The 72,089-nt window shown below is 37.0% G+C and overlaps 2 protein-coding genes and 1 pseudogene across 2 annotated transcripts; all 3 read left to right on the forward strand.

Annotated features, from left to right (window-relative positions):
* Positions 1–27,344: 27,344 nt before the first annotated feature.
* On the forward strand, positions 27,345–36,305 carry LOC145803759 (glucan endo-1,3-beta-glucosidase-like). Its single transcript, XM_082897096.1, has 4 exons — positions 27,345–27,422; positions 34,409–34,462; positions 34,766–35,185; positions 35,657–36,305. Exons 1-4 carry the CDS (start codon positions 27,345–27,347, stop codon positions 36,236–36,238), a joined length of 1,134 nt encoding a protein of 377 aa, XP_082753222.1. The 3' UTR covers positions 36,239–36,305.
* A 5,660-nt stretch (positions 36,306–41,965) lies between these two features.
* On the forward strand, positions 41,966–44,304 carry LOC114318730 (glucan endo-1,3-beta-glucosidase, acidic pseudogene; annotated as a pseudogene).
* An 11,207-nt stretch (positions 44,305–55,511) lies between these two features.
* LOC114318745 (glucan endo-1,3-beta-glucosidase) lies at positions 55,512–58,285 on the forward strand. The gene is made up of 3 exons (XM_082899342.1): positions 55,512–55,651; positions 56,577–56,965; positions 57,425–58,285. Exons 2-3 carry the CDS (start codon positions 56,675–56,677, stop codon positions 57,989–57,991), a joined length of 858 nt encoding a protein of 285 aa, XP_082755468.1. The 5' UTR covers positions 55,512–55,651; positions 56,577–56,674; the 3' UTR covers positions 57,992–58,285.
* Positions 58,286–72,089: the final 13,804 nt, after the last annotated feature.

Consider the following 72,089-nt stretch of genomic DNA (forward strand, 5'->3'; position numbering starts at 1 on the left):
CATCACTGAGATGAAATTTGCTCGTAGTGTGCCAAAGTGTAATGCTCTTCGCCATGCCGAGCTTATTTTTGCTCGGATAATTTTTCAAATGTGTGTAAATGTAAAATTCCTTTCCAAAATTGGGAAAGAATAACGTCCCCTCAAGCAAAAAAGATCTGTTGGGAGTTATGTCAACTATCTCCCCGGTGAACAAATTCAGCTCAATGTGATTGTAAAATTGACTTGGTTATGCAAGTTAAGTGACACATAACACCTACTGCCACGCGAGCAAAATCAACTTGGGAAATGAGCAAAGTTAACTCAGATTCAAATCACAAGTTGGACAAAACATCAACCTACTGCTAGGCGAGCAAATCTAACTCGAGAAGACGAGCAACATCAGCTCAAACATAACGAGCAAAATCAGCTCAGTCTCAAATCAGAAGTTGGGCAGAACACTAACTTCTCCCCGGCTAGCAAAATCATCTTAGCAAAGGGTGAGCAAAATCAGCTCAAAACAAGAAACCACAATTGGGGATAACAACTGATTGCAATGCAGGCAAAGCTAGCTCAGTCTTTTTCCCCAAGCCGATTATAACTTTCTTCACGGTGCACTATTGTAACTAAGGCTGAATTGCCTTTAGTACTTAGTAACTTGATATTTCAATACAAAAAGAAGGAGGGCAGGCACATAATACAATAGAGATAAGTGGCGTTTTTCCATTGCTCGTCAAACATTACATATAATGTCAAAAGGCCAAGTTTGAATAAAAAGGAAGAAAGATTACATTTCAGAAGAAAAACAACTTGAGGTTGACTGCATTCCATGGTCTTGGGATAGCTTTGCGTCCAAGTCCTCTAAATGGTATCCCCCCTTTGCCAGCCAGGTTAATTATCTTGTACGGCCCTTTCCAATTTGCACCCAACTTGCCCTCCCAGGGGATCAGTGTGTTGCCCATTACCTTCCTCAAGACCCAGTCCCCAATTTGGAACGGACGTGGATGCACGGTCTTGTTGTATTTCCTGGAGAGCTCTTGTTGATAGGTTGCAATGTGAATTAGTGCTATTTCCCATCGTTCTTCAGCTTGGTCCAACTCTAGGGTGATAGCTTCACTGTTCAAGTCGGACTCGAAGTTTTCAAATCGGATAGTTGGCATGCCGATTTCCAAGGGTATGACTGCCTCTATGCCATAAGACAGGGCGAATGGAGTTTTCCTGGTTGAACATCTTGGGATAGTTCGGTATGCCCAAAGCACACTGGGGAGTTCCTCAACCAATCTCCCTTTGGCTTTCTTTAGCCATTTCTTTAGCCGTCCAAGATGGTTTTGTTTGAAACTTCAGCTTAACCATTTGATTGGGGATAGGCCGGTGTATAATTGTAGAACTCAATCTTCAACTCTTCGCAAAACCCGTGGAAGAGTTTCCTATCAAACTACGTACCATTATCCGAGATGAGGACCTTTGGGACGCTGAATCGAGTAATGACATTCTGCCAGATGAACTTCTTCACATCTTTCTCTTTGATGGTGGCTAGTAGATCAGCTTCCAACCACTTGGTGAAGTAGTCTGTGGCAACATTGAAGAATTTGTGGCTGCCTGGAGCGATTGGAAGCAGTCCCACAATATCCAGCCCCCAAAGTGCAAACAGCCAAGGGCTCGTTAAGGGGAGCAACTCTCTGGCCGATGTAACAAGCCCGCGGGGGACCTCACGCTACAGTTCGGACTCTATTTGTGTCACGGTTCTTAATCTGAACCAAAGAGTCCAAATCCGGCAAATCGTTTTGAGAAACAGATTTTTGAAAAGAAGTGCCAAACATGGACTGCTTTGCCAGATACAGAGTCGCCACCTAAATATTTTTTATGGGGGAATTTAGGAAACCCTGACTCGGTGCCGAAGGCCACATGTCCGTCATCACCGGAGTTGTCTCGGCTCGGGAGCTAGGGTACGATTGGGGAAGGTCAGCTATGAGCACCCCCTCTCGCCCGATCCGAAGATCGGCCTCTACTAACCGTGATATCCGTTTTTGAAAAAGTTATGTGTTCTTAAACCGGTTGTTAGCCTAGAATTACTATGTCATGCGCGCAGCAAACAAGTATAGACTAGATTGCCTAATTTGGGAATAAACACATGCATATCCGTTTGTTTCGGAAAAATGTTTTGGAATTTGCTACTCGCAAGTAGGCTAAAAATACGGATTTCAATGGGTTTTCCCAACTCAAGCAATCCAACCTCCACCCACAGGCATTCAAACAGTTCATCATATAAGCATTTAGCCACATGGCAAGCATACTGTCATGGCAACACTCACACGTATGCGGGATGCTAAAACATAAATACTTACATCGTACTCCGTGCCAAAACAGTAAACTAGTTAGCAAACATGCATGTCCTAGTTTATGTTAAGAATGCCTAATGCATCGCATGCAAAAATGCAATCTAGATAGGCTCGGCTACCCTAAACATGGCGTGTGAAATGCGATCAATTATCACGTATTCAATTCGTGAATTAAAGTACAAATGCAGTTAGCATGATGTACCGAGCCTAATGCATGCAGTACAAATGCATGAATGCACACATGCATAGCATAAGGTATGCTAATTTAAACGTGCCCTAATCTACCACCATAAGCAGGTAAATAAAAGGGAAGAAAGACGTGAGGTTGGAAGACATACACACACTCACGCACACTTATTACAAAATTGCCCTCACGCGGAGGAACCAAATAAATATTACAGTCCGAATGATAAGCAAATAAAATTATTACAGAATTTCTAATTAGTTAATGGAAAGAATGCAAAGGAAAGAAGAGGATGGCCACAGCCTCTGCCTCGGGACGCGCAAATGATGCATGCTCGGAACTCGGCTTGCCCGAAAAACCCGTACCGTACCCCTGCCACCTCTGTTTGTACTGCCCTGTCTCTCTGAAAATTGCCAAAACTCCAGAACAGGTTCCTGGCATGTTGCAGAGCACCACCGGCTCGACAGAATTCCCACCGGCAGTCCAGGATTTCCACCGGCTGTCCGTAGGTTCATCGGCCGTTCAGAGATTGCCGGTCGGCACTAAATTCTGCCGGTCGGTAGAAACTTCCTGCAGAAGACAGTTTTGACAGCAAACAGAGAACAGGCAGTGCATGACATGGGGTTTCAGGCATATGTGAGCATGATCATGCTTCCTATCATGCTTTGAACTCAAGGAAGCATGGCCTTCGATCCTTGAGCCATCAATGGTGTATGATAGTCCAAGGGATCAAATTTGCCACTTGATGTAAAGATGCATGCAACAAACAAAATGAGAACCAAAGCCTTATCAAATTGGAGTCAAAGGCCTCGGTGACCGAGAATCAAGGCACATTACATCACTTGAAGTATGAATGTCCCTTGATCCCCACATTTGGCTTGACACCCCAAACCAAATAATGCAATGCATGTTATGCAAACATGGCTTAAAATGCCACATGATACTAAGATGCAAAGCATGCCAAGTGTGGTGCAACTAGCATGGCAAGCATGTAATGTTAGGTGTACGAGATGCAAATGTAGTGCAAACATGGGCCATTTAGGCAATGGGATCGACATGTTACAACACTTAATGGAGCAATTATGCAACAAACATGAGATAAGCATGCAAGGGTGACCACAAGCCAGAAAGGGGCAGACATCAAACCATCTTAAAACAGTGGCCAAAAGTGCCCAAAATGATGGACAAACTCTCATGCCAACATGCAAGCCAAAGGCCTCGAAACTAAGGCACAAGAAAGGAGGTACCTCACTCCCATAGCATGACCAATCATAGCATGATTTAGACAAGTAAGAAACAGAATTTTAACATGCAAAAAGGGGCTCCAAAACCTCCTAATATGACAACTAAAATGGCTCCAAAAGGCACATGCACTAAGGCTCATGTGTAGGCATAAAAGGGCACACCTTCAAGGCACAAAAGAGGTCACAAATGCACACATATGAGCATGATTTATGGACTGAAATATGGTCCTAAATGATGCCAAAACATGAGGATGGTCCAAACTATGCATGCTAGAGGTCAACATATTCAAAGCTTATAAGCCAAAAACACAAAAAGATAACATCAAACAAGGCGAACATGGCTGAAATAGATGACCAATAGACCTCAATCATGATAAAATAATACCAAAACCTTCATGGAACCATGCCATTATATGCAAGAATCATGGCCTAAGCACAAGGGGCATTTCTAGGCCAAATGGAGCAATACAAAGCAAGTACTTTAAGCATGCAAAGAGACATAAATCCAGCCAAAAACAGAGGTCACACATGACCTAAAACACCCAAAAAACTTCTGAAATGAGGCCAAAAATGATCAAGCATACATGCTACCCTTTTAAGCCAAAAAGCAAGGAAACAAAACAATGAAGGGAGAGGGGTGTCCCTCCCCTATGCAAGACTTCAAACCACCTTCCTTACCACTAAAAATACACCGGTTTTCAGTGGTAAAGAGATCAAAACAATGAAGTAAACAAAGCCCTACCAAAGAGGTAACAAAAGGGGCCAAATAAGGCCTAACAAGGTGAGTTTACACTCAAACTACAAGACAATCTTAATGAAAGTTCTAAAGCATGAAAATATAAGCCTTTTTCATGTTATACACAAAAGCTAAATCAGCAAGCAAGATAGGTAAAAAAACTATTGCAAGTTTGGGGAATATAAAGCAAGATGCTCACCCTTGAAGAACCTTTGAAGAACAAATGGTCTAGCCCTCTTCTTTTGATCAAAATCAGTCCAAAAACTCAAAAATCAACCCCCCAAGTCCCTCAAACTCGGAGCAAGGTGTAATAGTGTGTGTAATGGTACAAAAGTAAGGTAAAATCACACTTTTGGGTCAAATAGCACACACAAAGGAGGAGAGGGAGGGAGGTATAGAGATAGGATGTATCTATATCTCTAAGCTCTGGTTTTTGCCTTAAAATTTTCTAACCTAGATCAAAGAGGAGAGCCCTCCTCTTATAGAGGCCCCTCTTGCAAAGCTTATACAACAAGCTTGCTTAGAGGGGCATCCCTCCATACACGTGTATGGAGGGAGGCAGAGTTGGTGCCAGCTATCACAGCTGGCACAAAATATCTCCATAAAGTGGATGAACAGTGGTCGGCTGCCCAAAAAAGTTATTTTGACAAAATTTAGTGCCGACCGGCAACAAAAAGTGCCGACCGGCAACAAACAGTGCCGACCGGCAATAAAAAGTGCCGATGGCAACAAAAAACCAGCCGGTGACCTTTGTCCACAGCCGGTGGTGTGGGGGGATGTCTTACAAGGCATTCCCTGCCCCTCCAAGGCAAAACACAAGTGTTTGGTGCAAAACCAGACACTAAACGGTCGAATTCGGAGATCCTAAGGCAAGGCGCGTAGCCGAGACCTCCGAGAACTCCAAACGAACACAAACATGGATGATCACCGAGTGTTTAAACGGTGACGTCTAAGTCTTGAGGACGGTCAAAAATGGGGTGTCTACAGCCGGCTGGTAGATTTAGTGAGCAAATTTTTCACATTTTTAGCATTTGCGAACATATTTCTACGCGTTGGCCTATGTGCACGGCCACCAATAGCGTTGGGAAATAGCTTGGTATGCCAGCGATCTGCCCCCAATGTGGTTGCCACACATGCCTTCATGAATTTCAAAAAGGAAAGCTTAAACCTTACTGGGATGGATGCATTTCAGATACGACCCTGTAAAGGACTTTTTGTACAAGGCCCGAGATGGAGAGAGCCAAAACCGCTCTAACTTGGCCCTGATCTTGTGGGCTTCTTTCTTATCGGTGGGCAAGATTTGATCTTTGAGAAAGGTGACGATTGGGTCCATCCAGGACGGCCCAAATTCAGTGCAAAGTACTTCGGGCGCCTATGGCTCCTCGATGCTACGTCGGGGAAAGAACTCGATCATCAAAGGATTAGGGAAGGTGTTTTGCATGGATGCCAAGCCGGCTAGTTCATCTTCTTGACTATTTTTCTCGTGGCCAATTTGTTCCATTCGGATTGCGTCAAATTTTTTGATTTTGGCACGTATAAACACTTGATACTTGGTCATCCTCTCATCCTTAGCCTCATACTCACCAGAGACTTGGTTAACGACGAGTTTGGAGTCACTGAACACCATGAGCTTGGTGGCTTTCATCTGTAGAGCGCTTTCCAGGCCAGCTAGGAGAGCTTTATACTCTGCCTTATTGTTAGACGCTGGGAATCCTAACATGATGGCATGTTCAATGGTCAGTCCGTTTGGCGAGGTTAACACAACTCCTAGCTTGACACTGTGTCTATTTAAGGCCCCGTCAACAAAGAGTTTCCACATTTCTCTGATGAACAACTTCTAGCAATCAGAGGGATTTTGAGATTTCTGCAAGTCCAAGGCATTGGTCGGTACCGTGCGCAGCTTTCCTGCTTGCGCATTTGTCTCATTGTTCGGTAAATCAGCTGGCCCTTACTTGGCTTGCTCAGGATTGTCTTGCTCGTCTACTGTATGCACCCCATCTCCCTGCGGCAGGATCGACACCATGGGCTATGCAAAATCCACATTAGCCATTTTCTTCTGCTTGGTGTCACGCGCCAAGTCTATTGGACAGATGGGGTGGGTGCCTGGTGCAAATTTCGCTACAAAATCAACCAGGGCTTGTGCTTTGATGGATGTTCGGGGCTAAAACTTGATGTCGTACTGCCCCAGCTTTACTGCCCACTTCAAAATTCTACCTGTAAAATCCGCCTTCTCAAATAGCACCTTGAGCGGAAATTCAGTTAACACTATTATTGTGTGAGCGTGGAAATAGTGTGCTAACTTTCTAGAGGCCATCATAAGGGCTAGAGCCAATTTTTCAAGCAGCAAATATCTCGATTCGGCTGGGATCAACATCTTGCTGACATAGAAAATAGGAAGGTGCTGAATCCCCTCAGCTCAAACTAATACCACGCTCAGCGCATGTTGAGAAACGGCCAAGTATAAATAGAGCTCTTTGCCTTATTGAGGAGTGACCAGGATTAGGGCGAAAGAGAGATATGCCTTTAGGTCTGTCAAAGCGCAGTCGCACTCTGCGTCCCAGAAAAACTTGGCTTTCAAAGTCATAAAAAAGGGCCTGCAGTGATCTGATGACCGGCTGATAAATCTATTTAGCGCGGTTGCCATTCCAGCAAGATGTTGCACGTCCTTAGCGGAATTTGGTTGTTCGAGTTCTTGGATTGCCTTGATCTATGAAGGGTCGGCTTCAATTCCTTGGTTGGTGACCAAAAAACCCAAAAAAATTTCAGTTCCCGCTCCGAAAGCACATTTAGAAGCATTCAACCACAACTTGTGGCGCTTGAGGATGGCGAACATATCAGCCAGGTCGCCAAGGTGCTGAGATTCTTCCTTACTTTCGACCACTATATCGTCGAAGTAGGCTTCCATGGTGCGGCGAAGCAAAGGAGCAAACATTCTTGTCACCATCCTTTGAAAGGTCGCCCCGGCATTCTTCAAGCCAAAAGGCATGACCTTGTAGCAGTACAAACCTCTTGGTGTGGTGAAGGATGTGATTTCTCTGTCTGGCTCGTACATGGCTATTTGGTGGTAGCTGAGGTATGCATCAAGTAAGCTGAATCTTTGGTGACCAGCAACAAGATCCACCAGCTGGTCAATCCTTGGGAGTGGAAAGCTATCCTTAGGGCAAGCACGATTGACCGTCTTGTAGTCGACGCACACTTCCCATTTTTCCATTTTTCTTTGGCACCACCACCGTGTTTGAGATCCATCTGAGGTAGTGCACTTCTTCTATCGCCCCAGCTTCCAGCAAGTTTTTGATCTCTTCGGCTACTACTTCGGGATGGTGTAGAGCTAAGTGCTGAGTTCTCTGAATGACCAGCCGTGCATTGGGAAAGACATTCAACTGGTGATAGATGAAGCTAGGGTTGACGCCAGGCATATCGTAAGGCATCCACGCAAAGACTTCAATGTTGGAAACCAAAAAATTTACATAATCCAGCCGCTCGGTGCTAGATAAAGATGAGCCCAGGAGAAAGAACTTGTTCAGATCATTCCCGTCAATGCGAACTTCCACCAAATCCTCTATCGATTTCTTATTGGCTTTTATTCCCATATCCTCCAGGACCTCCTTGTCTTCTGGTCCTTTTATGATCTGAACAAAGCCCTTCACCACCCTGGTGCCATTGACTGCGATAAAACATTGTTTCGACATGACTTGGTCTCTCCAGACTTCTTCTATTTGCCCAGCTGGGCCAGGGAAGCCATGACCTGGTGATAGGTTGACACCATTGCTTGCATGGCGTGTAACCAACTCCTCCCCAAGATCAGATTGTAGGTCGACGGGACCTTCAACACCTAAAACTCCACTTGCTTCGTGACCGACCTAGCCTTGACCGGCATATGATCTTCTTGATCGGCCATTCCAGCTAAGAGTTGAAGCCAACCAAAAGAGATATTGTTGGGGCCAAGTCCTTGTCCTTCAACTTCATCTGCTTGAATGTATCATAGTATATGCTCTCGACCGAACTCCCATGGTCGATCAGTATTCTCTTGATGTCAAAGTCTTTGACGCGAAGTGTCACAACCCATGCTTCGTTGTGAGGGGTTTGAATTCTGTCCAAGTCCTTGCTTGAAAAGGCCATCATGTCTTTGATCTCGGTCTTTTCCTTTTTCATAGTGGGTTGAACGGAGAGCACTTCCCTTATGTGCTCGGTTTTCTTAATCATCCCCCTAAGCTCGCACACTTGCGTTGGCTCGATGATACCGTGAATAACATTGATGACTCCTTGGGGTACGGCATCCAAAACGGCAAGCTCATTTGGCTCGACTTGTCCTTGTAGGGCAGCCCTCATGCCGCCGTCAATATATTGGTCTAAATGCCCCGCTGCGACCAGCTCTTCCAAGTGTTATTTCAATGGCACGCAATTCTCCGTTCAGTGCCCCTCTTCTTCATAGAAAGTTCAGCGATATCTTGAATTGAAGCCCCTCTGCTCCTCTCCCAATTTTGGCCATCGAACATATGGCTTGCCTCTAATATCGTTGAGGATGTGATAAATTAGGATTTTGAAGATCGTTGTGATACCGGTCCGCGTCTTCAACTTTCTCTTGGCATCTTCCTCCTCGTTACGTAGAGCATTAGCTTAGTCATTCTTGTCGCCTCTATTTTTATCATTGCGGCCAATTCCGCGGTGCTGCTCTCTCGTTCGGTTATTAGGGCGGTTATCCTCCTGTCCCACCGAGTGCACCTTCCCAGCCACACGTTTGTTCGCCACAATCGGATTTGCCTTCTCTGTTGCAGTGGCGGTGGTGGTGGCGGCATCATCCTCAACTCGAATGTGCTCGTTGATCCGCTGCATCAATGATTCCATGGTTGTAGGCTGGTGCATCGTGAGTGAGTCTTGCAGTCTATGTCTGACTAATAGACCTCATTTGTATTGGGTGATTGCCAAATTGGTGGGGCAATCGAGGATCTCATTATAGGTCTCCCAATATTTGGCATTGTATGTCTTCAATGAATTGCCTGACTCCATCTTGATACCTAGGAGGTGATCGACCTCTTTCGGTGTTCGAGTATTGGTTTTGAATTTGGTGACAAAGGCTTCCGCCAGCTGCTGTCACCCCTTGATACTCCCCTCCGGAAGCCTTTCGAACCATTTCAGGCCCAATTCTCCCAAACTTGCTAGGAATATGAGCCACATCAAGGCATCGTTGCGCCGATGGCCAGCCATTACTTGCAGGTAATGACTAACGTGAATGTACGGATCTATCTTGCCATCGTATAGCGTGAACTTAGGTTAATGGAATCCGGTGAGAAGGGGTGTGCTTTCAATCTCTAGAGACAATGGGATGGCGGTGAGTCTTGCCAAGTCTCTGTCCTCTAGTGTTGGAATCACCATTCTAGGTGGCAACACGGCCACCTTTTCACTGCAACAGATTTTGGGACTCAGCCTTTGCAGTGCTAGCACTCTTTGGGCCTCTCTGCGACGTGCACATTCTTTCAAGACATCCCTCAGGTCCTCCGAACGGGTGGAGTAAGAGTATCTCGACGTCATCGATGGACGCGACGAACAGTAGTTGTTGTCGCGCGTGCGTGATCTCTCCATCGGTGGGTTGGAATCTCCAACGCTGTAGCTCCTGGTAATAGAGAGGGAGGGTATCTCCCGTTGGTGCTGGTTACCTGAGCGACGTGGTTGGGTGCACTTACTGTGGTTTCCCACTCCAGCAACACCCTTCCCTTTGATTTGTCGTTTCAACGTCTCCATCTTAGCCACCATCTTTCGAATAAGGGCGTCCTAATCCCTGAGTTTCTTCTCTAGGCATCGAGCACGCAATTCTCCTCGCCCTTGCGAATGATCAATTCTCCTCACGCGTTTGTCTCGCGCTTCTCTAGGTAGCCCTCTAGAGAAGGTCTCTAGGCCCGCCATTGTCAGAATGACGGAAGGGCCATCTCTTCTCTGGACTGACTCCGAAGTGATTTCATCAACAACAGATAGTGGTGTTTTATCGATGTTCACCATGGAAAACAGTTGAAAAAGCTTGTGGAACAAGGTTTGTCTGTCAAATTCGATTTCCATAGACGACGCCAATTGTACGGGAGAAAAATATTTGCCCCGCTCTGTACCTCCTTGCTTACAAGCTAGTCGTACTCCGTTGGAACTTCATCGCATTGTAACAAAATCAAGGTGAGCTACCTCGCGGATTGGTTTGCCAGAAAACCCCTTCGACGGTCAAATTAACTTGCTAGGAGAAGAGAGAAGGTAGAGAGCACTGTAGAGAGAGAGAGAGAGAGAGAGAGAGAGAAAGAGAGAGAGAGTTGCACAAAATTGCTTACCTTTAATATCTTCATGCTCCTCTTTTTCAAGGCTGGCCATGCAGCTCCAGAGATTGTGGGCGCACTACCTTTGATGTCCTTCTCTAGACATGCAGTTGTGCTCTCCTCTACACTTCTTAGACGTGTAGAGGCCAAAACCTCCAAACAGTGTTTGTTGCACCGCCAAACGGTATTGACGCATACCAAGAGTGGATTTCTCTCTACTCTTTATTGGTCCACGTGGAATACCCGACTAGGCTATTACTTGTGAACCGCCAGCATTACGTTGATCTCTTTTATGCCGGGTTAAATCTGACCGGTCTATCAAAATTAGTATGCTCAGCCAAAGCCCTAATCGCCTGGCACCGACTGAAGGTAGGTGCGTTGCGCGACATCTGTGATGCCCCAAAAATTGCGAACTTCAGAGAATATATTATCAATTAAATACAGGGTTTATCTAAGGTTAAGAGTCTAGGAAACGGCACTAATGAGTCCTATGGCCAATAACCGCGTAAGATCCCAAATCGCCGGAGGAGTCAAGTTAGCCTCCCTTCTAAGTCCAGCTTTCTTAGGTAGCGCACCACCTTTTTGATAGATCTTAAAAGGCATTGACGCAATGTCTCATAAGCAACACAGAGATAGGCATAGGATTACAAAATAAATAATAATTACAGTGTCTCAAATTTTAAATTTATAAAACGAGTTGCATTACTATTACAATCCAAAAAGAATAAATAAAAGCACAATTAGACTAATGAGCGAAATGGTTCTAAACTTTCTCTAAGGAAAACTTAAGTCTTCAAATGTCTTTGACTCTTCGTTGGCTTCGTACGTTTCTTCGATACCTGACATGAAACGCCTTGAGCTTTGAATACCCAGTAAACGCACACACACCCCATCCCTTTTTCCCAATCCAATACACCATCACAATTATAACAAGCAAGTAATGAAGCATGATAATCATTCAATAATAAAGGATTACAAGATTAGATATTAGAAATCTAGAAATTCCCCAAAGAGACTTCGTCCTCCCAACCACAAGAATCGGACGCAAATTATTCGGTATGCCCCCTTTTTTGCTGCATTGTTGCAGAACTAACCTCAGATGCCTACCAACGGTTATATATCGCATAGCGCCAACCGCAGGGTCTCAAAAGAGATGGTAATAATGGGCCTTGCCCAAATCCTTCCTTACACCAAATACCTAGGGTCCGAATACAACCGCTCCGTTTAAGGGTTCTGAAAACCACTTGCGCAAGATTTTAACTTCCAAATAGGGAAACACATCCTGTCAACGAATCAATATCTTAGTAATCTTGTGTCATGACCCAAACCCGCCCCTCTGCGTTAAGGACATTACCGGCCAGTAATCAAGGGATTACCTACGGCCTCAAACCAAATCAGACATAACTCATTAGAGTAAAGGGGCCAAACGGAAACAAACTTAAAACTTTGTCCTTAGAGCTGTGCTTATATGGCATATCATAACAGTCCATATACATACATGTTAATAACTCACGTCAAAATAAGGAATAACATAAAGTTTTGTACATACAGGATCATTCAAGTCTAAGTCAGCCAATCCAAACTATATACAACCGTAAGCCAAAGTTCTCGCCAACATGACAAAATATAGTAAGCTAGCAAAAGGGCGAAAATAAGTCTCATGCGTGAGACGTATGGGCTGACTCTTCAAAACCTTGACTGCTTCTCACAAACTTCACTGAGGCTGGGTTTGGACCTCCCTTGGCTCACCTACAGACACATGAATGAGCGTGAGCGAAAGCCCAGTGAATAATATCAAATAAAGGAAATACACAAATGGTATTTAGAACAACGTGCTTCAAACGACCTTGGGTCCAATTCGTATTTCTATCTAGCATATATATAAATATCGGTCAAGTGACTGCGGCTCCCGTATTTCCTGCTCGAGCGGCGCCTTCCCCGCTCGAGCGGACATCCCAAATTCTGGAAAATCCATAATTGTTCTTGAGCTTCAAACTTGCATTCAAATCAACATATCTTGCATATTATGGCTCAAACTTCACATATACATGTACTAACATGATCCAACACTAAATTCATTACATTATGAAGCTCAATTTCATGAATTAATCACATGCATATCCCAATTTATACCAAACTTATTTCCAACATAACAATTTCATGCATTCAAAACCCATACTCTTATGAATTGTACATGCATGTGAGATATAGCTCTCATTCTTAATTTAAATGATGAAGAGATGATCAAAAGCATGAACTTCAATCAAAGATTCATCATGGATCATGTATTTCAAACTCAAACACACAAATTCATGGCAATTTCCTGCATGCATGTGTACATTGACTTCCAATTCATCAAAACCAACTCAATTCATGTTCTTTATCATCATTCAACTTTGAATTCACAAAGTTACAAACTAAAATCCATGAATTTACTCACCTAGAGGCTCAAATCTTCCAAACTATGGTTAATTCTTGAGTTCAACCTCCAATTCTCAAGCCTTGAGCCAAACTTGCACAATTCTTCCTCTTTCCCTCTCTAGTCGACCCTCCCTCTCTCTCCTTAGAGTAATTTCAACCAAAATGAATAAAAAGAGAGGAGTTGAGTGTATAGTGCTCCTTTTATATAAGTTCCCTTAATTACTTTTATCAATATTAAATAATTGGGCACTATATCATTAATTTAATCTAATTAATCTAATCCGAATAAATTTTTAATTAAATTTCACCGTAGGCTCTAAAAATTACGCCAAGCACAATGGCGTAGTCAATTTCGATTTCTGTGGCCGATAGGGCCTTCAATTTAAATTCCAAAGCAGATAATCAAACAGATATTCCTACGGTGAACAGATAGAAATTCAAAACCACATATATTCATATAAATGGCACTCAAAGTCATATCAAGCACATAATCACAATCACAATTAAGATTAAGATTAATTAGCATAATACGGACCAGGGTTATCACAGTCTTCCCCCCTTTAGGAAGTTTGGTCCTCCAAACTTATTTTACCTTCGTCGGGGAACGAATGTGGATAGCGTAGTCGCATTTCATCCTCTTTTTCCCATGTGGCATCCGACCCATAGTGTTCTTTCCACTCTACTTTCACCATTGGGATGGACTTGCTTCTCAATTGTTTCACTTGCCGGTCGATGATTTGTTCCGGCCATTCGGCGTACTCCATATTTTCATCAAGAGCTACCTGGTGATAATCAATCACATGGAACGGGTCTCGGAGATAACCCCTCAACATCGACACATGAAACACATTATGGATTTGCTCGAATCCCGGTGGCAAAGCGACTCGATAAGCAACTGGACCAAGCCTTTCCAGAATTTGAAACGGCCCTATGTAACAGGGCGACAACTTACCCTTCTTTCCAAATCTGACTTGGCCTTTCATTGGAGTCATGCGAATAAACACATGGTCACCAACCTCATACTCAAGAGGTCTTCTTCGAACATCTGCATAATTCTTTTGTCGGTCCTGAGCTGTTTTGAGCCTCTGTTGAATGATTTTGATCTTCTTAGAAGTGTCTTGCACAATCTCAGGCCTAAGTAAAGCTCTATCCCCGACTTCTGTCCAACAAATTGGTGATCTACACCTTCTACCATACAAAGCCTCGTATGGTGCCATACCCATGCTGGAGTGGAAGCTGTTATTGTATGCAAACTCTGCTAGTGGCAAATAGTCTTCCCAACTCCCCTAAAAATCCAAGGCACACATCCTTAGCATATCTTCCAAAGTCTGTATTGTCCGTTCTGATTGCCCATCTGTCTGGGGGTGGCATGTGGTACTAAACCTCAATTATGTCCCCATAGCTCTTTGCAAACTTTTCTACAATCTAGACATAAATTTCGGATCTCTATCCGACACAATAGACACCGGAACTCCATGTAAACAGACAATTTCATCAACATATATAGTAGCCAATCTATAAGCATCAAACGTAGTTCTAACAGGTAGAAAATGTGCAGATTTAGTCAGTCTATCAACTACAACCCAAATAGAATCCATACCTCGAGGAGTCCGAGGCAGGCCAACAACAAAATCCATAGTCATATGCTTACACTTCCATTCAGGAATAGGGAGAGGTTGAAGTAGACCGCCCGGTTTCTGATGTTCAGCTTTAACTTGCTGACATTGAAGGCACTTGGACACATATTCTGCAATTTCTTTCTTCATTTTAGGCCACCAATAGCTTTGTTTCAAATCCCGATACATTTTATTGTTACCCGGATGCATAGCAAACACTAATTTATGGGCTTCATCTAAAACCCTTTTCTTTAGTTCCGAAATATCTAGGATACACATTCAGTTTCGAAATCTCAACACTTCGCCTTCAATGCTGAACTCTGCTTTTGGACTTGTCTCAAATTCATCAATTACTTTCTTGAGGAATTCATCCTCTTTCTGTTTCTGTTTAATTTCATCAATGATTGTCGGTTCGGCTGTAATAGCGGCTATCAATCCGCCCTATTCATACAATACCACTTTAATTTCAGACTTCTCAAAATCATGCAAGATCTCTTTCTGTTCAGTAAGCAACCAAGCCATACTCCCCATTGATTTTCTGCTCAAGGCATCAACAACTGTATTAGCTTTCTCGAGGTAATACTGAATCTCAAGATCATAGTCTTTTATCAGTTCGAGCCATCTCCTCTGTCGTATGTTCAACTCCTTCTGCGTAAAGAAGTATTTCAGACTTTTGTGATTCGTGTAGACTTCACATTTCACCCCATACAAATTGTGTCGCAAGATTTTCAAAGCAAAAACAACTGTGGCCAATTCTAAATCATGTGTGGGGTAGTTTTTCTCATGTTGCCTCAACTGTCGAGAGGCGTAGGCAATTACCCTTCCGTTCTGCATTAGCACACAACCCAAACCTATATAAGATGCATCACTGAAAATTACAAAGTTTTCCGTACCTGTGGGCAATGTCAATACTGGTGCAGTGGTTAGCCTCGTTTTTAGTTCATAAAAGGTTGATTCTCTTTCGTCATTCCATTCAAATGATTGCCCTTTGCGTGTCAGTTGGGTAAGAGGTACAGCTATCCTTGAAAAGTCTTTCACAAATCTCCTGTAATAACCGGCTAAGCCCATGAAACTGCGGACTTCTGTCACATTTGTCGGTGTGGGCCAATTCACAATTGCCTCTATTTTCTGTGGGTCCACTGAAATCCCTTCCTTGTTGATCACATGCCCTAAAAAGATAACTTCATCTAACCAAAATTCACATTTCTTTAGTTTGGAAAATAATTTCTTTTCTCTAAGTGTTTGCAGGACAGTTCTCAAATGATGTTCATGTTCAAGTCTATTCTTGGAGTATATCAAAATGTCATCAATAAAAACCACAACAAATTCGTCAAGGTAGGTTTTAAAAATTCGGTTCATTAAGTCCATAAACGCTGCTGGAGCATTAGTCACTCCAAATGGCATAACAAGAAATTCAAAATGACCATACCTCGTTCTAAACATTATTTTCTCAACATCCTCTGCCTTTAGTTTCAACTGGTGGTACCCGGACCTTAAATCAATTTTGGAAAACACCTGTGATCCCTGCAACTGGTCAAACAAGTCATTAATACGAGGTAAAGGGTATTTATTCTTTATTGTCACCTTGTTCAGTTCTCAATAGTCAATACACAGGCGCAAGGTTCCATCTTGCTTTTTCACAAATAACACCGGTGCACCCCAAGGTGAAGTACTAGGTCGGATAAACCCTGTGTCAAGTAGGTCTTGCAACTGTTCTTTTAGTTCTTTCATTTCAGCAGTAGCCATTCTGTAGGGAGTTTTGGAAATAGGCTGAGTGCCTGGCATAATCTCAATTGTAAACTCTATCTCCCTGTCCACCAATTCCCCTGGTAGTTCAATTGGAAACACATCTGGAAATTCTTTAACAATAGGGATACTATTCAATTCAACATTTACAGATTGTTCAGACAACACATAACACAAATAACCCTGGCACCCTTTCCTGATCAGTTTATATGCCTTCATTGCAGATATTAAATAAGGTGGAGCTACTACCCCATTACTCACAAACACAATTTCTTCCTGTTCTGGTGGTCTAAACACAACCTGTTTTGTCACACAATCAATGGTGGCACAATATTTAGTTAACCAATCCATGCTCAAAATTACATCCAAGTGCCTAAAGTTCAAGGGCAACAAATCCACATATAGAATGGCATTCCCAACATGCATGTCACAAAAATGATATACAGACTCACACAATACAGATTCCCAGGATGGAGCAGATACACATAGCAGATATGGCAATAATTCTAGAGGTCTACTCAGCCTAGATATAAATGCACATGTTACGAAAGAGTGTGTTGATCCGGAGTCAATTAACACAAAAGCATCTCGATTACATATAGAAATAGTACCTGAGATAACTGCGTTAGCATTCCGTGTATCGCCCGGAACAAGCGCAAAAACTCTCCCTTGTCTCACGGTATCTCCGATGGTAGTAGATCTCATAGTATTTCCCGACTTCGGGATTGATGCAGTTGAGCTAGCAGCTAGTTTCCCACTGTTTTGGTTACAATCTGTGGCCATATGCCCTTGTTTACCACATTTAAAACAAGCTCCTGACACACGGTAACAAACTCCACGATGCCTTTTACTACAAATATTGCACATGGGAGATGTATCTCGGGAAGAATTTGAAGTACTTGAGGAGCCCGTGTTTTGCTTTTTCGAAAATTTCTTCTTTGAAAAGAAGCCTTGCATTTTGTTGCCTTTCCAGTCAGTTGTTGACTTAGCCTATCTAGCTATGTTAGCTTCTGATATTATGGCCCTGTCTAGCACCCCAATATAGGTTTCCAGTTTCAAGACGTTCACCCTTTCTAAAATGTCGCTTCAAAGCCCACCTTCAAAATGCCTCGCTTTCTTATAATCAGTATCAATCACATGTGGTGCAAACCTGGCCAACTCAGTGAATTTGGCCTCATACTCCGCTACTGTCATGCTGTCTTGTTTAAGTTCCATGAACTCCGATACTTTCCTGTCCCGGACACACTGAGGGAAGTACTTATCATAAAAGACTTCCAGGAATTTGGTCCAGTCAACATATTTATGATTCTCACTCATTAACATCCACCATCTTCTTGCCTCGTCTTCTAGCATAAATGTGGCTAGAAGTACTTTTTGTGTCTCCGAACAAGGGAACACCTCAAATAGCTTTTCGATGTCGAGGACCCATGCTTCAACTTTCAACGGATCTAGTCCCCCATGGAACTGTGGTGGTTTCATTTTCTTAAACTCTTTGGTGAGAGCTATTATCCGATCATCATTCTAATTATCTGGCACAGGTGGTGTCGGAGGTGGAGGCTGTGGTTGCTGCAACTGTTATTGTCACTGTTGTTGTTGCCTGAACGTCTCTGCCATTTCCTGAATCAATCTTTTCATTCTATCCATTCTGGCAGTGGAGGACTCCTCTATCTCATCACCTCTTGTTCTCACCATCTTATTAGACTTGCATTATACTTCATACAAAAGATTCACAGGTATGCATATAATAAAGGGCATACATACTCAAATAATTTGCAACGCAAGCAAATTACAAACTTATAGCACACAATCATTCACATTAAAGCATTTAAGCGTATTCTCGATGCTTTCAAATTCATACTTATCACATGAACGCATCCTAGATCTCATCTAGACGCTTATTGCTCATTTGGACAAGTGTGTGAGTTATTAACTCGTGCTTTGATACCACTCTGTCATGACCCGAACACGCCTCTATGGGTTAAGGACATAACCGGCCAGTAATCAAGGGATTACCTACGGCCTTAAACCAAATCAGACATAACTCATCAGAGTAAAGGGGCCAAACGGAAGCAAACTTAAAACTTTGTCCTTAGAGCTATGCTTATATGGCATATCATAACAGTCCATATACATACATGTTAATAACTCACGTCAAAATAAGGAATAACATAAAGTTCTGTACATACAGGATCATTCAAGTCTAAGTCAGCCAATCAAAACTATATACAACCGTAAGCCAAAGTTCTTGCCCACATGACAAAATATAGTAAGCTAGCAAAAGGGCAAAAACAAGTCTCGTGTGTGAGACGTATGGGCTGACTCTTCAAAACCTTGACTGCTTCTCACAAACTTCACTGAGGCTGGGTTTGGACCTCCCTTGGCTCACCTACAGACACATGAATGAGCGTGAGCGAAAGCCCAGTGAATAATATCAAATAAAGAAAATACATAAACGGTATTTAGAACAACGTGCTTCAAACGGCCTTGGGCCCAATTCGTATTTCTATCTAGCATATATATAAATATAGGTCAAGTGACTGCGGTTCCAAACACATCATACAGCCTCGGGGCCAATTCATTCGTGTCATTCATGTCGGACGGCCTTTGGCCCATTCATTCGTATCATTCATGTCGGACGGCCTTTGGCCCATTCATTCGTATCATTCATGTCAAACGGCCTTTGGCCCATTCATTCTTTCATTCATGTTAGACTGGCCTTTGGCCCAACCGTTCTTCCATTCATGTCAGACTGGCCTTCGGCCCAACCATTCTTTCATTCATGTCAAACTAGCCTTTGGCCCAACCGTTCTTCCATTCATGTCAGACTGGCCTTCGGCCCAACCATTCTTTCATTCATGTCAAACTGGCCTTTGGCCCATTCATTTGGCATAGCAAACATTTGTCCACGATTCAAATTAACAAACTTATAACACTTACATAGAAGTAAGCAATTGGACAAACAACATACTTCAAATATCTTTATTAAGATATTACTCACAATGATCGGCTGGATGATTTGCCCTGGAGCTCGACCCTACACATTCCATGAACACAATGGGTCACAAACAATTCAATCCGTTCTTAATTCACATATTCCTCTTTAGGCTTCTTTCTTATTCTTTTAATTCATTCATGATGCTCAATGCATGCCTAAGAGTACTTAAAAGTGAAAGAGAACGGAAAACGAGACACAAAACACATTTACAAAATTTCAGAAACAGGGGTCCCCGCTCGAGCGTGGACTTGCCTGCTTGAGCGGACCCATTAAGTCTGCAAAAGTACTGGTTGCCTCGTTTTTACGCTCGAGCATGAATTCGGGCACTCAAGCAGAAGGTCATACTACATAGCTCCCCGCTCGAGCAAACATCCATGTCTGCAAAAAGTTCTGGGAGCTCGTATTTCCCGCTCGAGCGGCGCCTTCCTTACTCAAGCGGACATCCCAAATTCTGAAAAATCCATAATTGTTCTTGAGCTTCAAACTTGCATTCAAATCAACATATCTTGCATATTATGGCTCAAACTGCACATATACATGTACTAACATGATCCAACACTAAATTCATTACATTGTGAAGCTCAATTTCATGAATTAATCACATGCATGTCCCAATTTACACCAAACTTATTTCCAACATAACAATTTCATGCATTCAAAACCCATACTCTTATGAATTGTACATGCATGTGAGATATAGCTCTCATTCTCAATTTAAATGATGAAAAGATGATCAAAAGCATGAACTTCAATCAAAGATTCATCATGGATCATGTATTTCAAACTCAAACACACAAATTCATGGCAATTTCCTGCATGCATGTGTACATTGACTTCCAATTCATCAAAACCAACTCAATTCATGTTCTTTATCATCATTCAACTTTGAATTCACAAAGTTACAAACTAAAATCCATGAATTTGCTCACCTAGAGGCTCAAATCTTCCAAACTATGGTTAATTCTTGAGTTCAACCTCCAATTCTCAAGCCTTGAGCCAAACTTGCACAATTCTTCCTCTTCCCCTCTCTAGTCGACCCTCTCTCTCTCTCTTCTTAGAGTAATTTCAGCCAAAATAAATAAAAAGAGAGGAGTTGAGTGTATAGTGCTCCTTTTATATAAGTTCCCTTAATTACTTTTATCAATATTAAATAATTGGGCATTATATCATTAATTTAATCTAATTAATCTGATCTGAATAAATTTTCAATTAAATTTCACCGTAGGCTCTAAAAATTACGCCAAACACAATGGCATAGTCAATTTCGATTTCTGTGGCTGATAGGGCCTTCAATTTAAATTCCAAAGCAGATAATCAAACAGATATTCCTACGGTGAACAGATAGAAATTCAAAACCACATATATTCATATAAATGGCACTCAAAATCATATCAAACACATAATCACAATCACAATTAAGATTAATCAGCATAATACGGACCAGGGTTATCACATCTTGTTCAAAAATTCGCAACCCATTACCACCCATTAAGTGTCCCATTTAAGTTAGATAATTTAAGTCAGAGTTAGGACATTCTCTTAAAACAACATCTATGGCACAAGTTTGAACAACTAAATTGTACAAATAGAAGGAAATAAGGTTACAACACATAAGATTCACATATGAAGATAGGCACAAGTAGCTCTAGGCATATTCAAGTAGTTCAGGGAATAAATTTGCACATGAATATAATTTCTAGATTTGCATAAGTGTGAGCACCATCGAAGGATTAAAATAAAATACATAAACCTATGACATATGAAATATCATATCGAGACATGATCATAAATTAATAAGTATATTCATGAACACATGAGTATAAAACACTAATGAAAACAAAATTTCCAAATTTAGTACTACCTAAAGATTATACTCAAAAGGGCTATTTCAGATTTTTCCAGAGCTCGGCCTTCCTATGGTTCGTATGGAATTTTATCTAGTTTTCAGAACATTTTTTGGAAATGGAATAGCTTTTCCAAATTTGTAGTTATTTTAGAAATACTCCAGCTCTGTCCAGATTCGTCGACCATTACGAAAATCAGATTTTCTTACAAACCGCTCACTCGTTTTCAATGAAACAAATTTTCCTTGAAAGATAACTCCTTAAGAAAGATTTTTACATAAAATGGAGGTCCAAAATATTTTTATACATTTTTCTATAATTTTTGTAAGGTGGCTGTAAAATAAATTTTTCTAGCACAGTTCTTGAAAATAGAAAGTTAGTGAGAAAAGAGGTCAGCGAGGGGAAATTTTCCACTTATCTTGTGATTAAAACATGCTAAATAATATGTATTAAACTTATAAATTTAAGGTGAAGGTGTGCCTTTGAAAATTTTGAGAGATTGATAGGGAAAAATGTAATCTTATTCAGATTAAGAGAAATAGAAGAATGGTAGAATTAAGGCTCAACTCCTTTCATTTTTAACACAAGAATACCATTATAACACATCTGAAAATACCATTTTAAACTCCTAATAACATGTATTTGAAAAAGGAAAATGGAAGAGAGAGTTGTGTTGTGGCTTACTTAAGGATTGTTGGAATTGCTAGCAAACTTTTTCTTCCTCTCCTCTCTTCTACCAAGCTCACCCTCCTTCCTTTCTTCTCTCTCAGCTAAATATAGTGTGCATAAGTGTTTTTCTTGTATTTTAAATGCTAGGGGAGGGGTTGTTTATATAATGAATTTGGTGCAAAAGGTCCTAAATGCCCTTTGGTTGGAATTGGATTGGATAGTTTGGATTTAGTTTGAATTCAATAGAATAGTGGAGGATTAAAGGTCTTAATTAGGTTCCTAAATATGATCTAGTTAGGGTTTTCCTCCTAATCAAACCAACCTAGTTGCTTTTATATATGTATATAAAAGTTTGTACCAAGTCAAAGATTTTTCTTCCTTAAATCATGGAAAATTGTCTCATAGTACATTCATTACACCTACAATGGTGATGGCTAGCCATGTGATGGTGAATTGATAGACTTGTTCTATATATTTTTTTTTTTTTGTGTACAATTGTTGGAATTTGTAAAATAAAATATTCTAAAAAAAGATTTTAGGATACAAGTGTATATATAAATATATAATGGTACTTGTTTGGGGTCAATTTATGATTTAATAAAAATGTGACGGCTTGGGCTCAATTAAAGTATCTATTTCAAGTGTAGAGTTAATAAATTTGTGTTAGAAAAAATAATTCGGTTTGCATTATCTTGCTTTGAATTTAAAGGTAAATACCCGAACAAAAACTGTGAAAACCGAAAGTTAAGGTTTAGAGCGATTAATCTAAAATTTGAGAGTTAAACAATTAATATCAGAGTGTCAGAAATGATTTCGAAGCTTCCAGAGTCGATTGGGGTTTGTATGTGTTCGTCCGTGATGCGTTTTCGGTTCTAGGGTTTACTTTGTGAATAATCAACGAATTAAGGGCTTTACTATAATAACTCAAAAATTAGGTATCTAATAAGGTTTACAAAAGTTAGGGGTCTCACAACATCTCTGCAACACACCGCGATCCCACGGACCGCCTACCTCGGTAACAGTATCCCGAATAGTTTGCAGTTTGGTTGTCACGTGACTTTGCTATCTTGGGCCTCAATGCCCGGGCAATTTTGCCCGCCAACTGAGCCAGCTCAGCCGGGTCTGGCCGATACCATATCTTGTGTGAGTCTAGCTCGGCCCGACACCATATTCCGTACGAGTCCAGCTCGGACAAACACATCTCGGATAACCTCAGTCCTGCACCAGCACTGTATTTAGCGCGGACCCAGTTCGACCCAATGATGCATCCCAGGCTCTCCTCACCTGGCCCAACACCACATTCCATGTTGGCGCAGCTCAGCCCACTATTTGGCACAAATCTCCCTCTCATGAATCATATGTTAAATATTCTAAATATTATTTTTACAAATTCTATTTATATAGCATTATTCAAAATTAAACGAAACTGTGGGCAAATATAATCGTTTGAATTTTCTCATGTCCCAATTGGACTATAGGCTTGGTGTGTCTATTTTTGTGGGTCATTTTGATAAGTTGAATGATTATTATTATTATTATTATTATTATTATTATTATTATTATTATTATTATTATTATTATTATTATTATTTTATGACTTGTTGAAGGGGGGTATTTATGTAAAAAATAAAAAAATAAATAAGAAAAAGAAAAAGATTAGATATCATTAATCACACATTGATAGCACATTTACATCATAAAAAATGAATGGTGTATTATACTTGTTCATTTTCTTAATATTAATATAATTCGGTCACATAATTATTGATTTTCAATCAATTTAATTTTTTAGATAAATAATCATTTTATTAAAGCTTATAAGATGAACAATTCAAATTATCAAAGTAGGCTCTAAAATCAGTTCTCCAAGCCCAACATCTCTTCAGTTGGATCCCCAACTGGATCCATTTAAAAAAAAAAAATAGAAGCTAATTTGCTTTATTTTTTTTAAAAAAAACAATGCTACCAAGCTTGAATTTGAGTTTGCTAGAATGGTTCGAGTTTTGACTTGCCGGTCATCCGACCTATCATCTAGCAACAAGGCGATAGCCGCAGTCCACATAGGTGACAACCGTGGTAGGCAAGTATTGCACCGGTCGTCTAGGCAGTCGACCGGCATGCATAAATTCGGGCGATTCGGCCAAATTCAAATTCGAGTTACCAAATATTTTCCTTTTTATTTTTTATTTTTTATTTTTTATAGTGTTCAAAAAATAAGAAGAAAATTAAAGGAAATTTTTAAATTTTTTTTTGGTTTACTTACCTATAAAAATTCATTGCGTATAAGTTATTCAATATAAAAATTCAGGATGTGCCGCGTGTATGAGAGGGTTCAAGAATGCCGTTGGAAAATTTGAAGATCTTCAAAGATCCTTGAAGAAAAATTCAAATTCTCTAGAAGATGATGAGAGACTTAGATTCTTCAATAGTCTCAACTAAGAACACAAAAGTAAAGAGATGATGGAGATAAGAGATTGCGTGAAGAAGAAGGGAAAGTAGCTAGAGTGACAATAATGGCAAGGTTCTCCCATGGATCTCTCACTTTCACTCTCAAGGTTGATAATGGAGAAGGGAAATTAGTTCTTTCCCAAGAGTTTTCTCTCCAAAATCCATCCCTTGTAAAGCTATGGATGGGTGCTATTTGTAGACACCTCATGATGTAGGATGGAGGCCATGTGCAAGGCACGTGGGGAATATTCTCTCTAACCACCTTGTCTGAGGAGGTGACCTCGCCGAGGATCAGGAAAACCCTCGAAGAGGAGATCAACCTCTCGGCGAACCCTTCTTCTTAGCCACACCTAACCAATGATCCCCAATCATCCCAAGGGGCCGAGGTAGTCCTAGAGGACCCCCCGCCGCCAAATATTGCCAAGTCTCATGGACCCCCCGAGGTCGTGCCACCTCGACCCGGGTATAGGCTAGTTTAACCGAAGAATGAATTTATCTTCACTCACTATCCTCGAGATCGGGTCCTTTGTTCGAACTCCATTACGCCCATGGTTCTGGTGCGTAGATCCCGGAAAGCTCCGAGTCCGCAAGTGTTCTGGGACTCATTAATGAAGCAGCTTCTAGATTGCGTCTGAATCCGTTCAAAGCCAAGTGCTTCGGATCTCTAGGTTCGTGGATCCGAACCCTTTCGAGTCCGAGCTCAAGTAAGTCTCTAAGTTCGTGGATCCGAACCCTTTCGAGGCTTAGAGCGATTCGACCCGTTTGATGGCGATAAATCTGGGCCCACCAACCTTGGACTATTGGGCCTGATTAATTTGGTGGGCTCAAATTAGCTCCTCTTACACCGTGTAAGATGATCATTGAGTGATTGTTGCCCAACCCAATTGACTCGTCAGTAAAAACCATTCTTCCAAGTCTGGTCCATTAAGTTTGATCAGAGAGAGAGAGAGAGAGAGACAGGGGTTTGGGTCCAAGTCTCAATTAAATGGTTTGAAAAATATTGAAAACCTAAGACTTTTTCACATAGAAAAAATCAAAAAAAAAAAATATTGAATGCATACAAAGAAAAATTGGTGTCAAAATAGGCCACAGATTGCAGGAAAAGCAGAGATAGAACTAAACTCCGCGGTTCATCTTAAAATGTTAATTTTTTTGTATTCGTGGCTAATTAAGTCTATGTGTTGTTTGAATTTTAAATTTGTACACGTGAATTTATTTAAGATAAAAGTGGTGGAAGGTAAGAGAAAAAAAAAATACTTTTTTTGAGTTTATTTAGTATAAAAAATGATGAGCTTATTTAGTACAAAAAAATGGTGGAAACTTTAACCGAATAGAAAATAATTTTTTGATCATATGCATAATTTTAAGGGGAGTTTTTCTTTTCTTTTTTTTTATTTTAAAAAAAGATATATTCTAAACTTACTCTATATTTTTATCTTAGTCCTTATCATCACCAAAATTTCTTTTTATAACAAAGAAGGAAAAGTTTTGACAAAAAGAAATGCTTGTAATTTTATTTTAGAAGGAGAAAATATTTTGAGATTACATGTTAGTTTTGAGTAGGCTTCACAAATTTTTTGCACTTAACTTCTCTCAATGGTTTTTCATGAGCCTCTCAAACTTGAACTTCTCTATTTTCGACCTCTGTGAGTTTTGGCATTATAACGGTTGCGTAATATTGCACCGCATTCTCCAACTGTGAATTTTTACTCCCAATAATTCTCTTCGCTTGACGAGTTTCAGTATGTTGTTGTTTTAAATAGATCATCTCTTCTTTTAATTGTTGATTCTCTTGGCTTCTTGCTTGTAGTCGTTGAGCCATATTGGAAACTGCAGTCATCACCTGTGTACTGAGAGCCATAGTGTTATTGATAGCCTCTATATCACTACGATAACCAAATACACTAGGACTCTCAGTTACTGAAATAACGTGTGAATGCACTATGAGTAACCTTTCATTTGCCTGAATCTCAGGCACCTCATTCATGTCAGAACCATTGATGGCTAAAGTAATAAATGACATGATTACACAGATAGTGAACAAATTTTTTTCTCTAAGAATACTTGAAGGTTTTGTATCTTTACACATTATCTATGTCACTTTTTATACACACCACAGCTACAATCATCGATGTATATCTGCTCAAATATCTTGTTTGTCAACATTATAGGTGCCACTACATGATTTGTTTTAGCGAATCTCGATAACGACCACATGAGAGAAATAAAATAAAAAAAAAAAAATTCTTTTCAGATTATGTGCTATATCTTTTATCATTGATCAACTGTGTTTACATGATTTTCGTTTGGGAACCGAAAATTTTCATTCTCTGTAAATAATTTGTCTATTAACCTTTTATTTTGATGATGTCACAGGGGGAAGAAGAAATATAATATGATTTTTATATAAATTGTTTGACAAAGAATTGTTAATAAATGGGGAGAAAATATAATGCAAATAAATGTTTATATTATGATTGTGGAAATTTTTTATGTTGCATTTATTTTGTGAAATTTTGTGTCAAATTCATGTATAGATTGCCATCATCAAAAATGGGAAGATTGTTAATTATATGGTTTAATTTTGATGATGTCTAAAATATTATGGGATAAATTGTGATTTTTTAATATGCATAGTTTACATTATTTGACACAAAATATTTTTTGTTAAAATATATGTTGTATGTTATATTTGTTATAAACATTATTTAAAAAGATTTTACTGTGCATCATATATTTTTTAATAGAAAAGTTACTGTGTACCTTTGAAATTCGTAAGGTTTGGAAGAAAATTAGTAAATTACGGTGCGTTTTACTATTCATCAAAAGCGAAATGGCTATATTTTCAACTCCTCCACCTACTAAATTTGAAAATGAGAAATTGGTGCCCGTGCTCCGTCTTTCTCTGCATGTGTCTCCTCCAACAGATATGAGCGCCTCTTCTCTCCCTTAACCGATATAATTTTACGATATATAAGGAGTATACTGAAGAAAAATAAGTGTTGAAGAAGAGAAGAAAATAAAATAAAAAAATATATGATATTTATTTGTTCTCAAAATATTATTGTGCTTTTCTGTGAGAAAATTTGTTGAGAATTTGAGCAAAATTGTAGAAGGATTTTCTATTCCTTATTCTTATTATTCTTTGAAAAATCTAGAAACCTCATAGATATTGATTTGTGATTATATATCAATTTTAACGAGTAAATAGCAATCACAATCAAACAATCAAAGACAAATCAACACAATGATTTAACGTGGAAAAATCACAATTGGAGCGCCTCCAATTGTGATAAAAAAAAAAAAAAAAACTACGGGCAAAAGCCACAAAACAATCCACTAAGAAGACATAAAGGAATTACATAAGTGTACTCTCAATTACCTAGCGAATCCACACTCGAATCAAATCGACCCCTATGTGCCTCTTCTAACCCCGTCTTCACCACGGAATTGTCTTGCCCAACGTTGAATCCACAACGCCGATGTCGAATCACGATGATGAGCCACACCGGAATCCACCGAACAACAACTCTCTCTTTTGTATTGAATGAATCAAATAATCCTTTGATGTATACTTCTCAAACCATGAGTTAAACTTAAACAAACATGAAAGAAACTAGCAAAGAAACTCCAGGTATAAACCCTAATATCCAAGAAGAAGATCTGGAAGTCGTAACCCTAAAATCTGATTGAATCGCATATTTATAGAAAATAGATCTGCGATCTCTGCTCGAGCGCAAGAATGGCCGCTCGAGTGCAAAAACACAAGTTCTAGTACTTTTGTAGACAGTTCAAACTTCTGGAACCAAAGATTCTCCGCTCGAGCGCACTAATGGCCGCTCGAGCAAACAAGCAACTTCGACTGCATTTTTGCTTTTGGCATCGGGGGCATTGCCCCGGACCCACCAAGGGGCGTTGCCCCTGGACCCCCACGGGCTGACCGGGCAGCTCGATCCCCGAAATAGTCAGTGAAGTGACAAACATGAAAGAATTAACACCACAAACTTCTCTGCAAGGCATAATTCGGGTTGGATTTGCATCTAAAAACTCATAGCCTTACTGAAATAAAAAAATCAAATACAATTACAACTGAAAGGAGTTTTGTCAAATAAAATTGCCAAGAACATTCTTGTACAAAAAGAGAGAGACAGAGAGTTTTTGTAAGTGATTTTTTGGGATAAAATCACCTGAGTTAGGTGAAACTAGACACCGGATTCAAAACTAGGTAGGTTATTTTTGCGAGTGGTTTTTGTGATAAAATCACTTGATCAAGTGTGACTAGGCGCCGAATTCTAAACTAGTCTGTAATTGTTCACTAACACCCGTGAAGCTAGTTGTCACGACTCAAACTCGCCTCCATAGGTTTAACATTGTAACCGGTCAGTAATCCTGGGATTACCTAAGGCCTCTGAACGGATTAACAAAATTAAAGGGCTAACAGAAGCTAATATCAAAAGCAATGTCCATATAGTTGTACAGACATACATGGAACAAAAAATTTAAAACTTAAATACGTACACGTGACGTCATATTTACATTAGTTAAACATCCAACACAGATGCAAATAAAACCAAAATGGGACTCATCTCAATACACAGGATATACAAAACTTGTTTAGATTAAAACAAAAAAAACAAAGGTCTTAACATGGTTCACAAAACTTGATCACTTCAAAATGGAAACCTCCTCGGGAGGCACAGTGGTTGGTTGACCGAACAGAACTCTAGGCAATCAACACAAAGCCTGGTCATGCGCCTGATCACCTACATACATAAATAATATAGTGAGCTGGAGCCTAGTGAATAATAACAGAGTAAAGGTTTTATGAATGATGTCCATAACAAATTCAGAAATCAGAATTCAGATTAAAAAACAAAGTCATATTCATATTCACGTTTAGAATTCACTTATGATCATACGTGGTACATTCATTAGCGTTAACAAATCTGATGACCCATAATTATATGGGAAGTGGTTCCGATGACTCAGGTGCACAAAGACGTTCATAAAGATTCACTTGCTGATGACCCATAAAGGGACCTGATGACCCATAAAAAAGATGTAAAATATCACATGATGCTAAGGATGCCATGAATACATTTCAAAAATTCAGACATTCATTTATTTAATCATAAGATAGCATTTCAAAAGATAGATTATATCATATTATTCAGAAAATACATAAAGTTAAACATAGTTTTATAGAGTTATTACTTATAGATAGCTCCAAACGCAAAACAGACGGATCACACAGTTTAGATGGACTATGGCACGTGACCTACACAAACATGTAACAGATACACAATGAAACATAGGCTCCGTTGGTGCTTAACTTATTACCTCTCTATCTTGGTGTGTTTCTACACCTTATCCCCAAGGCTTAGGAATGCCAAAGATGCAATAAGGATACCAAAATTTACTTTGAAAACTTTTGTCAAAATTTCTGAAACATGGCAGTTTGTTAGAGCACAACTTTGGTTGCTTGAGCGGATCTCTTGGTCTGTAAAATTTTTGGGAACTCTCATTTTACACTCGAACGCAACCTTAGTCGCTCGAGCCATAGCTCAAAAATAATAATGGTTACTCGAGCGCAGGTTTTGCCACTTGAGCCAACCCTCAACTCTACAAAAGTACTGGGAGCTCATATTCTTCGCTCGAGCACAGACTCCATAGCTCGAGCGAAGAGTACAAATTCTGAAATTTCCAAATTTACTTCCCAAGTTCAAAACTTGACGTCAAAGCTTCAAAACACATCATTTGGGCCCAAAACTTGAGAAAACATGCCTAAACTTGTATAACATCATAAATTAAAGATCATTTCACAAAATCAAGGCCCAAAAGCATGCCAATTTTTCAAACTCAAACTTGAAACTTGGAAAACATAACATGCATGAGTTTATATGAACTTCAACCTTCCAAAACATGATCAAATGAGATAAAATGATGTAAAACATGATGAATTCTGACAACTAAGTTCAACTTGTTACATGCACGACAGAATTTCTTAGACAACATGCTCCAAATGCAATAAAATGCACATGCACATATGAATTGCTCTTCCTTTCCATTTCTTTAGCTTAATTCTTGCATCTCTTAGCTCAATTCTCTTAAATTCATGCATGAACGAACTCAGTTACAAAACTAAATGCTTGATTTCTTACTTTCAGTGTTCAGTTGGGTTTAAGATGCCTAATTCTTTAAGCTAGGAGGTCAAATTTCCAAAGTTCCTTCCAAATGCTTGCTTTCCTCTCTCGAGTTCAAACTTCTCTTCACTCACTCTCTCCCCCTCACGTTTTTGTCTAAAGGAGGATGAAAAATGATGAGTCTAGAATGTTTGTAAGCCTTATATAGGCTTGATTAAGAAGTTAATTAAGCTAGACTTACAACTAATCAATTGGCATTATTTTATTCTAATTATTTCGTTCTGATTCAGATTTCAATTAGACCTACCATAAATTCCTACAAATTCCAAATTACATATTAACCTAAGCAATTTCATGATTGAATGCCGATAAGGCCATTAATTCGCATACCGAAATAGAAAGAAGAACATATAAACACAAATAACATAATTCACATGCGGTTATCTCATAATTTCCTCTTAATTACTTATTAGGCATTCTTAATCACGATTTAGTGATTAATCACAGTTTGGGGTTGTTACACTAGTGGTGTAATTACTATTTGAAGAATAGTTGTCACGACCCAAACCTGCCCCTATAGGTTTAGCATCGTAACCGGCCAGTAATCCTTGGATTACCGAAGGCCTCTGAACAGATAAGCATATAATAAGGGGCTAGCGGAAGCAAATACATAAATATAGTTGTCCAATGAGCTGTGCTGACTTATATGAAACAGAATATTTAAAACTTTATATACATAGTCAAAAGTCAATCATACATTATACCCACACACATTAAAGTATCTGAAGTATAGCCAACAGAATTACATCAAGTCATATATACACAGGACCAACAGAACTTGAACACAGGACACTTCGGGAACCTCCACATGAGGCACAATGGCTGGCTGACAACAGAACACAGATCCAGACAAAAAGTCTCCAGACTTGAACTCCAGAATGCTCACCTATACATATATATATATATATATATATATATATACAAACAGTGAGCTAAAGCCCAGTGAATAACATTAAGGTAAAGAGGTTAGTGAACGAAATCCGAACATATCATAAGCAGAAAACAGATCATAGCATAATCATTCTCATATCAGAACATAATAATGGTACAACCCATAGAACACATTACAGAACGTCTTCCGACTAGAGTAACCGGTTCCGGATACCGATTAAACACATATCACCACAATGAAGTGGCTAACGAGATCTCATAATTACTTATATGTCATGGACCTGCATTTTCATGCCGTCCCCCATGACTTGGGACTATCTATGGATGCCATAATAGATTTCAAACTTGGAATGTTCGTTCACGTAAAACAGATATCATAACAGAAATCATAGCTTATCACATTTCATTTGGAACATAATTTCATATAAACATATCTTTACGATAACGTTACTCACAGTGGTTCTCGCAAATGGTTAATCAATCTTCAGACGTTGACCTACAATCACAAAAGTACATAACACAACACATCTCATTATTACACGTTCACATGGCCAACACAGCTTAACTTTCTTTACGTTGGTTCTTGTTCATACTTAGCACAATGATTAAAACACACACACACTTGCAGTCTCGGAACTTGGTACATTATTTTCTTAGTGTATTTCTAATCCATAACCTCATTATCAAAGCTTAATTTAGGCTTAGGAATGCCTAAGATGCAATGAGAATGCCAAAACATGAGTTGGAACACTTAGGCAAAATTTCTGAAAATAAGGTCCCCGCTTGAGCGTAGACTCCCTCGCTCGAGCGGACATGCAAAATGAGAGGGGTCGCTCGAGCGAGACTTCCTTCGCTCGAGCGATCTGCAAACTTGGAAAAAAGTACTGGTTGGTCTCAATCTACGCTCGAGCTACAACTTCTATGCTCGAGCGGACATGTAAAATGTGAATGGTCGCTCGAGCGCACAATCCTTCGCTCGAGTGATCTGTAAACGACATGAAACTTCTGGGAGCTTTCAATTCACGCTCGAGCGGAGTGCACGCACTCAGAGTGGTCGCTCGAGCGTGGATGCAAATTCTGGAATCTCCAGATTTGATCACCAAGCTCAAAACTCGAATTCAACCATCCAAAACACATCTCTTGGGCCCCAAAACTTGAGATAACATAGTAAACTTGTAAAACATGAAGAATTTAGGATCATTTCATAAAATCATGGCCTAAGGTTTTGCCAAAAACTCACATTCCATCTTGAAGTTTAAGAAACAAAGCATGCATATAAAATCTTTCAAACTCTTTTCTTCAAACTTCATGAAACTAGTAAATTGAGCTCAAAGGCTCCATGCATGAGGGAAATCCTTTTCAAAACATGGATTTAAGCTTTAAAATATGATAAATTACACATGCATGTGCCAAATAACTCATGATAACAACATAGATACCCAAAATCAAACTTAACATGTCAAAACTCCATGTATTCATGCATGCATGTATGAATTGTAACTCAAATCTTCATCTTAGGCTTAATATTCACAATTAAACTCATAATCTTCATGTTGATGACTTAGATTCATAAATTAGAGGTTGAATTCATACCTATAGTATTGAATTAGCTAGGTACTTGCACAATATTGGTGAATTCCTGCAATTTCTCTTCAACCTCTTCTTCTCTCTCTCTAGAATGCCCTCTCTCTCTCTCTCTCTCTCAAGTAAACTCTCAGATTTTTCCACTCAAGGGAGATGAAGTAATTGAGTCCAAATGGGCTTATTAAGCTCAAATAAAGCTATGGTACCAAAAATACAATAATTAGAATATTAGGCCAACCAAACATGACTTAATTAATCAGACTGAATCAAATTTTAATAAAATTTGCCACAAGGTTCTAAAAATTCCAAATAACATATTGGTGTAATCAATTTCGGTTTCAGATGCCGATAAGGCTTTCAATCTTTATATTAAAGCAGATTTCTAGACAGATATTTCCACCAGTAACAGATAGGAAGCCAAAGATCATGCAAATTACATAACAAACCCATAATTTATTTAATCTGCTTAATTAACATCCTTAATTACTAATTAGTAGCTAACTACGGGTCAGGGTTATTACAATAGTGGAGAAATTTCTAAGGATACTTGGGTAGTAGACGTAGGCCCGGCGTGCTGAACCACTATAAATCGTTGAGTTTGCTTTCTCTTCTCTTTCCTCAATTTGATACTCATCTAATGAAACCATTGGAACAAAAAAAAGGATGATTTTTTGTCAAATTTAAATTTGATAAAAGAATTGATGATACGTTGGAGATGGTCTTAATAGATAAATTATCTTGCAATTATTATGTTTTGTAATTTAATGTGGATATAAAAAAAAATGTGCATATTTTTGTACATTGTTTTCAAACTTTTTATGCCCCTATATGATCCTGAGTTCCTTGCCATGCAATGAGTTTAGATTTGTTAAGATTAAATATCTCAACTTTACATGTGAAGTTGGCGCATTATGGACCAATTTGTACCCATTTCAATTATCTGAACCGTTCGTCTCATAAGATAAACTGAGAAAAATATACATGCAAAAACTTAAGTTGATCAGACATTAGTAATCAACTTAATAGATTTTTTGTTTTTATTTTAAAGAGATAAATCTATAATTCTACCACATTGTTCTATATACAATTTGTGTATAATATTTTTATTTGTATATCATTACTCTCTTATATATTTTTGTTTAATGATCCATCTTTTAGATTTGTTTGTTTAACGGCATGTTTGTATGCCTTCTTGATCTTGAATATTTGATTCATTCAGTCACTCCACATTGGAGCCTTTTCTTCTTCTTCTTTTTCAAATGGGATGCTATCGGTATGGTTATCTTAAATTCAAGCGTCAACGTTTTTGTTGCATATAAAATTTTTCTAAATGGATTTATTCAATATCATAGATATGTATATATTGAAATCGTATGTAAAAAGTGAATGAGAGAAATTATATAATAAGCTTATGCTATTTTAGTAAAGGAAACATAGAGTCTTAGTCGATAACACCAGAGATGACCTATTTATATTCATTCATTAAAACTCAAAATGCCTAACATTATATTTCATAATTCCCAAAAAAATCACTGCCACATCATTTCGTACAATTTTTTTGTGTGTGTATATTTAGTGTTTTTCTCACCAAAATGTCACCATTGCAGATGCACAATCCATAGGAGTGTGTAATGGACAACTGGGCGACAACTTACCATCGGATCAAGAAGTTGTACAACTCTACCAATCCAACGGCATTGGAAGGATGCGAATGTACGGTCCAAATCCATCGACCCTCGAAGCCCTGAGGGGTTCCAACATTGAATTAGTCCTCGACGTCCCCAACTCCGACCTTCCAGCTCTTGGGTCTGATCCTTCGGACGCATCACAATGGGTCCAAAACAATGTTGGAAACTATTTCCCGGGCGTCAAGTTCCGGTACATCTCGGTTGGAAACGAAGTGGATCCCAACAAAGCAGACACTGCTCAGTATGTTCAATTTGTCCTCCCCGCCATGCAAAACGTTTACAATGCAATTGCAGCCTTGGGTTTACAGGCAAGCGTTTATTTCTAAACAAAAATGCTAGAGGCATATGAGTGATTTGGTAGAAATTTTGGTAAATCATTTCAGTTCCTAACATAATAACATTGCTTATTTCTAAATTAGGCAGTCTCACTCATTTAGGGTTTATTTTAAATAAAGAACTTTCCTTGGACTGGCGGGTCAATTTATGTGATGTGAGCCCACTCTGAGCCTAATTCTGTGATTCGAATCATTTATTTTTTAGTGTCTAGCAAGTTGATTATTACTGTGAAAGAATTTTAATTAGATTAGATATCAGTAATCACATAATTAGATTGCATTAGTTTTAGAAAAATAGATGGTATATTTTGAAATCATATGTAGGATTTAGATTTTCAAAATAAATTTGATTCAATTATATAACTATCGATAATTTAATATGAATCATTTATTTAGATTATTAATATAATCTGATTATCACAATTTTTTTGTTGAATACAACAGGACCAAATCAAGGTTTCAACTGCAACATACTCGGCACTAGTAAGCAACTCATACCCACCATCGCAAGGCTCTTTCGACGGTGTGAAGTCGTTCATGGAACCGATCATTCAATTCCTAGCCGCAAACAAGTCTCCACTGCTTGCAAACATATACCCTTATTTTGCATACAATGGTGATCAACAACACATTACTCTTCCATATGCCCTGTTCACTGCCACAGGAGTGGTGGTGCAAGATGATCAGTCTGGTTACCAGAACCTTTTTGATGCCATGTTGGATGCTATGTACTCAGCTGTCGAGAAGGTGGGCGGACCCAGGGTGGAGATCGTGGTGTCGGAGAGTGGCTGGCCATCTGATGGTGGCGGTGCCGGATCTACATTAGACAATGCAGGGACTTATTATAAGAATTTGATTCAGCATGTGAATGGAGGGAGTGGAACTCCCAAGAGGCCTGGGAAGGCTATAGAGACTTACTTGTTTGCTATGTTTGATGAGAACAAAAAGGATGGAGCAGGGACTGAGCAACATTTTGGCCTATTTTCCCCCAACAAGCAGCCTAAGTACCAAATTGCTTTCAATTAGTTGAGATGGTTAAAAATTTTATATACATTCTATATCTAGTTCTTTAATTAATTTTTGTGTTAGTAGACTAAATAAATAAGAAGGCCTTATTTTTGGAGTAAGAATTCCTAACTAGGCTTGCATGATTGTATCTACCTATCTAGAAATTAAGACATCAATAAGTTAGCATTACTGTATAAATTTTGATTCCAATATCAAAAGATTGTTTAATTATCTCCTTAAAGGTCATTTCCTACTAATAAATTTATGTTACTTCTTATGAGCAATGTTATATTATAATATCTTTTTCGTTGATTGTTGGGAAAAAAAAAAGAAGCAAATTTGAAAACATTTATATTTACTAAATTTATTATCAAAATGATATGACAGTGACAAATTTAAAATTTTAAACTACTTCGATAGATCCTTGGTTTTAAAAAAATAAGACCAAAACTTGCTTCTTGATTTTTAATTTTTTTTGTTTTGTTTATATAATATCACACAATAATTATATATTATGAATACCATGAATAACGCGTCCTCAACATTTTATTATTGATATGGAAAGAAGGTATCATCATTGTGTTGATTTTTTATTATTATTTATTTTCTTGTAAAAATTGCATGGATATCTCACATTGGGACTTGGGGTCACTATTGTCCGCAATGCTAAGGTGACTGTTGTTGGTTTGTGAAACTTATTTTATGGTCTATTTTGATCATTTTATGGTCATTCTTCACTCTTGTTTTATGGTCATTCTTCACTCTTGTCCCCGCGGACAAACTCTGCCCCCGCCCCGCCCCGCCCCCGCTACAGGTGGAATTTTTCAACCCCACTCCCGTCCTCACGGATACTTGAGGATACCCGATACCCACGGATATTCAACCACATTTCAAATAGTCAAAAAAATTGAGAATTATTTAAATTCTTAACATACTAAATAATTTTCCTTGTTTCCGTATATATAAACAATAAGCCTTTTAGGATTGTTATTTATTTATATTTAAACAAAACCACAGACTTTTAATATTATTTTCTTATATCTAATTATATTTTATATATATATATATATATATATATACATATATATTATTAACTATATCGGATTGGGTTTGGATCGAGAGAGGCGATACATGCCTCCGCCCTACCCCCACTCCCGTTACGGGTAATCAAAACATAATCCACTCTCCCCTCACATAAGTGTTGGGAGAAGTAAAATTAGCCCAATTCAAATAGGTATGGACGGGTCCTATGGATCGGATTAAAATGACTATCCCTAATCTTGAGGAAATGCAAGTTGGCGGCTGATTCTCCATCCTTTATTTTATTTATTTATTTATTATTTTTAGAGTATAATTTTTTGAAACATAATCCAATCAATCATTATAATCGTTTAAGGTAAATTGCAAAAATAACTTTCAAATTTACTTAAAATACAGATTACTTCTTATACTATTAAAAATTACAAATATTCTTTTTTCAATTTTTTTTATCTGACTGAATTAACAAAAAATATAAAATTCTTAACTACTCTACAATTACAACAATACAATATAATATCATTAAAAATTGTTAATTGACTTGACGATTTATTAATAAAAGAGATCATTTATTATTTGATTAAAAACTTAAAGTGACATGATATGATTTTTAAAATCACATGAGAGAATCCATATTTGAAGTAAATCTCAAAAAGTGTGTTGTAATTTACCTAATTGTTTATTACGATTGTTTTGGGACAAAGAACTTAAAGATTTAACACAAATACCCGTGCAATGCAACAATTATGGGGACCTTACGGGACAAACGGGTTATCTCCTACGATTTAAAAAAATTATTTTCATATAGTATAATTAACTATTATTTATTTATTTATTTAAAAAAATTAAATGATTGTCCGTTTTTATATTTATAAAAGATGTAATCAAAGTATAAAATTAAAAATTTAAACCGAATAGAACCAAAAAAAAAAAAAAAAATTCTCATAACTATGTACCTTAAAAGTAGCGAAGAAGGTAGATAAATGGAATAGCCAGCAAGTTAATTATTCACATTTATTGAGAAATAAATTGTTGTGGGTTTTAATATTGCTTCTATTATAAATATTCTTAATTATCTAAAAAAGTATCGATTATAACTCAAATTATCTCACTTTAATAGATAAATTATATTACAGTTATTATGATTTGTAATTTAATGTGAATATAAGAAAATGTACTTATTTTTATGAATATAATGTTATATATACCAATTGGTATATCAATTAATGCACTAACAGGTGATGTGACATAATTTTAGAAGTTTTGAATATTTATAATTTATATAAGGAGTGGGATCAGTAATAATATCATAGTATATGTTGGTACACTAATTAATATATTAATTGATATATGTAGCACCATAATATTTTTATACCTCATTTTAAAACTTTTTATGCCTCTAAAATCCTGAGTTCCGTGCCGTGCAATTGGGTTTTTCTTGCCCTGTTGACTCGGCTATAGGAACCTTCAAGCCTCCTCAGTTGATTTGGAGAAACAAGGAAAGGTATGGTCTAAAATTAAACATTAAAAATATTTGTACAAAATTTGGAAATATGTTTGGAAATATAATAATATGTAATTGAGATTAAAGTCGATGAATCATACATTTTAAATGAATTTAAATTATATATTGAATATTCTAAGTGGTTTTTTACAAATTCTATTTATATAGCATTGCTAGCCTATTTTTGTGGGTTATTTCGATAATTTAAATGGTTCATTTTTTTTTAAATAATGTATTCATGCAAAAAAAATCAAAGAAAAAAAGAAAAAGAAGAAAAAGATTAGACATAAAAAGATTAGAAGAAAAAGAAGAAAAATGATGAGCTTATTTAGTATAAAAAGTGGTGGAAAATACGTTGTAATAATAAATTAATGGTGTCAAATGATTGTCGTGTAGTGTTTTTCTGTTAGACTTGTTCTAACTGACCTACCATATTGAAGTTTTACTTTTCAAAGGAGTGCTTTGACAGGGACAACAGTTTGGGTCCTCCAGAGTAGTAGTAATTATTGGCTCTCTATATAAAGTAGGGGAGATTGTAGTGTTTTCTACATCTTCTTCCATTTAAAAAAAAAAAACAATTGAAGTGTGGTTTTAGTTGTTCCTCTCCACTTTCAAAAATGGAACTTTTTCTGGTTTCTGTATTGCTAGTTGTATTGTTTTCACCTACCATTTATATGACAGGTCTCTCTCTCTCTCTTGCACATGTCATACAGAGCATAGTAATGCTAACACTTTGCTGTATGAACTATGAAGTGCATAATAAAAATGCCGACTTCATGCACACATATATTATCTTCTATAGGAAAATGTATTATTCTTTCAAAATTTTCATATAAAAACATTCGCTTGCATGATGTGTTAGTAACGGTCATAGTTCTAAATCGCGGTATCGGGTAACGTAACGGTATCGATCGCGGAGTATTGGTATCGGTAATATCGACCGGTACGTATCGGATATTGGGCGTCGCGGCTGTGAAATTTCAAAAATCATCAACAATCCCTCTAAAACTCAATTTTATACATTTTTTTACTCTTTTAGCCTTAATTTACCACATTTTAATCAAAATTTTGATATATAGAGGCACTTTTGACTCATTTTCAACTAAATGATATGTATGTATTTTAGTCTCAAGCTTTTATTTGGCATATATGTTAAACTTTTAATATAAAATTGATGTGGAAGTATTTTTTTACTTATTTTCAACAATGAAATACTTCCACATGCACAACAAATTAATAAGAGAAAGAGGGACATGAAAATAAATCATTCGCTTCAGTCATAATCGCATATAAATATTTGAAGAATTATAAATATATATTAAAATATATCTCATTCTCATCCCATACCATAATATAAATAAAAAAATAACCACAGAAAAAAGAAAAAAGAAAAAAAAAACAAATTATAAAGAAACCGAACACACCTTACAAGCAAAACCATGACTTCTTCAACCAAAAGAAAAAACAGGGCATTATAAATGCTCCTAATAAACAGAGCATGAGATGGGAATGTATCGAAGCTGTATCAGAGCATGGGATTAGAAAAGACAGAGCATTATAAACAGAGCATTTTTCCAGGTGCTTTGCTCGTTCTCAGCCGTATCAGACTGTATCGGAGCTATATCGCTCACGTATCGGATTCAGGCCGATACGTATCGGGAATCGGCCGCTACAGACGCAAAATTCATTCTCACCGGTATACCGATGAGTATCCGACTCAGTACTCCCATTTTTCGGTACGAACCGGCCGGTACAGCACGTACGGGCCGATATTTAGAACCTTGGTAACAGTTCTAAAGGATTTGGCCGAACGGTGAAGACTTGAGAATAAGATTTAAGGTCAAACTCAAATGGGCCATTGAACAGTTATCTGACCGTTAATTTTAGAGTCCGGATATCTAATTATTAATAAGCATCTTAATAGGTTTTTTGTTTTTGTTTTAAAGAGATTAATCTATAATTCTACTACATCAATTTACATCTAATTTGTATATAATATTTTTGTTTGTACATCATTGATGTCTTGTATATTTTTGTTTAATGACCCATCTTTTAGATTTGTTTGTTTAAGGGCATATTTGTACGCCTTCTTGATCTTGAATATTTGATCCATTCACTCACTCCACATACACATTGGAGCATTTTCTTCTTCTTCTTCTTTTTCAAATAGGATGCTATAGGGTAAAATTATCTTAAATTCAGGTGTCAACCTTTTTGTTACATATGAAATTTTTCTAAATGGATTCATTCAATATTATAGATATGTATATATTGAAATAGTATGTAAAAAGTAAACGAGACAAGTTATATAATAAGCTTATGCCATTTTAACGAAGGAAACATATGTTGGAAAAAATGATTTTTTTTTTGGTGACTTTAATTAAAGATTAAAGTGGGTCCCAACCATCTATTGTGTTGGGTCCAAGTGGGTCTAGATACTTTGCAATGAGATCTTTACACCACAAATAGTATAGCCAAAAAACCATTGAGATTTGAATGAGAAATTACCTCATGAAGTTAGCTTCATGGAAAAAAAGGTAACGAAGTTTGTAACTCCTGCATTAATGGGGTTTGTAACTCCTGCATTAATGGGGTTTGTAACTCCTGCCTTTATTGAAGAGGTTAATGGTGCATTATGAACAGCCATAAAGGCTGGAGGCTCTTCCTCTCTCCCCTATACATGTATAAATTGAGACCTTCCTGTCAAGTCTCAAACACAGAAATTTTTACTTCCATTTCACAAGTCAGTTTGCCTGAAAGTTCCTACAGTGAGAGAGTGCTGCCACTGTTGTGTTCGCTAAGCTAGACAGAGAGTGCTTCTGCCATAGCTGGTTTTGACCGTCGTATCCTGGGAGACAGACGCCGGGATTCCTCAAGCACTCGACCAGTGAGGCGGCGAAATCTGTTTTAAGGAAACTGCTTCCGTGCAGGCTTCGGTTTCGTCTCTTTACCCTTTTATTGTTTTGTGTATTTCTGTTGAAATTTAGTTGTAATTATTAGTATGTGTTCTTAGTATATATGTAATTTGATTTCTTCATAAATCTATTTATTTAATTTCAAAATTTGAACAACAACATAGAGTCTGAGCCGATAACCTGAGGTGACCGGTTTTTATTCATTCATTAAAACTCAAAAAGCCTGACATTATATTTCATAATTCCCAAAAAAAATCACTGCCACATCATTTCGTACAAAATTTTTGTATGTTTAGCATTTTTTCTCACAAAAATGTCACCATTGCAGATGCACAATCCATACGAGTCTGTAATGGACAAAAGGCGACAACTTACCATCGGATCAAGAAGTTGTACAACTCTACCAATCCAACGGCTTTGGAAGGATGAGAATGTACGGTCCAAAGTCATCGACCTTCGAAGCCCTGAGGGGCTCCAACATTGAATTAGTCCTCGACGTCCCCAATTCCGACCTTCAAGCTCTTGGGTTTGATCCTTTGGCCACATCATAATGGGTCCAAAACAATGTTGAAAACTATTTCCCGGGTGTCAAGTTCCAGTACATCGCGGTTGGAAACGAAGTGGATCCCAACAAAGCCAACACTGCTCCATATGTTCAATTTGTCCTCCCCGCCATGAAAAACGTCTACAATGCAATTGCAGCCTTGGGTTTACAGGCAAGCATTTATTTCTAAACTAAAATGCTAGAGGCACGTGAGTGATTTGGTGGAAATTTTGGTAAATCATTTGCGGTTCCTAGCATAATATCATTACTCATTTCTAAATTTTGTAGTCTCAATCATGTAGGGTTTTTTTTTTTTTTTTTTTGAAATAAAGAAGTTTCCTTGGACTGGAGGGTCAATTTATGTGATATGGTCCCACTCTAAGCTTAATTCAATGATCTGAATCATTTATCTTTTAGTGTCTAGCAAGTTGATCATTACTGTAAAAGAATTTTAACTTGATCAATAGTCACATAATTGAATTGCATTCACTTTGCTTGGATAGAGTTTTCCAAAAATACTTTTCAGAAAATTTTACTTTTTTGTTTTTCGTGTTTTTTTTGTTTTTACTAAATTTTTTTAATATTTTAAGATTTTTTTTTTTAATTTTTAAACATACCAAACATAAATATACCTAAAAAGTAAAAACTTTGTGAAAAAAACTTTTAAAAATTCACTAAATACCAAAAATACAAAAAAATACAAGAATTCAATATGTTTTTTTTGTATTTTTATGTATTTATTAATTTTTTAAAATATTTTTTCACAATTTTTTTACTTTTTAGATACATCTTAGTAAAGTGCATCTAAAAAAGTAAAAAAAAAAATGTTAAAAATATTCACTAAAAACCAAAAAATACGAAAATCAAAAACCTCAATTTTCAAAAAATTTAATCTAAAAAATTCAAACCAAATAGACTGATTGTTTTTAAAAAAAATGAATGGTATATTTTAAAATCATATGTAGAGTTTAGTTTTTTCAAATAAATTTGATTCAATTATATAATTATCCATATTTGCTCAACTTAATATAATCATTTACTTGGAGAGTATTAGAAGATGGACAGTTGAGGTTGTATTGGGCCTTTTAGTCCAATACGAGGAGTTGATCCATTTTCTAAAAAATAGAAGTAGTGGTCCTCTTTATATCTATAAAACATATTAAAAAGAATTAAATTATATACAAAAAGGAAATTAGTTTTTCATAACTAGTATGATCAAATTAGAGAGAAGAGGATACAATTAAAGAAGAAGTAACTAAGTTATTTGATCATATTTATTGAGAAAAATATTATTTAGAATTTTAATGTCAATTCTATTAATCGATAGATTATTAATGTAGTTTTATTATTCACATTTTTTGTTGAATAAAACAGGACCAAATCAAGGTCTCAACTGCAACATACTTGGCACTAGTAAGCAACCCATACCCACCATCGCAAGGCTCTTTCGACGGTGGTGTCAAGTCGTTCATGGAACCGATCATTCAATTCCTAGCCGCCAACAAGTCTCCACTGCTAGAAAACATATGCCCTGTTCACTGCCTCAGGTGATCAGTCTGGTTACCAGAACCTTTTTGATGCCTTGTTGGATGCTATGTACTCGGCCGTCGAGAAGGCAGGCGGACCCGGGGTGGAGATCGTGGTATCAGAGACCGGGTGGCCGTCTCAAGGTCATGAGGGAGCTACAAAGCAGAATGCAGAGACTTACTATCAGAATATGATTAAGCATGTGAAGGCAGGGAGTGGGACTCCAAAGAGGCCTGGAAAGGCTATACAGGTTTACTTGTTTGCTATGTTTGATGAGAACAACAAAACTGGGGAAGAAACAGAGAGGAATTTTGGGCTTTTCTACCCCAACAAACAGCCTAAGTACCATATTACTTTTAATTAAGATGTGGGTTAATTAATCAGTAAAGCTATTTACCTAGAAAAATTCTTAAGAATTTCTGAGTATGTACTTGTTAGAAATTTTTAAGAATTTTGAAATGATAGAATAAAGGAAGGAGGCCTAGTTTTATGTGTTGGAATATGAATTCCTAGCTAGCTAGGCTTGTATGAATGAATGTATCTGTCGACCTAGAAAAGAGATATCAAGAATTACTCTATGAATTTTGATTCTTAGGCCCCGTTTGGTAAGTGATGATTGTGGTCAAAAAATTAAAAAGTCACTAAAAAAATTAAGAAACCAACAATTTATACAAAAAAGTCAAAGATTCTATTTTCTCTCTACTTTTTGCACATTTTTTTTTGTAAAAAATCAAAAATTTATTTTACATCATATTTTAGTTAAAAAGTCAAAAAGTTACTAAAAAAGTCTGTTTCCAAATAAGGCCTTATTTCCCTACTTAAAAATAGATTTTTTTTATTATTATTTTTATTCCTACATGAAAGATGTGTTCAGACATATAGTTACATAATCAGATTATATTTATCGAAAAAAAGAGATAATTTTATGTTTTTTTAAAGATCAAAATATTTGCTTGGACAAATTATGACGGCAGTCCATGTGCTTTGGTCCTTGTGTTATTTTAGTCACTCTAATTTCAATTGGCTCGATTTTAATACTGAATTTACAATTTTATCTCAATTTGGTCAATTCTTAATTTTGTTTTTGTTTTTGTTTTTGTTTTGTTTTTTTTTTTTTTTTTTTTTTTTGGTGAAAAATATACACGCAAGTGTCATGTGCCATATGTTTAAGAACAAAATTATAAATTTACTCAATTCAGTGGGTTAACCTTAATCAAAATTTTCTTAAAAAATATTAACGATATTATCAATTAAATTAAATTGACGCAAAATTTAAAATTAAGAGTAAAATCAAATCAATTAAAAATATAAACCATCCGTGTAATTTGCCTTATTTGCTTTATAGTCATTTTTTGCCTAGATGTGCTAATAGTTTACCCCACCTTCATGATTTTTCTGTGTCTATCTCTCGATTTCACTACCATATAGAAAGGGGTTGAGCGTGGCAGTAGGAGTTAGGGAGGATTGTTAAAGTTGATGGTGACTGGGTAAGATTAAATTTTAATAGTGATGGTTAATTTGGATAAGTGAGTTGTTTAAATTTTTTTTTATAAAATTTGAAATTAATATGTGATAGGGTCCAAAGAAGTAGAGAATCTTAAAAAAAATTATGTGAACACTAATAATAGAATATACGGAAATGTTATGGTACCTTTGAGAGTGTGTACCATGAATTTGGATTTGCTAAAGTTGAAGATCTTAATTTTATGGGTGAAGTTGATGCATTATGAAACTAATTTGTATCAATGTTAATAATTTGAACCATTCATCTTATATAACAAGTCGAGAAGAATATGCAAGCAAAAATTGGGTTGATTACATATAAGTAATCACATGAACAAATTACATATATATTATACTATATGGACGGTCTATTCTCAAAAATATGTAGGCCGTATAGATAAAAATGGTCTAATGGTATTTGTGGAGACATATTTTTTGGGTGGTCCACATGGCCGAGGTTGTTAGTAGAGGTGCCACGTAAGGGGATCATGGTACCGAGATATGGTGCGATAATACCAGAATCCGAGATATTTGGATAAAGGACTAGAGTCTTAGAGATGAGATGAGACTCTTGAAGAAGTTCATCTTAATCTACATAGTGTGAGTTGTGATAAATGTTATCCTTGTAAATGATAGAGTCCCATGAAGTAAGACTTTTAGGGAAAGTTAGACACTGATCATTATAAAAGTGAAGCACCCTCATGGGTCTAAGGTTTGTTTTTATTTGTGATGATTTGATGCTTTCATTGTTGAAGTTTAAGTACTTGTATTGATATCTTTGAGAGACAAGATTTACTGACTTGATCGTCGGAGTGCCCCCGAGTGGACAAACCACCGCAGTATTCTCATCTTCTTGTTAGCAGATGTTCGGGCTTAATCTATTCTACCGGTACTCTCCAACTGAGTTTCCCTTTTTGGTTGTGTGGTCAGAAATCAACACCCACAATTTGGCGCCGTCTATGGGAACTTAATAAGGATAGATGGCTAATAATGAACAAGAAGTGAGAATTGGGGACAACATCCATAATAAGGAGGAGAAGCATGTGTATCTTAACACTAAAGGAGGGAACCGTAACGAAAAAGTGCAAGAAATGAATCATAAGGCGAATAATGTCGCCAAAGGTTGAGAAGGGAACAACAAGGGTAGCTGAGACGAGTACTACCATAAAAGCGACCTTGAGGTTTGGAGGGACAGATGCCATAGAAGAGACGAGGAATTGAAAGACATGGTGAATAAGTTGATAGATTTATAGGCAGTGGTCAACTTCATGATGTACAACAACGTGATGTAGCCAGTATCTCCATTACAGGACACACTGGCACTAGCAGCCAAAACTAGTTCCCAGAAGACATGAGCTTAACCTAAGTGAGCAGATCTCAGATCTTAGAAGACAAGATCTCGGCCTTGATGAGTAAATCCGAGAAGCCAAGAGCTCAGTCTAAGTGAGCAGATCCCGGATCCCAGATTCCAAACGATAAGATCTCGGCCTAGATGATTAGGTCTGAGAAGACAAGAGCTCAACCTGAGTGAGCAGATCCCAAATTCCAGAAGACAAGATCTTGGCCTAGATGATTAGGTCCGAGAAGACAAGAACTCAGCCTAAGTGAGCAGATCCTAGATCCCAGAAGACAAGATCTTAGCCTAGATTAGTAGGTCCGAGAAGACAAGAGCTCAGCCTAAGTGAACAGATCGCAAATCCCAAAAGATAAGATCTCAACCTAGATGATTAGGTTCGAGAAGACAAGAGCTCAACCTAAGTGGGCATATCCTAGGTCCAGACGACAAGATCTCGACCTAGATGATTAGGTCCGAAAAGACAAGAGCTCAACCTAAATGAGCAGATTCCAGATCTAGAAGACAAGGTCTCGCCCTAGATGATTAAACTCGAGAAGACAAGAGCTCAGCCTAAGTGAGCAGATCTCAGAAGACAAGATCTCGGCCTAGATGAGTAGGTTCGAGAAGACAAGAGCTTAGTCTAGTGTAGACACCGCATTTTTTTATCGCCCTTAAGACTTGGGCGCCACCGATTTAATCACCTAATGATGAATTCATATGCTTGTCAAACGCTCGATTTCCTCAGCAGAAAGCCTTAGTTTTGAGCCTTAAAAACATACAAACCTTCTGCCTCTTTTTTTTTTTTTTTGGGACCAAAACAGCAATTTTTCAAGCCTGACCAATCCAGGGGCCTGTAAACCCACTAGTGGATAGCCGGCCACTATTAGTGTACAATTGCCCCTTTTTAGTGGCAGGTCGACCACTTGTGCCAAAAACTAGATATTTTTTCCAGTTGTGCCAGCTGTCATGTGACGACCGGTTCCTTTCCTCCTTTTTCTTTTCCTTTTCGCTTCGTTTCCTTTTATCCTCGTTGGATTTGAAATGCCCGGGAATGATTTTCTAGTTCACATTTTGTTTGTTGTTAAATTTCGGTTATTCCGGAGGGTGCGCGGGTGATTCCGTGTTGCCGGGGACAAAGTTGGAAGTTTGAGCTGCTGGGCCAGGACCGCATGTGCGGGGCCCAAGGCCGCAAGTGCGGTATTGTACCGCACGAGCGGTGGGAGGGGCCGCACGAGCGGCCAAGTTTGACACCCAGAAATTTCGATTCTGTCTAGAGCGTACGAGCGGAGAAAATGGGCCGCACGAGCGGTCAAGGTGGCTGCACGAGTAGTAAGGAAGGTCGCACGAGCGGCCAAACGGGCAGTCCGAGCTCTGTTTTTATATAACATTTTGGTCCGAATATTTCATCCATTATACACACTCCTCTCTCACTCTAAACCCTATTTCTCTCCCCCTTCTCTCTAGAAAACTTCTCCAAAACACCAAAACACTTTGATTATGCAAATCTTGAGTCAAGATCATCAACATCTTTCTCTAAATCTTGAAGATCTAGAGCTAGGATCTCTCATGGTGTGGTAGAGGTTGAAGGATTCTTCCATCAAAAGCTAGGGTTCCATCTTCTCTCCATCATCAACACCTTGAGGTAGGCATTTCTTGAGTTATATATATAGTTTTGCTATTTGTTGTTGATTTAAAGTGTTCATGAGTTTGTGTGGATTTTATTTGATTTTGATTCAAAATGTAGAGAGGGTTTTCGAATGTGGGTTTATATCTCAACCTTTTTCTTTTATCTTGAGGGTTTCCCTCTACTAAACTCAAAGAAAATTACTAGATGGAGCTTTTCTTTAAAAATGATGAAAGTTTAATTCCTATGAAAACCCTAGAAATTGGGGCTTTTGAAAAATAATGAATGCGCCTTTGAAATTATATATTTTCTTGTATCAAGAGCATGTATGAGACTAAGCCTCACCAAATGTTTAATAAGATAGCAAAGTCATGATATATCTATGTGTTGGAGACTAAGTTCTCTTTTAAAACTCATTGATAATTGTACATTTTTGTAAAGTGGTAGATGGCAAGTTGTTGAGTGCCATAAGTGATGCGAAAATGTTTAATCGTAGTGTAATGGAAAAGGGAAATGAATGATGGCATGTTGGCCATATTGAAAGTTTGGTCATGATGAATTAATGTTGAGGAATTGTTGTGGTGTGTCGAAGACACATGGCTATTGTGTGAAATAAGACAGTGTAATTATGCGTTAGAGACGCATGGGTATCTTGTGGAAGAACATGGTAAGGAGGAAATGAAAATGTGATGTTGAATATGGTTGTAGACATGTTTCTTTTGTTGAAAATAAAAGAATGCTATGAGTTAGTAATTGTTGTATCATATTCTCAATTGTTTTAAAGTCATTTTTGCATATCATGTCATGAGAAAGATCATTGCAATGAGAACTAATGGAAATGTGTATGGGGTAAATACGTTGGTAAGTCCGGATAGGGGGTGTAGATGAATTTGATAAGTTGGCCTGAGTGTCCAGGGTGAAAGACCCGAAAACCACGCGGATAGGTGTCGAGCCTTCCAGTTAGCACCGATAAAAATGACAGTTTGGTAGTGCTCGTAGAGACTACTTGCAGACACCAGCCTAGGAATTACCAGTGTCGTATTTACCGCCCCTGTTGATTTAAATATTGGAAGTTTGAAATTGATGAGATTGCTACATATTATTGAGAACATGGTGACTTTAAAATGTTGCATTGAATATTATTGAGAACATGATGATTTTAAAATAGTGCATTGAAATAAAATTTTCCTTCAATATTGGCACTTGCATGGCATTTCATATGCATTTTTTTTTACGTTGATGGATTTTGAATAACTGTATATACTTTGTAAGAAATCTCTACTGAGCTTTATGCTCACCCCTATGGGAATTGGTGCAGGTAAGGATGTGGTGACCCCGACAAGCTAAGGGCGTGGAAATGTTTTGAAGAAGAGTGGTTTAACCCTTATGTTGTTGTTATATTTTTTTTTTTTGTAAGCCAAGGGCTAATGTGTTTGGGTCCGAGTGACCATTATGTGTAACCAGGCTATTGCCTTGGAACTTGTAAGCCCTTGAGGGCCTTATTCGTTGTGATTTAATGATTCCTGTTACATGTTATAGACTCATACACTAGTTGTAAACAAATGTATAATGGCATGTGAGAATACTTTTGTAAACATTCGGAATTATGTAAATGAAACTGGTTAATATCTCATTTTGGGAGTGGGTTGATGTTATAGCTATGTGGGTTTATTTTCAGGGCGTGACATGTTCCCCCAAGTGCATGCATCATACCAGCTGTATGTATACTGATATTTCCGAAAAACAATATTTTCTATATATACTTTGCCTCCTTTCATAATTTGGGGTTAGGAAATTTTATGGAACAAAATTTTGTGAAATATTTCTCTCTTTACATTTCTCTATTTCCTTTGCAATTTGTATGACCTTTGCTTAGACATTTTAAATCAAAAACTTTGAGGGTTCTTTGCTAAGGTGTTTGAGCTTGCATTTTAGCTCTTGTGAGTGTGAAAGTACTGGTTTATAACTCAAAGGGGTCACTCCTCTTTAAGAGGTATACATCCTAACTCTTTTGTACCATTTTTTTCCTATCTTTTCCTACTGTTTTTGGTTCATTTTTCACCTGTATTTATGGGCTGAAGCTTGTGATTTAAAGTCATTAAAGGTAGAGGGGTAGACCACCCTTCTTTGACCTTGCCTTCCTAGGCTTTTACCCTTGTGTTTCCCATCTCTTCACCAACTTTTTTTAAGCTTTTTACCACTGAATTTCAGAGGCTTTCAGAGGCTAAAAATGTGGTTTTGAAGTCCCAAAAATGGAGGGGGTTAGCCTCCTCTCTTTGTGCTACATTACTAGCTTAAATTCCTCAATATTGTAACTAGCTTTTTCAAGCCTCTTCATGTGAATTTCTGTCCTATTTTAGACTGTTTTAAGACCGTTTTAAGTTACTTATTTCATTTATGTTTTGTATTGCATGCTTGTAGTGTAATTGTCCTCATAAGTTTGGTGTTTTAAGCATTAGACACCAACCTATTTGAGTTGATTGCATTTATTTCAAGCTTTCCATACTTGTGATCACCTCTAATCACCTCTGCAACCTCCCTCATTTCTTGACTTTTTATTTGTTTTGAGAGTTGTTTCAACCGATTGATTGTTTAAGCTTGAGATTGAGATCGTTGTGCTTAATGGTTTAATCTTTTCAGGGGTTCATTACCAACGGCATGACGTCTCTCTCATGCCAAAAACAACCTTTTGTTTGACACTTCTTTCCATTAGTGGACTTAATGCTCATTTTTAGACCAAATAAATTAAGGAATGGAAAGGTAATTAAAAGAGGTAATTAAAATAGGAATAAAATGGAGCAAGATAATAAAATGGTTTGAGTTCAATTGGACATTAATTGAACCCATTGAGTCTTGAGTCATTTCATACTTGTTAGTGATGAAAACAGGTTAAGAGTCAATGTCAACCACTTCCCTTGATCAATATCATGATAGGGAAGGGGTTCGTGAGTCTTTCATTATGCATTTATTGAAATTATATCCCTTGGTTCATAAATCATCACGCAATGAATTTGCGCCGATTGATGGCTTGGGAGTCGAGCCTACCCCTCGTTTGACCTGTTTGATGATAAGGAGAGATAGGGTGGACAAACATCCCCTAGAAATACTTTGTTTGTGCTCTATTTTGTGTCTGTTACAGTACGGCAGTACCAAACATTAGTGGCCGACCGGCCACTTATACTATACAGTCGTCTATCACTTTTAGACAGCCGGCCGGCCACCTTTTTTAGCCAGGCAATGTTGTTTTTTCTGCAGAATAGAGCAAAGGCTGACGTGAAAATAGTGCAATTTTCTGACCACAAAACAGAACCCTTTTGGTGGCAAAACATAGTCATTCTCGGGGGAGGGGGAGAGGAGAGGAGGGAACTCTTATGCATGCATAAGTCATTAAATTTCATCTTGCAATTAATTAGCAAGAAGTTAGTGTAATTAATTAGTTAAATCCAATTTGTAATTAACTAGTGTAGTTAATTTATTTCATTTGGTTTGTAATAGAGTAGTTAATTCGTAGTAATTAACTAGGGTATTTATTTGAACCATTCTGCACGAGGGCAAATTGTAATAATATGTATATCTTCCAACCCCACATCTTTCTACCTATTATTTACCCGTTTATGATGGATTGCATGTGGCATCATGTTTCCTTAGCATTTTCCATGTTTGCATACACTCATCTCGCATGCATTTAGGGTTCAGCTCATCATACTAACCGATGTCAAATTCAAATTCTTACTTGAATACGTGATTTCTCATGTCTTGGATTGGATCATGTACCATGCTAGTAGCCGAACCTATTAAATTGCATGATTGTATATGTCTCATTAGTCATGTTGCATTAGTTAGGAGCATACATGTTTTCTAATTATTTTGCTTTATTTGGCTTGCCTTGGAGTTCTAGGTGAGTATTTTTTACTTTAGCATATTGCATGAGTGTTAGGGTTGCCATGTCAAGTATGATTACCATGAGGCTAAGTGCTTACTTGATCTACCTCTTGAATGCTTGTGGACGAAAGCTAATTGCTTAACTTGAGATAATTTGATTACTGCACATATGATATCGCTTTTTCAAGTGGTACATATTCAAACACTTTTTCAAAACAAATATAAAATCAAAGTGTTCCAACTTTTGCAAATTACTTTATACTTGTGTACAACACATAATAAGTTAGCTTAATAATCGGAACAAGAGCATATAATGTAAATAAGAATCACATCATGATTAGTAGAGGTCGATCTTTGATCAGGCGAATGGGGTGCTCAATTCATGACCTTTCCTTCTCGTACCTAAGTTCCCGAGACGAGACACTTTGGTGATGACGGATAAGTGGCCTTTGGCACGAGTCTCGAGTTTCCTAAATTTTTTAAAAATATTTAAATAACGACTTTGTAATCTGGCAAAGCAGTCCATTTTTGACATTTTGATTCAAAATCGATTTTCTGAAAGAATTGCTGAATTTGGACTTATTTGTGTTTATTGATTTCGCATTGCACTTGTGGATTCAAATTCAAAACCACGAAAGTCTGAACTATAAGGTTAGTCGTATCTGAAAGGAGTACGAAAACTCAAGCTAAATAGCAATTATTATGTTTTGTAATTTAATGTGGATATAAAAAAAGGGTTTGGCTTTGGTCCAGTCCAAGATCGGACTGGATCGTGCTGTTGGGCCCGTGAAGGCCCATCATGGATCCTGTTTTGATAATATGAACCGTTTAATGTGTAGAACTCGTCGAATACTATATGGCTGTAAAAAATCACGTTGATTGGATATCGATAGTTATGTGATCAAATCAATTTTGTATTAAAAAAAATGGACGGTGAATAAATTAACGGTTGACAAAAAAATTGTTTTGATCATATAGCTATCGATATCCAATTAACGTGATTTTTTACAGGCATATAATACTCAATGAGTTCTACACATTTGCACAGTTTAGATTGTCAAAACGGGACCCGTGATACCCCCACAGGCTCAATATCACGATCCAGTTTGATTTTGGATTGGACCAAAGCCAAACCCATAAAAAAAAATTAAAAAAATAAAAAAAAAGAAATGTACGTATTTTTGTACCTTGTTTTTTAAACTTTTTATGCCCCTATGATCCGGAGTTCCTTGCCATGCAATGAGTTTAGATTTGATAAAATTAACAACAATGATTTGGACCACTAAAAAATACACCACTAATAGCACTAATACATTAGGAATGGCAAAAATAAAAAATAAAAACAAGGCATAGAAAGTGGGCAGGCCCTACTGCCACATCATTAGTGCTCCCTCTAGTGATCCCTTTTTAGTGCTCCCAAGCATTTTTCTAAAATTAAATATCTCAACTTTACATGTGAAGTCGGTGCATTATGGACCAATTTGTACCCATTTCAATTATTTGAACCGTTCATCTCAGATGATAAACTGAGAAAAATATATATTCAAAAAATTAAGTTGATCAGACGTTAGTAATCAATTGATCAAATCACATATATATTATAATATATGGATGGTCTATTATTAAAAACATATGTGATGGTATCACAATCGATATTTGATCAATTTAATTTTTTGAATAAATAATTTTTTCAATTGATTGTATGAGATGAACAGTTTAGATCAGGTTTAATTCAATCTCATAATGGGTTAACTTCATTGTAAAGCTTAGGTCTTCAATTTTAGCAAATCCAAACTGGAACTTTGTAGTCTAAAAATAAACAATAAAATATTTGTACAAAATTTAGAAATACATTTAGAAAGATAATAATGTGTAATTGAAACATACATTCTTAAAAAAAAAACAAAACATACATCTTAAATGAATTTGAATCATATGTTAAATATTATAAATATTTTTTTACAAATTCTACTTATACAGCATTGTTCAAAATTAAGCGGAAACCGCGTGCAAATATAATCGTTTGAATTTTCTCACATTGCAATTGGACTGTAGGCTTGGTGTGTCTATTTTTGTGGGTCATTTTGATAAGTTGAATGATTAATTTTTGTATGACTTGTTGGAGAAGATATTCATGTAAAAAATAAATAAATAAAAGACAAAGAAAAAGAAAAAGAATAGATGTCATTAATAACACATTCATAGCACATTTACATTACAAAAAATGAATAGTGTATTATACTTGTTCATTTTCTTAAGATTAATGTGATTCAGTTATATAGTTATCGATTTTCAATCAATTTAATTTTTTACATAAATAATCTTTTTATTAGACATTATGAGATGAACAATTCAAATGAGCTTACCAAACCCAATATCTCTTCAATTGGATGCCCAACTAGAACCATTTTAAAAAATAAAAAAAGAAGTTAATTTGCTTTATTTTTTTATAGTGTTAGAAAAATAAGAAGAAAATTAAAAGAAATTTTCAAAAAAAAAAAAATCTTTTTTTGGTTTAGTTACCTATAAAAATTCTATTTTTTGAACAAAACCTATACAAATTCGTTGTGTATTAGTTATTCAATTTAGAAGAAACATGATGCCGTGTAAGATGATTGTTGAGTCATTGTCGCCAAACCCAATTGACCCTTCGGTAAGAACTATTCTTCAAGTTCGGTCCATTGAGTTTGATCACAGAGAGAGGGGTCTGGGTCCAAAGCTCAATTAAATGGTTTGGAAAATATTGAAAACCTAAGACTTTTTCACATAGAAAAAATCCAAAAAAATGTTGAATGCATAAATTGGTGTCAAAATAGGCCACAGATTGCGGCAAAATCAGAGATGGAACAAAATTCCGCGGTTCATGTAAGATTTTTATTTTATTTTATTCGTGGCTAATTAAGCTTATGTGTTGTTTGAATTTTAAATTTGCATAGGTGAATTTAAGGGTTCGTTTGCGATGTGAGTTGATTTTTTAATTTTTTAACTATTTTAGTCTGGGGCTAAAAAACCTCGTTTGGAATAGGCTTTTTGTTTTTTTTTAAACTTTTGTAAGAGAAAAAATGAAATGATTATGGTTTGGATGTGATATTTTGTCTTATTGGGCTAAAAAGTTTATTTTGAATAACTAAACACTAAAAAGTTTGACATGCCAAACGAAGGCTTAGAATAAAAGTGGTGGAAAGTGGGAGTAAAAAAAAAAAAAGCTTATTAGTGTAAATAAATGATGGAAACTAGTAGTAGTAGTATAATAAATAATGGTGTCAAATGATTTTAGTGTTTTTCTGTTGGACTTGTTCTAACTGACCTACCATATTGAAGTTTGACCTACCATATTGAAGTTTTGAAAGGGGCAACAGTTTGGGTCCTCCAGAGTAGTAGTAATTGGCTTTCTATATAAAGTAGGGGAGATTGTAGTGTTTTCTACATCTTCTTCCATTTGAAAGAAAAAAACAATTGAAGTGTGGTTTTAGTTGTTCCTTTCACTTTTAAAAATGGAGCCTTTTCTGGTTTCTGTATTGCTACTTGTATTGTTTTCACCTGCCATTTATATGACAGGTCTCTCTCTCTCTCTCTCTCTCTCTCTCGTACATGTCATACCGCGCATAAGCATAGTAATGCTAACGTTTTGCTATATGAACTATGAAGTGCATAATAAAAATGCTAACTTCATGCACACATATATTATCTTCTATAGGAAAATATATTATTCTTTCAAAATTTTCATGTAAAAACATTCACTAAAATGATGTGTTAGTAACGGTTCTAATGGATTCGGCTAAATGGTAAAGACTGAAGAATAAGATTCAACGTCGAACTTAAAGGGGCCACTGAAGGGTTACTCGACCGTTAAGTTCAGAGTCTAGATACCTAGTTATTAATAAGCATCTTAATAGATTTTTTGTTTTTATTTTAAAGAAATAAATCTATAATTCTGCCACATTGTTCTATATACAATTTGTATATAATATTTTTATTTGTATATCATTACTCTCATATATTTTTGTTTAATGATCCATCTTTTAGATTTGTTTGTTTAAGGGCATATTTGTATGCCTTCTTGATCTTGAATATTTGATCCATTCACTCACTCCGCATTGGAGACTTTTCTTCTTCTTTTTCAAATGGGATGCTATGGTTATGATTATCTTAAATTCAGGTGCAAACTTTTTTGTTACATATAAAATTTTTCTAATTATGGATTTATTCAATATCATAGATATGTATATATTGAAATAGTATGTAAAACGTGAATGAGACAAATTACATAATAAGCTTATGCCATTTTAGTGAAGGAAACATAGAATCTAAGTCAATAACACCTGAGATGACCTGTTTATATTCATTCATTAAAACTCAAAATGCCTAACATTATATTTCATAATTCTCAAAAAAATCACTCCACATCATTTCGTACGATTTTTTTGTACTTTTTTTTTTTTGTATATTTAGCGTTTTTCTCACAAAAATGTCACCATTGCAGATGCACAATCCATAGGAGTGTGTAACGGACAATAGGGCGACAACTTACCGTCAGATCAAGAAGTTGTACAACTCTACCAATCCAACAACATTGGAAGGATGCGAATGTACGGTCCAAATCCATCGACCCTCCAAGCCCTGGGGGGCTCCAACATTGAATTAGTCCTCGACGTCCCCAACTCTGACCTTCCAGCTCTCGGGTCTGATCCTTCGGCCGCATCACAATGGGTCCAAAACAATGTTGGAAACTATTTCCCTGGCGTCAAGTTCCGGTACATCGCGGTTGGAAACGAAGTGGATCCCAACAAAGCCGACACTGCTCAATATGTTCAATTTGTCCTCCCCGCCATGCAAAATGTCTATAATGCAATTGCAGCCTTGGGTTTACAGGCAAGCGTTTATTTCTAAACAAAAATGCTAGAGGCATATGAGTGATTTCATAGAAATTTTGATAAATCATTTTGGTTCCTAGCATAATAGCATTGCTTATTTCTTTCTAAATTAGGTAGTCTCACTCATGTAGGGTTTATTTTAAATCAAGAAGTTTCCTTGAACTGGAGGGTCAATTTATGCGATGTGAGCCCACTCCGGGTCTAATTCGGTGATTCGAATCATTTGTCTTTTAGTTTCTAGCAAGTTGATTACTACTGATTAGATATCAGTAGTCACATAATTAGATTGCATTAGTTTTAAAAAAATAGGTGACATATTTGAAATCATATGTAGGGTTTAGATTTTTAAAATAAATTTAATTCAATTATGTAACTATCGATAACTTATTATGAATCATACTTAGATTATTAATATAATTTGATTATTCACATTATTTTTTTTTGTTGAATTCAACAGGACCAAATCAAGGTCTCAACTGCAACATACTCGGCACTAGTAAGCAACTCATACCCTCCATCGCAAGGCTCTTTCGACGGTGTGAAGTCGTTCATGGAACCGATCATTCAATTCCTAGCCGCCAACAAGTCTCCACTGCTTGCAAACATATACCCTTATTTTGCATACAATGGTGATCAACAACACATTACTCTTCCATATGCCCTGTTCACTGCCTCAGCTGATCAGTCTGGTTACCAGAACCTTTTTGATGCCATGTTGGATGCTATGTACTCCGCTGTCGAGAAGGCGGGCGGACCCGGGGTGGAGATCGTGGTGTCGGAGAGTGGCTGGCCGTCTGACGGCGGCGGTGCCGGAGCTACATTGGACAATGCAGGGACTTATTATAAGAATTTGATTCAGCATGTGAATGGAGGGAGTGGAACTCCCAAGAGGCCTGGGAAGGCTATAGAGACTTACTTGTTTGCTATGTTTGATGAGAACAAAAAGAATGGTGCAGGAACTGAGCAACATTTTGGCCTATTTTCCCCCAACAAGCAGCCTAAGTACCAAATTGCTTTCAATTAGTTGAGATGGTTAAAAATTTCATCTACATTCTATGTCTACTTCTGTAATTGATTTTTTGTGTTTGGAGACTACTATATTAATTGTCGAGTTTGAAAAGATAGAATAAATAAGAAGGCCTAGGTTTATTTTTGGAATAAGAATTCCTAGCTAGGCTTGTATGATTGTATCTGCCTATCAAGAAATTAAGCGATCAATAAGTTAGCATTACTATAAATTTTGATTCCAATATCAAAAGATTGTTTAGTTGTCTCCTTAAAAGGTTACTTCCTACTAATAAATACATGTTACTTCTTATGCGCAATGTTACATTTTATAATATCTTTTTCTTTGATTGTTGAAAAAAAAAATGTAAATTTAAAAACAGAAGAAAATTTTATTTTTATTGAATTTATGATCAAAATAATATGACAGTGACAAATTTAAAATTTTAAATTGTTTCAATAAATCCTTTGTTTTAAAATAATAAGACCAAAACTTGTTTCCTCATTTTAAATTTTTTGTTTTGTCTTATTTTGTGCATATAACGTCACACAATAACTACATGAGCATCATGAATAACAATGCGTCCATAACATTTAATTATTAGTATGGAACAAATGTAACATTGTTGTATTGTTTTTGTTTATTTTTTTTGGTGAAAGTTGCCTGGATATCTCGTGTTGGAATTTGGAGTTATTGTTGTGCAATATGAAGTAACTGTTGCATATCTCGTGGGACTTATTTCGAGTTTTATTTTGATGATTCGAACAGTTTAATTTTTAGAGAATAAGGAACCATCGAGTAGAAGATACTTATTAAAAATCAAGTTGGTCGAATATCAGCAAATCTTTCATCAAATCACATTTATATTCAAAAGAATTAAATATATAAATATCAAATTAAATAAGGCTGATCAATAAAACTATTAAAATGTGTCAAAAAAATAAAGAAAAAATTAGGCATCAGTGGATTTCTAATTACATATTAGTAATAAACTTTATTAATATTAATTATTAAAATCATAAATTTTGTAATAAATATATAATTGTTTTTCTAACAATACATTGAATGATATACAAACTAATTGAGTCGGGTAGTCCATGGGCCGATGGCCACCCTAGATGCTTCACAATCCCTATACCCAGGGCCAGCTTAGCCTGAAGTTGGCAAAGCCCCCGGATTGGGACCTCGGGAATTGACTAAAAAAAATCTTAAAATATTTTTAATTATTATATTAATTCATAAAAAAAAATTATCTAAATTTAAAAAGTATCGACAAAATTTAATGAAAATTTAAAATTAGTAAATGGTTGATTTGGTAAATTATTTAAAATTACAAAATGATAGTGTTTACTCTAAAAAATAAATTGAAAAGCCTATTGATTTTATGAGTTATTATTATTATTATTATTATTATTATTATTATTATTTATTTATTTTATGCTAAAAACTTGATTCCCAAACAAGGATTTGTTTGTTGGAGGGCGGGAAATCTAAGCGCTCGAGCAGGAGAGTCTACAGCTGTGCCTTCCTTTCTCACTTGTGGGATTTCTCTGCAATTCTTCTTCTATTATTTTTGTATCTTCGTAACCATCCATTTTTGACATTGCTTTTTTATTTATATATATATGCACCAATTAGTATACTAATTATTATACCAACACTAATTATAATATTATTATTGATCTCACTCATTAATCACATTACAAATATCAAAAATCTCTTAAATTATATCATATCATCAATTAGTACACTGATTAGTATACTAATTAGTACATATAGCATTATTCAAACATCAAGAAAGCTTTTTCAAAGGAGGCATTTTTTTTGGAAATAATGTTATATGTATCAATTAATGTACTAACTAGTATACTAACAGATGATGTAATATAATTTTATAGGTTTTGGATATTTGTATTTTACAGGTTTTGAGTATTTATAATTTGTATAATAGGTAGAGTCAATAATAATGGCATAATACTAATTGAAATATTAGAATGTACATTAATTAGTATATGTAGCACCATCGATTTTTTTTTGAGAATGTGGGCAAGGATTCTTTCTCTTTTTTCTTTTTTCTTTTTATTTTTTCTTTTTTATTTTTATTTCTTTGCTTTCTTATTCGCACACACACAAAAGCAGTGCTATTTCTTTAATAGCTTTTTATGAGATTCAGGCCTCGTTTGGAAATAAATTTTTTTTTAGAAATTTTTTAGTTTTTTTAGTTAAAATATGAGGTAAAAAAATTAATATATTTGAAATAAATTTTTAATTTTTTACAAAAAGATGTGCAAAAAATAGAGAAAAAATAGAATCTTTAACTTTTTAGTATAAATTATAAGCTTTTTTATTTTTTTAATAACTTTTTGATTTTTAAGCCAAAACGGTTACATGCCAAATGAGGCCCCAATATTTGATGATAGTAGGGTATGTATGAGATTGCTTCTTCATAGTTCTGTTACTTTTTGGCTATTCATTTCTCTAATGGATGCGGTTATCTTACTGATACTAGTAGTTTGAGTCATTGTTTCAATTTAGGCATTTGCAATTTTGTTAGAGAGTGTCCTTAACAAGGTTGAAGTAGTTGTCATTTTTATTTTTTTTATGTGTGTAGTAAGTACTATGCAATCTTTTTAAGCTTTGTTTAGACACCGTCATCATCAAATATCAAAATTATCATTAATCAGTTGAACTCTTCTAAATTTTTTTTCTTCTCGTTCCTTGTAAACTTTACCATGTGAATAACAACTAAATTTATATTACCCGGAACGTGTATTGTTTCAGTATATGGAATGGGAACGAGAACGTGATATGTCACTTGTTATTATAGTACAATAGGGGTAGGCTAGTATGGTTTGTAAGGCACTTGCTCTAATGTTTTTTTCTTCTTTTCAAACAAATCATGTAGCAATACATTTCTATGTGCATTATGACTCATTTTTTAAATTTTGTTATGTCAATATTTCACCTACTTTAAATTTTAGTTCATTATATTTAATTTTTTCACTCCTAAAGAAGCCTTAAGGAAATATATGAAAAAAAAACTTTTATGATTGTTTTGGACCACGAAATTTATTATTTTGGAATGTGAGTGTACCATATTTTTGGAATGTGCGTTCCAAAATGTAATTCACTAGGGTATAGGTGTAACACTGAGCTATATACAAACTATATTAATATTGAATTGTAGGATTGATGGATCACAGAACAAACCTGTTTGTTCTTTCCTTTCACATATATTCCATTTATCCATCTCAATTGATCTTGATATATTCTTTGTTTGTTGGAAAAAATTTTTTGTTTCATGATTCTATATATATATATATATTAATAAAAAATAAAAAATAAAAAAAACTGTTTGTGTTTTTCAAGCACTTTCGTTTTTTCAACAACACAATCTTCTAAATTAAAGATTGTGGGCTTTGAAAGTGATTACTAATTTAATTATTTCGAAAACATCTTTTAGCATGCGAGATTCCTCCCCTATCCAAATCTGCTCCATGCCATGCCACTAATGGACACACATGTCAGAAATTTTGTAATAGTAGCTATAAAGATGGATCTTGATGAGTTTCGGATGCCAAAAAATGATTGCCTTCATGCATATCTTGACAAGTTGGTTCTGCATAATTCATCATTGGATCAGGATATGGATAGGAGGGGTTTCCTGGAGGACTCAATAACTAAAGCAGATGGTGATTTTACATAGTTTACTATTATGGACTCAGAATGAAGCAATCAGGAGTATTGGTCTGTTGCTGTAGGGCTATTATTTTCACCACAACTCCCAAGACCATGGATTATGGTTACTGATCGTGCTAGTTTCATGTGACTTTATTGGGATTTCTCGTGGGGCTGATTTTTTCTTCTGTCACGGCTTTGGTTAAGTGGCTTGGATGTCACCGCTGTGAGGAGTGGGACGCTTACTGGATTCCATGTGTTTATCTGCAATAGAGACTGGGGGCATGTGGGGTTGGTTATCATCTTTGATTCGGCTTGAGGGTTGTTGCGTTGTGAGTGTGTCTGTTGTGTTCATTAGCTTTGTGGTGTTTTTTTGTATCTTTGCCCATATATCCTCCTCAAGTTCTCATCTATTATCTTTGATGGTAGGTGTTACTTGGGGACAAAAAGGATATATGAGCAGAGTTGGGTTATTTTGTTTTCGGTTATTCTTATTTATCCCCCTTTCCTTAAGGGGTGCAGTGGTAGTTTACGTTAGTTTGCAATCGTTTTTTTTTTATTATTATTATTTGTTGTTGGGCGTTCCTGGGATATGCCTCTTGTAAACTTGTAAATTTCATTGTCTTTTTTTTATGACTTACTTACAAAAAAAAAAAAAAATCAGAAGTGTCATTCATATCCTTGGCAGACCATAAGATGAAGCAACTGGATTGAGTCTGACCATGGCTTATTTGGAGAATAAGTAAAGCATGCCATAGTGTTCCACTGTGAGTGCCATTTTTACTGGACTTGCACAATAGAAGAGGAAAGTAATATTACACAATGAAAACCATGATGGATAGATTAATTCCTATTCTCTAGGATTTAAATGAAAAATGTATCATCTATTAGACCATCTCCAATCATTCTTCAGATCTTTCATCAAATTTTAATTTGATGAAAACGGTGCTCCAACCGTTCCTCAGTTTGGTATCAAATGACGGAAGCGGTACTTTTTTCATCGAATGAAGGGAGCATTAATCCTTTCATCAAATTTATAGGTAACTGTTGGGTCGGACGTCCACCCGGATAACCGGTTTTGGGATGAATTTGATGAAAATTTACTCTAGACGAATGACCGGCCGGTTGACCGGGCTGATTTGATGAAAGGGTTGGAGTGCATCAAATCAGATCTAACTTATACTCAAATTTGATGAAATATCTAATAAATGATTGGAGATACCCTTATACATAAAAATAAAAAATAAAAATTATAAATTATGAAACAAGTGCAAAATGATTGCTTTTTGCTGTTACTTTGTTTCAAGTCCCACTTGTATATGTAGTTACCTAACAATACGTGTCTGTGTAATTAGGGTTGGAAAATAATCACTTTGCATAGTTAGAGTTTTCTAAAATTACTTTTCAAAAAATTTTACTTTTTTGTGTTTCGTGTTTTTTTATTTTCACTGAATTTTCTTAATATTTTAAGCATTTTTTTTAATTTTTAGACATACCTAACATAAATATACCTAAAAAGTAAAAAATTTGTAAAAAAAACCTTTTAAAAATTCACTAAATACAAAAAATACAAAAAAAAATAAGAGAATTCAGTACATTTTTTATATTTTTATGTATTTATTAATTTTTTAAAATATTTTTTCATAAAGTTTTTTACTTTTTAGATACATCTAAGTAAAGTGAATCTAAAAAAGTAAAAAAAAAATGTTTAAAATTCTAAAAATATTCACTAAAAAAAAAAAAAAAAAACCAAAACCAAAAAACTTAGTTTTCAAAAAATTTAATCCAAAAAACTCAAACCAAACACACTGAATGGTTTTTCGACAACTTTAATTCGAAATTAAAGTGAGACCCAACCGCCGGTTGAGGTGGGTCTGAGTGATTTTGTATTCTTTCAAGTGAGAAGATTAGAATATAAAAATAATGGGCCGAAACCATGAAGGTGTGAATGAGAATTGTCTCATAAATTGGACATTAATAAAAATTGAACTTAGATTTGGACTTAGTCATAGTTTAGATTGGGCCTAGACTTGTACTTGTGTTTGTGCATGTATTGGGTTTGGTCTTGAACTTAGACTTGGGCTTAATCTTAAGCTTGAGCTAAGCTATGTTGTGTTGGGCTTAGCTTGTGCATGTATTTGAGAATAAAGTTTGGATCGGGTTGTAACCTGTAACGTCCCCAAAATAATACAATAAACCTATCTATCATGCGGAAGAATATAACAGAAATAAAATACTTTCATTAATCAGAGTTTACTGTTTAACAACCAGTTAAATGCCATGTAGGCTTACATCTTCCCAAATCATTGCTTGGTTACACAAATTGAGTCTCGCTAATTACATCTTAAGCCCTTGGCTTTACAAATAATAAACATACACACAACAAGACATAATTAAGAAGCTCTTGCTTCCCGAAAGTCCATCCCCGTTATTGCCTTGGAGGAAACATCTCACCTGCACCTGAAAATGGTATTCCCGTATAGGGTGAGCTAACAGCCTAGTAGAAATAATCTAACACAATATATAAGGTTTAGTAAAAGTATAAATACCACGTGCATAAACAATACCGATACTAAGACATCCACAAGGCCTGTATATTCATATGCCACTAAGACCAAACCTCATTTCCATTTTCCTTCAAGTCATTTCAAGTTCATATATGCTACTCAATTCATGAGTTAAATTCATTATCTTTCAACAACTAAAATGAGGCTACAACTCAATGGTTTCCAATTATGCAAAACGCACATAAACACTTCAAATTTTCCATTTTACGGATATTTCGTCCGCGGGAATCGGTACCCATGTATATTTTCTCAAATATGCCATTTTACGGATATTTCGTCCGCGGGAATCGGCACCTATATATATATGATTTCGGGTCTTTCACCCAAGACACTCCGACCAACTTGCTTTCAGCGGAGTCCATCTCCTTTCTCCTCCCAAATAAACATACATATACAATGTATTTATAAACATAGTCATATGCATTGTCAACCAACGTTTGATTAGTATTAAATCACCTAATCCTCATGCAATTTCTACAACAATCATAGCTATCCTCCACCGATAGCCCAATACATTTATCTCTAAACAGATATTCAATCTCAAGATAAATAGTTTATTCACAACTTCAAAAAGTGTAAGATAATACATATCTAATTTCACCATCTATACCCATAACCTTCCAATTTCACATTTCAATGCTAATCTCAATTATTTATACAAAATAATAATTTGATCAAAATTAGGGCAAAATCTCCCTCTTTCCAAATATCAACCCAAACACCAAAATCAACTATTTTGGCACAACATGATTTTATATTCAAGCCTTATACTCATTTACCTCATATTCATCAAATACCCCTCTTTTCATTTCAAACCCAAATCCTAGATTTGTCCAAATCACAACCAAATCTCATCATCTATACACAATAGTAAATAACTAAGCTAAAAACTATATTAGAGTGTAAAAAATCCCTACCTCAAGCTTAGAAGAGAAGATGAGCAAAACAAGGTTGACAATCCAAAGATGTCGAAACCAACTTCTACTTGGATCAAAACGAAACCCTTTACAAGCTCTACACTTAATCTCAAAGCAAGGCAAGGAGATGTTTCCAAGAGAGTAGATCTAAAGATCTTTGAGCAAAAAGTGATTTTGGAGAGGGAGAGAGTGACTCACGGCTTAGAGAAGGAGAAAGAGAAGAAAAAGTAAAGAAAATGTTAAGTGAGGGACCTATTTATAGTGCTAGGTCATAATGAAATAAAGTCCCAAAGTCAACCCAAAAGATCAAGTCAAAATCCCCAAAAAGTAGGCCCAAAACCGGACTAAAATCTGGAAAAAAAGTCTGCAGGGGTTGACCTATGAAGAAACGTATGTTTGACAGCATGCAAGAGGGTCGACCCTTAGACAGAAGGGGGTCGACCCTATTTTCCAGCAACCAACACATAGACATAAGAGGGTCGACCCTCTCCCAGGCTAATATCTACCCTATTTTCCAACAACCATCCAAAAACTTCACCAACAGGTAAGGGTCGACCCTTAGGAAGGTTGATGTCAACCCTATAATAGAATTTCTAAGTTTCCAAGGAACTTTTGACAAGAACAAGTGCGAACAACCAAACCCAACAAGTTTAAATCAGATTATACTCCTCCAAAACCAACCCATAACAACACCAAAGATTTCCAAAATAAAAATAAAGGATTCAAATACACTTCCCAAAAGCTTTGAAAGAGACAAGTGTTACAACCTTCCCACCTTAGGAAATTTCATCCCCGAAATTACAAATCAGGCACTAAAACATAATTGAACTATTCACAACCATGTTATTCCCACAAGTCCAACACCATGACCCATTCTTCGATCATCTATTCACACCGACTCAATTCACAAGTCCCAAATTAAAATGAAATTTTCAATTTCCCAAAACATTTACAATGTTTAACCAAAGTCCAAATTTTCAAAAATCGTACATAGTATATACAATGCTTTCTAAAATGATACAACATCATCAATATTCCAAATTCTCAAAACATAAGCAATGTTTATATTGAATCCATGTTCTTCCCAACAACCATAACATATACAATGTTTTCATAAGTTAAAACATATACAATGCTTAGAATTTTCATTAATATAATAAATTCTCAATACATGCTCATGCATCAACAAACAAATCCAGATATTTCTCTCGGACTTCTAATTCACGTTCCCACATCGCTTCCTCGACTCCGTGATGTTTCCACAATACTTTTACAAAGGGAATTGTCTTGCCTCGCTGTAGACGTCCCCGAACGCCCCGGGCGGAACGAGTCCCCCCGGGCGGAACGAGTCCCCCCCCCAATTCCGTTCGATATTGGGCTCACTACAGTTCAGGACTCAAATGTCACGGTTCTTAATCTGAACCAAAGAGTCCAAATCCGGCAAATCGTTTTGAGAAAAATAGATTTTGAAAGAAGTGCCAAACATGGACTGCTTTGCCAGATACAGAGTCGCCACCTAAATATTTTATTTTGGGAAATTTAGGAAACCCTGACTCGTTGCCTAAGGCCACGTGTCCGTCATCACCAAAGTTGCCTCGGCTCGGGAACTTAGGTACGATTGGAGAAGGTCACTTCGTGAGCACCCCCGCTCGCCCGATCAAAGATCGGCCTTTACTAACCATGATATCTATTTTTGAAAACATTATGTGTCCTTATTCCGGTTATTAGCCTAGATTACTATGTGATGCGCACAGCATACAAGTATAGACTGGATCGCCTGAATTGGAACAAAACATTTCATGTTTGTTTGTTTGAAAATGGTTTGATGGTGCTACCCGCGGGTAGGCTAAGACGTGATTTGCCACCCTCAGGTGGGCTTAGAAAACATGATTTTGCCACTACCTAGTGGGCTTAAAACACATATTTGATGAATTGTTCCAATCCAAATAATCCAACCTTCACCCACAGGCATTCAGGCAGTTATATCATATAAGCAATTAGCCTCATCGTAGTCATGCTATCATGGTAGTCACTCACACGCATGCAAGGATGCTAAAGCATAAAACTTACCGAGTACTCCAAGCCAAAACAGAAGCTAATTAGAAATCCATGCATGATCCTAATTATACAGAAATGCCTAATGCAACACATGCAAAAGTGCAACTATAGCAGGCTCGGCTATTCTAAACATGGCATATGAAATGCTACAGCTAACATGTATTCAACTTGGAATTGAAAATACAATGCGGTTAGTATGATGCGCCGAGCCCGGTGCATGCAAGACAGATGAATGAATGCAAACATGCTATCATACTGTATGTTAATTGAAACATGCCCTAATCTAACCATCATAAGCGGGTAAATAAAAGGGAGAAAGACGTAGGGTTGGAAGATATACATCACACACACGCACACTTATTACAGTTGTGCCCTCGTGCAGAGGGTCCGAATAAATAGTACAATCCCGAATAAATACAGTCCAAATATGTACAAAACCCTAATTAATTAACAAATTAAATTAGGAAAGCAATAAATTGGCATGCAAGCCAAGGACTGCCTCAAATCTGCTCCGGATGATGAATGATGCATGCTCAGGTTGCCTTGTGCGGAGAATCCCTTGTGATGCCCCGGTTTGCCTCTATTTGCAATTGTTCTTGGAATGCGTGCCAAGCTCCGAAAGGCTGTCGATTTCTGATTTGCTGCAACCGAGAGCAACAAAGGAGCATGGCAAAGTATTTTCACATATGTATGCATGACTACTCTTCAGGGAGTGTAGTCCTCGATCCTCGTGCCACCAATCACGCATATCGATGCATGATGGCCGAGGAGTCGAATTGCACGACTCAATATGAAATGAATGCACATATAAACACAACAAGACCTAAACTCCATCATGGATAATCCGGAGTGTCGGTGACTGGGAATTGAGACACGTTCCGTCACTCAAAGTACGAAACGTCCCTCGTTTCCCGTGCTTGAGCTAACTCCTATCCCAAGCACTATGCAATATGCATGACATGCATGAATGTAATTCTAACATGCAACCTAGCATACACAATGCTATGAAATGGCATACACAATGCGCGATGTAACAAGGCATACACAATGCTCTAATATACAACCTAGCATACACAATGCTATGAAATGAAATGGCATACACAATGCATAATGGACTTACACCAACATGAATGGACCTCAGCCACACTCACATTAGTGGCCATGGAATGAAAAAAGAGACACTCGAGATGCATGCACACATGCACGCAAACCGAGGACCGATCCTAAGGCACAAATGCCACTCTAACAAAGCATGGCAAGGCATGGAACATGATATGCAAATATGCAAATTTCAGCACTGAAATGTGATGCAAAATGGTCCCGAAACATGGGAACATGGCACCCGATGCATGGAATGGCCCCGAAATTCGAAACTAAGCACATGGAATGACTTATAGCTATACAAAGTATGCATTATTTGATCATGAAGTATGAAGACAGATGCAAGACAGTCCCAAAACATACATATTTCCAGTTTATAACAAGTCCCAAAAATGAATGCAAATAGGGCTAATCTATCATGCAAAAATGGCCCTAAAAGAGAGATTAAACACAAAGGGACAGAAGATGGCCCCAAATGGCAATGAGCCCTTCAACAAAGTTGAATATGGGCTCAAAACATGGCATTTTACAGTTTACACCAAGCCACGAAAATAATCACAAATAAGGCCAAACTATCATGCAAGAAAAGGCCTAAAAGAGGGGCAAAGAGACAAGTGGCATCTTCTGTTCTCAAACAGATGAGAGCCCTTAAACAATGTTGAATAGGGGCTCAAAACAAGATATTTCATAGTTTATGGAAAGGTCCAAAACAGCTCACAAATAGGTCTAAAATACTATGCAAAAATTGGCCTAAAAGAGAGATAAAGAAGCAAGTGATAGCAGGAGGCCTCAAACAGAGGAGAGCCCTTCAACAATATTGAAAAGGGGCTCAAAAAAAGTTATTTTACAGTTTATGAAAAAGTCCAAAACAACTCAAAAATAGGCCTAAAATACTATGCAAAAATAAGGCCTAAAAGAGAGTTAAAGAGGCAAGTGATAGCTTCTGGCCTTAAACAGAGAAATACCCTTAATCAAACATGAAAAGGAGCTCAAAATATGACTATTTACAGTTTGGGTCGAAGCCCAAAAATTCTAGAAAGTATGGCTTAGATACAAAGCAAAACAAGGCACAAAAGAGGGAAAATGGGACTCACCCTTGTAGACCAATGGACCAGCAGCTCTTGGACCAAGTTTGGGAGCTCTTCACCTCTGGAAAGCAGCCTCAGGTTGCTGGAATGGAGGATGGAGGCCTTATGCTATGGGTTGATGTAGAAATGGTGTAGGAGCAAGGTGGTTTTGAGGGTTAGAATAGAGAGAGAGAGAGAGATTGAATGCAAGGGGTCAAGACCAAATTTTCTAACCCTTAAAAATGTAGCTGAGGGCTGGTTTTATAGAGGAGAGGAGGGGAGGAAAATGGGAGGAAATCAATATTCAAATTTCCCTCCAAAAGGGCACCCCCCCAGATACAAGGTCTGGGAGGAAACAAAATACACAGCTGGAAGAAACCAGGTGAGAGGATTCTGGCCGACTAGTTTCAAAAGGTCCAGGGGGCCGGCCGGCCACCTCCTCTGGTCGGCCGACCGGGGGTCAAAAGGGTCAATCACAATTACTGGTCGGCCTACCCAGAAAGGTGGCCTCTCAGATGAGCACAACACAACTATGTGGTTGAAACCCAGAAAAAGTGAACCAGGAGAGAGAAAAGACCATTTTTTAGAGGGGGTCAAAAGGGTCAGGCACAATTACTGGTCGGCCACCAAATATTGGTGGCCTCCCAGGTGTGTACAACACAAATATGGGGTTTAGGGTTCAAGAAAGTGGCTCCGGGTAGGGCTGCTCGCGGGTCAGTTTTGGCCGGGTGCGGGTCAAAACCGACCCGACCAGCACTTATGCGGTTGGGGAAAAATGGACCCGCAACCGCCCGCGATGCGGTTCGCGATTTGTGCGGGCGGGTGCGGTTCGGTTTGCGGTTTAGTTTTTTTTTTTTTTTTTTTTTAACTTAAGCAAATTTGACATTTTTTGTTACTTTCTAAACACTTTTTTTTTTTTTAGAAGAGTTATAAATTAAATTACAAGATATACAATTCATGATCATAATAAATAGTCCACATGTTAGATAAGATGATATGGAACCATGCTTGAGGATAGTAATTAATCTTCCTCCTTAGCTTGCAAAAACAAACCCTTAAAAGTCAAACTAGTAACACTAATTTAAATATGCAAAAACAAACCCTTAAAAGTCAAACTAGTAACACTAATTTTAATAGTGAATTAATCTTCACTGTTTAGCTTTTAATATGCAATAATGTGATAATAGAATGACAATTCAAAATATCATATTTAACTGTCTACCAGACTAATGGAATATAATGATTTTTTTTTTATATGTATAAATAAAAGTCAAACTAGTAACACTAATTTAAATATCATTAGATCATGATAATGTATATAAGTGTCCATATAATAAATTTTACTTTCATCCAAAATGTAAAAATAAAAATAATAATAATAACTAGTTATCTCCATCCATCCAAAATGCAAAAAATAATAATAATAACTAGTTATTTTTTCTTTTAAAAAAAAAAAAAAAAAGATGTGGGTTGCGGGCGGGTCGGGTTCGACCCAAACCCGATCTTTTGCCAATTTCTTGACCCGCACCCGCCCGCCTACCTACATCGAAACCGCCCAAAGCACTGCGGGTAGGGTAGGGTTGGGCGGTTTGTGCAGGCGGGTGGGTTTGTTGCCCAGCCCTAGCTCCGGGGTGGTCAACATTGGCTTTTTAGTAAGGAAAACGGGCGTTGGAGAGCGATGAAGGAATAAAGCTGGCTTTTCGGAACAATTGTTGGCCTCTCACCCTTCTAAAAGCTTCCTAACTATGAAAATAAGGTCTCCACCAAAAATGAACCAAAACGGATGCAAAACGGAGGTTCAGGGGACCGAAACACGCGGCTTGGGGCCCCGAAAATGGGCTGTTAAGCACCGGAGGTGACGTTCGACCACGAAGTTGGTCTCTCGGGCCACAGTGTTCCTCAAAAGGGAGGAAATAAGGTGTATACCAAAAACCGGAGCGAACGGAGGTGGTTAGGTGGTCCCGAACCGAGGCACACGGCCGTCGGCTCTGAAAAACCGAAAACCGGGCTCCAAATGGGAAAAATGGCCTACGACCACGAAATGTAGCCTGCGGCCACTGAGAGATGATCTACGAGACCTCTCTCTCCCTTTGGGAAGAGAAAACCGAGCCTGGTTCGCAAATCGAGGCAAAACACGAAAGAGTCCGAAAGTCCGGAGGCAGGGCTCGCAGCCGAGACTCCGCAACCTCAGAACGAGCACAATATGCGACATCACCAAGCGCTCAATCGGTGACATCTGAGTCTTAAGGTCGGTAAAAAATGGGGTGTCTACAGTTGCCCCTCTTTGACAGAACTCGAAAGTCAAGAAGTGACGGGAGTGAATGTCAAAGCCCAGAGACGACCCATTTTTAACAAGGCCGAAGACTTAGACAAACATACAAAGTACAGACAAATAAATGGTTGCGCCCGCAGGCAGCCTACGTATCCCTTTGCAAGGAATCAAACCAGCGTAGTTCAGGGGCAGGATAAAATGATATGCGGGAAGATTTTGATGATTGGACTTATACGCTACGCGAAGCCGGTTTAAAAATTGAGGATTTATGCGATGCACTGTAATGTAGTGGCTAAAATGCAATGTAATAGCTAAGAGGTGAAGGTACTTTATAGGGGCAATTGGCAATGACTTACCTCATGCCGCTGGGGATCTTTCGCTTCTTCTTGGTTGAACTACAGGTACTACTTTTCTCCCTGACTATGGTCGCAGCTTTCCCTATTCTCCAACAGGGTG

The sequence above is a fragment of the Camellia sinensis genome, chromosome 12 (assembly GCF_055761805.1).
Source record: "Camellia sinensis isolate YWXY chromosome 12, ASM5576180v1, whole genome shotgun sequence".
Classification (NCBI taxonomy): Eukaryota; Viridiplantae; Streptophyta; class Magnoliopsida; order Ericales; family Theaceae; genus Camellia; species Camellia sinensis.

Bases quoted from the DNA above. Each gene is read 5' to 3' on its own strand.
- LOC145803759 (XM_082897096.1), top strand. From the start codon at position 27,345: ATGGCTATATTTTCAACTCCTCCACCTACTAAATTTGAAAATGAGAAA. The intron at 27,423-34,408 runs GTGTCTCCTCCA...TGATTCATTCAG, and splicing joins TGCTCCGTCTTTCTCTGCAT to TCACTCCACATTGGAGCCTT. The intron at 34,463-34,765 runs GTATGGTTATCT...GTGTATATTTAG, and splicing joins TTTCAAATGGGATGCTATCG to TGTTTTTCTCACCAAAATGT.
- LOC114318745 (XM_082899342.1), top strand. From the start codon at position 56,675: ATGCGAATGTACGGTCCAAATCCATCGACCCTCCAAGCCCTGGGGGGC. The intron at 56,966-57,424 runs GCAAGCGTTTAT...TGAATTCAACAG, and splicing joins TTGCAGCCTTGGGTTTACAG to GACCAAATCAAGGTCTCAAC.